This window comes from Sminthopsis crassicaudata, chromosome 3, assembly GCF_048593235.1.
Source record: "Sminthopsis crassicaudata isolate SCR6 chromosome 3, ASM4859323v1, whole genome shotgun sequence".
Classification (NCBI taxonomy): Eukaryota; Metazoa; Chordata; class Mammalia; order Dasyuromorphia; family Dasyuridae; genus Sminthopsis; species Sminthopsis crassicaudata.
This window is the reverse complement of record NC_133619.1, coordinates 289,821,825-289,893,913: the sequence shown is the minus strand read 5'-3', so window position 1 is coordinate 289,893,913 and position 72,089 is coordinate 289,821,825.

The following is a 72,089-nucleotide window of genomic DNA, read 5'->3' as shown; positions in this document are numbered from 1 at the left end:
AAAATAAGAACAAATATGGAAATGCATATTCCTTCAGAACAGTTTCCATTCGTTCTATTGATATTATGCTTCTGGCACCTAACACATGGCAGATACTTCATAAATGTATGATAAACAGCAGAAAAAGTGAAATGATACTAGGGACTTAGAAGTGCTCAGCAAACCACTCTCAAGGAAATCCTCAGATTCAGTTAGAATCAAGTGAATATTCTTCAATTCAGCCCACAACAATCACAAAAAAATATTTTTTCAATTTATTTTTATTTTCTCAATAATAAATGTGAGCACATGGGCAATTTTAAAGAACTGATATTCTTGATATGGTCCTTCAGAACCATAGATATTTTGGTAGTGGTTATTTTAAACGTGCTTTAGAAACCTTTTATCCTCATTTTGTGTTGATCCAAATGTATCAATTTGTTTAGTATGATTCATGTTCATATATTTTAATGCTGAAAAAGGAAGTTTTAAAATATTTTGCATTTTGAAATGACAGTGATATAATTGCTAAGCACCATTTTGTGCCAAAACCTACAATGAGATTTGTGTGGGTGCATAGAAAAGGAAATGAAAAATAAAATAGGTGACCCAGAATGTGTGGGCAAAATTCACGCTAAAATTTTAAGAAAATGGCAAAAAAAAAAAAAAAAAAAAAAAAAAAAAAGATGACAAAAAAGAAAGTACATTCTTTTGTTTATCATATTGTAAAAATTGCATGAATGAATGAGAAAACATTTATTAGTTGCTATGTAGCAAGCATTTTGCTCAGTGCTCAGCATACATAACACAAATCTAGAATTGCTCACAAGTACTTCATATTCTAACAAAGGCATGGTTTGGGATGAAAAAAGAAGAAAGCAATGTCAGAAAAATAGATGGAAAATAAAGAAATTCTATTATCATGGAGTATAGGGTTTTGTAGATAATAAACAATTTGTGGTAGTAAATTTAATAGCTTTTGTTTTTATGTCATGGTCATTGCTAGATATAATTTACAGCCATAATTTAGCCCTAATTAGCAACAATAAAATAAGAAAAATCAACAAATTGGCATTTCTAATAATGTATATATACCTATAATCTATTATTCGGTGTTTATTGAATTGGAATATTAAAAGTGAAAGGAAACTTTCCCCAATGGATAAGTGTTTAAAGAATATGAATAAACAATTCTTAAAATAAGACAGAAATAATATCAAAGGGGCTACAAAAAGACAGACACATTATCTTTAAAGAGTTGAAGAAAGAAACAAAGGAACCAAAAATTAAGAGGGTGTCCATTAATTGGAAAATAAACAAATAGTGTCTTTATTGAGATTATGTACATAATCATGAGAAGGATCATGGATAGAGCAGTAGACTTGGAGTCAGGAAGACCAAAAGTCTAGTTCTGCCTCTAATACCCACTGTGACCATGGGCAAATCACTTAATCTCTCATTATTCCCAAAATGTTCTTCAAGACCAGTTATTGATTCCCAGCAGTAGAATTGGTGTTAGGATTTTCTATCCTTGAAATTCCCGACTAATAAATACTGAAGTAGGAGGAAGGGAAAGGGGGGAAAGAAGGAGAGAGGGAGGGAGGGAGAGAGACTAGAGAATCATACATCTACCTCTAGAGCAGGTCAGAGACATTAGAAACCATCTACTCTAAGCTCTTCTTTTCACAGATGAAATAATTAAGACAATTAATAAAGGAGTGAGATATAGAGATATGAATGTGATCATGATAAGGAAAAATATTGAAGTTGTCATCAAATGACTCTGAATGCCTCTTTTATAATGCTTCAGTACACTTTGAAAACTAATACCTATTAGAAAGAAGTAAAAAATTTAGAACTTTAATCTATAGGTCTTTATATGAGGTGATTATGTGGAATTAGTAACAAAAAAACTCATAGATATGAAAATAGAAATGAAAATAAAATAAAGCTGGAAATATTGTGCATGTATTTTCCTGGTTGAATTTCAAATTGCATTAAACCAAAGAATTATTTTTTCTTGTAGGAAAAGTGAACAATCTTACATCCAGGAAAGTTGTTCTATTCCTGCAAGAAACCTGACTCATTGTTTAATCCTAGGCAAGTCATTGTGCTTCTCTGCACTTCAAATTGCTCATCTATAAAAAGCTATATAGTTTTAGACTTCTTCCTTAAAGAACAGCATGCCTCTTCATTACCCAGTGTATGCTAGATATCAACTAGAGAACCAAATTTGGAAATAAATTCTGAATGAAAAGTTCTAAATCCAAGAAAAAAAAAAAGGAAGGGGAAGGGAAAGGAAGAGAAGGGGAAGATGGAACATTATGAATCAGCTCTGAAAATGGCAAACTATGTATTTAACTCTAAACAACTGATTGATAGAAATTTTAAAAGTCTCACTTGCTACTATTTCAGGTTTAGTATCAGCTAACTTTGAAACTCAACTTTTAGTATATAGATAAACATCCTATCATCAACACATTCTCCCTGGGAAAAATCTATTTCTTCTTCAATTCCAGCAAATTTCATGGTTTAATAAACAAGCCTAGTTTAAAGCAAAGTGGTGGATGTAGTATACTTTTGCCTTCTCTTTATGATAAGAAATGATTCAGAGATAGCATGAACACCAAGCCACTTCATTTTTCCTACCATGGCTCTATCTTAGTTATATGTACAATAATGAGAGATGAAAAATGTCAAAATAGGTGAACAAGGATAAAATAGAAATAATCTAGAGAGAACAATATTATGGTCATAAAAATAACATAAAAAGAAAATTTCTACTAATGATAAATATGTCGGGGTCTATATTATGTAATAATTAGAGAAGAATTAAAATATATTCCATGTGTTGTATACTTAGAATACATTTTTTTTTCAAAAAACATGTTAAAATATAATATTTGGGGATAAAAACCCTTTTTAAAGAAGTACTGTCATCTGATAAGAAGCACATTGGTATTGGGATAAATAAAATAATATTCAAAAGCAAATAGCCTTATTGACATAAAGTAGAATCTCTAATATTTAAGGGGCTGAACATTTAGTTTGTGGCTCCTCTTAAAATCAAAGGTAGAATGGACCTCATATGATCTATTTGATTGTGTTGTACCATTTCTAGACAATGTTATCCTAACATAGGATGATAGCCTCCCATATAGAGTTTATATAATGACTTTTGAGATGTTAGGCGTAACAATTATGAAACACATATGTCTTGATAAATACAGAGATGTGTGTGTATGTTTGTGTACACATATATGCATGATATATGCATATATGTCTGGTAGATAAATATACAGGATGTTCTGAAATCCTTATTTTAGGGTTAAATTATAAAACCTTGAAACTGTGCTAAGATTTTTGGCATACCCTCTCTATATATTTAACATTGATAGGTGCAATAAGTATGGAAGAAACCAGAGGAGAAAAGTATTACCTCTGAGATCAGCTAGGAATTTCTCTGTCATTTTAAAATCCTTAAAACCTGGCCTGGTTCTATATGTTCAGGCTTACTATACATTATTCCCATGTATAAATTCTACAATCCAGTCATCCTGACTCACTTGCCATCCCTTACACAATACTTTATCTTCTATTTCTGTATTTGTAGGGCTATTCTCATGCTTGGAATGCTCTCTCTTCTCATCTCTTACTTTGAATGCCTGGATTTCTTAAAAAATGAGTCCTAATATCACATTCTGTAGATACAAATTCTATTCAATTTTTACAGAAGGCTTTTCCTTGCCCACCCTTCTTTCTGCTAATACCTTCCCCAAAAAATCAATTCTAAATATCTTTTTATATGTATTTATTTAGATATATATGATTTCCTCCATATAATGCGATTTTAATTTTCTTTGCATTCTCAAGGTTAGCAGTGTCTAGATAATACTAGTAGTTAATAAATGCTTATTAAATAGTTACTGATTGATCAGCATGATCTTGTGATATAAATGGTATAAGCATTATTATCTCCATTGTGATAATGAATTAATTGTAGCCCAGCAATATTAAAATATTTTAATAAGAAAAGGAAGCTATAGAAACAAGGAATTTATATTAAATTTCTTGGTTAGTGTTATCCCCTCCTTAAATATTGCTATATCTCAAGATATTGGGTTATCAGACTTCACTTGTTCTTAAGTCAGAGTTTTATAACTAAAAGATCTTAGGGATAATTGAGTCTAACTCCCTTATTTTATAAATAAGTAATGTAGCATATAAAGATTGGATGACATGCTCTGGGTTACACAGATCACGTCAACCAATTAACCAGTAAACATTTATCAATGTTAGTCATTAGTATTTGCTAATCACTATATTAGGCAGTAGGAATGCCAAGATAAAAAGGAAAAGAGACTTCCTTCCAGAAGTTTATATTTTATCATGGGATATAATGAATAATTGATAAAAAATAATAATAATTCAAGATAATAATGACAAGAAACTCTTAAGTCTAGTGATCAGGGAAGGTTTCCTATAGAATGTAATTCTTGATTGAACTCTTAAAGAAATAAGAGATTTCAAAAGGAAGAAGTGAGGAGGATATTTTCTATGCAAAAGGAGAGCCAATGAAAAAGATAGAGAAATAATTACTAAATAACAAATTATTGGGAAGATCCCTGACCTTTCTCAAAAATTTGCCTCATCTAAGACTATCTTACCTAGGTGGAGTTGTTTAGGTTTTCTCTAGATTACCTATGGAGAGGTAGTTTGGCTATGAAATAAATCTCCTGTCTGAGACTTATTTATCAGAATCATGTTCCCCAGCTCTCTTTAAAAGAGCTCTACCTCTCATTGCAATATTCATTCTTCTCATTAATTGTTAATGAATCAGAAATAAGGGACATCTCAGAAACACCTATTCTTCCAAGGGTATATAAGCATTGAGTTGGTTCCATAAAGGGTCTTTGACATTCAAAAGTGTCATTGACCTTTTATTAATTGCGTATTAGCATGATTAATAAAATAGAGTAATTACCCAGAAATTTTTTTATTTATTATAGAGATGGGAGTTGAAGTATCCTGAGTTTTAAAGAGTAAAAAGACCTATTTGATTAACCCATAAAATGGAGGAATAGGACAATAGAACATTGAGAAGTTAAATGAAGAGGTCAGTTATTGAAGAACTTTAATTTATAGAACACAGCAGACAATTACATTATATTGTATGATAAAAAAGATCATTGCATATAAAACAGCAAATCTAATACATACAATTTATGTGTCTTTTAAATATGTAATAAAAGTAATTATATAAATTTATTTTCCCCTTTTTTTCTTCTCTTTTCTCCCCTCCCTTCCCTATACATGGATACAACTAAACCTAGATAGATAGATGAAATTATTCTTTGCATATTTCATTTTATCAATGGACCAAAATAGACATATAATTTATAGTATCAAATAAATATAAAAACATTACATTTAATAAGAATAAAGACTTAAGATTTAGGGATAAGAATTCCTTATTTGGAATAGCTAAACACATGAAGTTATCTTTATCCCAGAATAGTTCCCAGTACATTTAAGTGTTTAAGAAATATTGATTGATTGATTGATTGATAGTTGATGCTGGAAACAATGGGAAAATATTCAAGTTTAAAGAATAGGGGAATGGCATGATCAGATCTGAACTTTAGGAAAATGCCTTTGGCAACTATGTAGTTAATGAGTAACAAAGGGGAAAGTTGAGATAGGAGACCAATTAGCAATTATTATTGCTATAGCAGATTTCAGAAGAGGACCTGAACTAATGTGGGGACTTTATTTGTTGAGAGAATAGTAAGGATAGAGGGGAGAAGAAATAAAAAATTATGAGACTTGTTTGGAGTGTTAGGTGAGAAGAGTAAAATAAAGATAATATCAAAATTGCAAAATTACATGATTAGAAATATCCTAGGGCCATAGTTTTAGAGTTAGAACTGACCTCAGAAATGGTCTTCTACCAAACCACAACATCATTTTACAAATGAAGACACGAAAGCTCAGGAAGTTTAAGAGATCACATAAGAGTTAGAACTTGACTATAGAACTAGTTGTTGTTCTGCTGATAACAGAACACTCAACAGAAATAGGAAAGTTAAAGAAGAGAAATGACTTCGGTAAAATAATTTCTTCCCTATAACTACTTAGTTCCAATATTTCTTCCTTAGCCAAGTAATCGCATATAGGCAAATATGTTCTATGCTTCTCTTACAGTAATCCATATAGGAGGCAGAGCCAAGATGATGAGTGATGGCTGTGACTCATCTGGCTATTTCCAAATTCCTCTCCAAACAATAGTGCCTCAAAACACATTTTATCATGGTGAAAGAAACACAGAAACCAAGACTACAATCAGAAATTACTTACCTAGCAAAATTAAGAAAAATCTTTCAGGAAGGAAATATATATTTTTTGAAGTAGAGAATTTAAAGCATTCCTGAATAAAAATATTAGAGCTGAAAAGAAAATGTTATCTTTAAATACAAGGCTCAAGAAAAGTATAAAAAAAAAAAAAAAAAAAAAAAAGAAAAGAAAAGAAACAATGGGTACTAAGATGGTGGAGTAAAGCAGGAACTCCCTGAAGTTCTCTCAAATTCCCCTCCAAATTGACTCAGAACTAATTTAGGAGCAAGGACACCTCTTAACAGCTCATTAGTAAAGGTCTGTCTCAAGGAATGGGAGGGAAGAGAGATCCAACACAATAGGAAACTTGGATCAAGGCTTCAAAACCGGGCATAATTTGTTTTGGTAGCAACCTGCTTGTGGCTGCTAGGGTTCTAATTCTGACCAGCAGAACAGATCTTTTCATGTCAAAGGATGACAACCATACAAGGAGACTGAAAGGCAGTTGCATTCTCTGACCTTTCTCCTCTTCCTTCTTCCCTCTTCCTTCCAATTTATTTAATTCCCAATTCACAAGCAGCATCTGCATCAGTAAAGGCTGATTTACAATTTCTTCAAGTGTTTTATATTCACAGCTGTGGAAGTTTTCAGAGAATTGACCTGTCCCTTCACACTTAGGCATGGTCTTTAATATCAATCCACCAGCAAAACCTTATTCTTAGGCAATTCAGCAGCCCCTGAGGAAGGCTAAAAATCTATGCAGCAGAACAAAGTCCCCTCACAACAGCTCCACACCAGGCAAGGTCTTTTTCCCCATTCCTACTGACCAGTAGTGAACTATTAGGTCAGTCAGAGGTGAGAGCCAGTCTCTGAGGCTGGTCAGGAGTAATCTTGGCCCCAGGGCCAGTCAGCAAAGAAGCCCTGCCTCTGTTGCAACCTGACAGCAAACTCCCATGCCTGCAGCAGGATAATATCAAAACCCACACCTAAGGGAGGTGAACAAGGCCCCCCTCTATGCAAAAAAGCATGGAAAATTCCCCCTCTTCCAGTGCAAGCCAGTAGCTATGCTGTGAGGTCCACTGAAAGCCAACAGCCCCAGTCTCTATCAAAAAAGCTTGGGAAAGAGCAGAATCAGAACCCAACTTCCACATAAAAAATATCTCAAAACACAAAATAGGTATAAAACATGGGGGGGGGGAATCAATAGAGAAAGTTACTATGGTGTCAGGGAATATCAAAACACAAATTTAGGAAAGAATAACCATGTTAACTATATGTGAAGCTTCAAAGAAAAATGCATTGCTGTTTTCATACCCCCTGGGAAAACCTAAAAAGAATTCTAAAAGCAAATTAGAAAAGGAGAAGAAAAATTGAAAAGAAAATGAGAATAATGCAAGAGAATGTTGGGAAAGAGTAAAAATGACACAATTTTACAAGGAATTATTAAGAGAAAATGCAGTTTCACATACACTCATCTTTTTTTTTTCTAGTACATTATGGAAATATGATTTATTTCTTAAATTCATAACATTTCTTATCAGAAAACAAACAAATACGTGTGGACAATATTTTTTTTAATTATCAAGGAAAATTATCTTGATATCCTAGAACCAGAGTTCAAAATATAAATTGAAAGAATCCACTGATCAGCATCTGAAAGAGATCCCAAAATGAAAACTACTACAACATTACACTTAAATTCCAGAGCTCTCAATTCAAGGAGAAAATACTGTAAACAGCCAGAAAGAAATTATTTAAATATCATGGCACTACACTTAGGATTATACAGGGAATAGCAGTTCCTAAATTAAAGTGGCATATGATATTCTGGAAAGAAAAGGAGATAGAATTACACCCAAGTATCCCCTACCCAGGGAAACTGACTATAATCCTTCAGGGGGCAAAATAAATATTTAATGAAATAGAAGACTTTTGAATTTTCCTAATTAAAAGAGGAGAACTGGAAAAAATGATATTGAAATATAAGATTCAAGAAAAATATAAAAGGTTAAAAAAGAAATAAGAAAGAGAAAGCATAAAGGATTCAATAAAGTTAAACTATTTATATTCCTATATGCAATGCTAATATTTGTAACTTTAGAGTTTAATTACTTTAAGGTAATTAGAAGGCATACACATAGATAAGGGGTACAGATATAACTCAGTTGGAGCAATATCTCCCCAAAATAAATTTTTAAAAGGGTAAGAAAAAAATTTTCACTGGGGAAAGTTTCACTGGGGTAAATTATCTCACATAAAACACAATTACTATGAAGTATAAGTCAGGGGAGGTAAGGGCAGGCAAAACTAGAAATTTAGTTTCATCATAATTGGCTCAAATAGGGGATAACATACCCACTTAGTTGAATATAGAAATTCATCTTACCATATAAGATGGTAAAAAGGGATGAGGATAATAGAAGGTGAGGGAACTGATAGAAGAGAGAACAGAATGAGGGAATCAGTGATCAGAAGTAAGATATTTGTGAAAAGGGACAGAATGAGTTTAAGAAAGAGAAGTAAAAGTAATGGGAAGATAGAATGGAGAGAAATATGCAATTATTATAATTACACATTTGAACAGAATGAACTTACCCATAAAATAAAAGCAGATAGCAAAATAAATTCATAATCAGAATAATCAATATATCATCTAGAATAAACACATTAGAAAGCTACTTGAAATAATTAACAATTTTAGCCAAGTCATAAAATTTAAATAAAATTATATAGATCATCATAATTTCTACATATTAGCAATAGAATCAAACAGAGATAGAAAGAAAAATTTGATTTATAATAATTTCAAATAATATAAATTAATTTTTAATTCATCTGTCAAGACAAACCTAGAAACTATATAAACACCATTATAAAACATTTTTCACATAAAGTCAAATCTAAACAATTGGAGAAAATATTAGTTGCTCATGAGTAAGCCAAGTCAATATAGGGAAAATCATAATTTTAACTAAATTAACAAATTATGCCTAGAAAAAAATAATAAAATTCACCTAGAAAAATGAAAAGTCAAGAATATGAAGGGGAAAATATGCAGGAAGGTAGCCTATTAGTACCAGATATTAAATTGTATTATAAAATGGCAATCATCAAAACAAATTGGCAATGGTTAAGAAATAGGCTACTAGATCAGTGAAATAAATTTGGTATATAATACACAGTAAGAAATTACCATAGTAATCTTTTGTTTGAGAAGTTCAGAGAACCAAATTCTTGGGAGAAGAACTCACTATTTGACAAAAATTTCTGGGAAAACTAGAAAACTGTTTGGCAGAAACCAGATATGAACCAATAATTCTCATCAAATATCTGTATAAGGGGGGAAATGGGTATATAATTTCTACTTAAAGAATGATAATAAAAGCAAATTAGGGAAAATTTGAAGTATTTTTTTTGCATGAATAAAGGTAGAATTTTATTACCAACCAAGAGATAGAGAGCTTTACAGAATGGAAAATGGATAAAATGGATAATTTTGAATATATTAAATTTAAAACATTTTGTAAAAACAAAATCAATGGAGACAGGATTAAAAGGAAAACAAAACAAAACAAAAATCCTATCTAATATAACAGAAAAAGAAAATGACAAATATTGGAGAGGATATGGGAAAACTGGAACACTAATGTATTGTTGGTGGAATTGTGAACTATTCTAACCATTCTGAAGAGAATTTAGAATTATGCCCAAAGTGTCATAAAATTGTCTATGTCCTCTGACCCAGAAATACTATTAGCTCTGTACTCCAAAGAGATCAAAGAAAAAGTAAAAGAATCTAAATGGACAAAAATATTTATAGCAACTCTATTTGGGGTGATTGAAATAATACCCATCAATTGGGGAATAATTAAATAAGTTATGGCATATAATTGTGATGATATACTATTGTGCTCTAAGAAATTTTAAGCAGGATATTTTCATAAAAATCTGTAAAATTTTACCTGAACTTAAGTAAAATGAAATGAGCAGAATCAGAATATGGTACACAGCAGCAGCAATGCTGTGTGACAGGTCACCTGTGAATGACTTAGCTATTCTCAGCAGTACAAATGATTGAAAACAGTTCCAAAGGACTTATGATGAAAAATGCTATCCACCTCCAGAGAAAAAACTGGTGGAGTTTAATTTCAAGTTAAAGTGTGTATATGTGTCTGTATCTGTGTCTGTATGTCTGTATTTACTTAATTTTTTATAGTTTTGTCTGCATTTTCTTTCACAATATGATAAATGTGGAAATAGATTTTTCATGTCTATACATGTATAACATTTATCAAATTGCTTGCCCTCTCAATAATGGAAGAGCAGAAGAAAGATAAAAGAAAATTTGGAACTCAAAATTAAAAACAAAACAAAAACAAAGCATTAACTATGAAAAATTGCTTCAATAAGTAATTAAGGAAAATAAAATATGGCAATTTAAAAAACATATAGTTGAAACTAACAAAAATGTTATACAATTAACAATGAACAGAAGACCAGCTTTGCTAATTTTTCTGACTCACAAAGGCTAACAATGTCTTATGTACTTAGACAAAAAGCTACCCACATTAATTAAATGATTGTAATCATTGCTCTTTTTAGCTTTGGTGATCTAGATTTGATTTGATTCATTATCTCCTTATGTATGAATTATTACTATGTTTAACTAAACTAAGGGATTTTTATTTAGTTTGTATCATAAAAGGAAAAGTTTCACTCCCATAGTATACAATGTTTTAAAATTACATAAGTATTGTCTCAGGATTATTTTAAATTTATTTTTACTTATTTAGGAAAAAGATTAGAGTATTAATAACATTTTGTTAGTCAGAATTTTAGATTTCCAGCTTCTACCCATATGTCATGTTGAATGAAAACTACAATCTGAACAAATAAAGGTGAATAGCATTTTAGGAAAGCAATCAAGTATATAAAGTCATGGCCTACAAGTCAGGTTAGCAACAGCAAAAGTACATAATTTTCTAAAAATAGCTAATTATTCTGTAGAAATGCACAGCATAATTTAAGATTGCTTTAAATAATAAAATGTACACCATTCCTACATAGCTAACTCAATTTAAACTCAGTGAGGTGATCCTTCATACATTATACAGTTGCAATTACCATGTAAATAGATTTTAAATAAAGTAATGCATTATTTAAGACCCTAAATGTGTTATATAAAGTAACCAAAGGGAAATACTTAATATCTGTTTTATTTCAAAATCTGCCTCCTCATTGAAATAAGAAAGAAAAGGCAGAAAAGCAAGGATCTAATAAATAAGTATTAAAAATAATTTGATTGTTAGCACTACTGTCTATCTACCCAGGTTACTTATACCTTTGGAAGCTAATACTTAATGTGCAACAAGAAAATGAGATTTACACACATATATTGTATCTAGGTTATATTGTAACACATGTAAAATGTATGGGATTGCCTGTCATCTAGGGGAGGGAGTAGAGGGAGGGAGGGGATAATTTGGAAAAATGAATGCAAGGGATAATATTATTTAAAAAAAAAAGAACACAAAGTTTTCTACTTGAAGAGCTGGTAGAAGGGAGAGTATTCTAGCGCTAAAATCACTCTCAGTCAGTGGTTTCCTAGGAAATATTTAACATAAACAATATATATATATGCATTATACAATTTTAAATTTAATCTTCTTTATTAATAGTTAACCATAATTTTCTTAAGTGGAAACAGTCAATAGAAGAGTCAGTCAAACCCCAATTTGTAGAGGGTTACAAATTTCTAAGATGTAAATGTTCCTACTGAAGATTTAACAAATGATTCTCAAGATCCAATTTGAGTATTCTTCCACCCAGCCTTACCTTTCAGGGCTTATTAATTCTGTGACCATTTTGTTTTACTACCCTGTTCTTTGCTTTTTTGTGTGTAAAATAAAAAAAGTTAGAATCAATAGGAAAAAAAATAATAATTTGAATATTTACAGTAACCAAAGACTTGGTAATTATATATTCTCCCTAAATACAATAACAATAGTGATTTTTTTTATATAATCAATATTGTGATCATTCCAGGAGTGTGTGCCTTTCCCATTGTTTTAAGGTATCCTAATGGCACTTGGGAGTCATAAATCCTAGAGAACAGACAGCATCATTCCTCATCAATTTAATATACTTTTGAATATTTCAATGAACCTTTGATTTCATTGCCATAGAAACTCGCTTAATCTGTGTGGTTCATAGCTCATCAATAAATTTAATTCTGAAATTGTGGTCTTTGTTTTTCTATAACATGTTCACAAAGAATCTGCCCACACTTAGAGTTGTGCTAGAAACCTCTAATTGTTTGTTTGTTTGTTTGTTTGTTTTGGTTTTGGTTTTTTTTAGTATGTTTTGAACAGAAGGTAAAGTTCCTAAAGATTTGTTCCAGTCATATAAATGATAAAGTCAGGAATTTCAAACTGAAAAATGAGGTGGCAGTCCACGTTTAGTAATGCCTTTAACAGTTTTTATTTTTGTCTCCATTTCATCTTATTTATTCAGTTACTCATTAAATTTTTCAGCAAACAAGAAAGCAGAAATTCAATAAATGGTCACTTCTGCCAGTTATTGGGCTAGTGGAAAAGTTTGAATGAAACAATCTCTGTTTCCTTAAGCAGACATAGTTGAGATAAAACAATATGCCTATAGATAAGTAATTGTGAAATAAATACAACACAGTTTCAGGGGAAGCACTAGCAACTTTGGATTGGAAGAGGCTTCTTATATAGGGAACCTTGAAGGGAGCTAATTGTTCCAATATGGGGAATTGGGGAAAAGCTATACAAAGGCATGGAGGTACAAGATGGATTGTTGTGGATAGAAAACAGAAAGACAGTTTGTCTGGACCATCAAGGTTGTTGGAGGAAGATAAGAATGGGGACAATGCAGCTAGACTATAAAGAGAGAAGAACATGTAGTACAAGATTTTTTGTGACATAAGGGTACCAATGAATCTTCTTGAGCTGGGAAGTAATGGTTGATTGAGATGGAAGTGGGAGTTCATCTAGAAACCTTGACCAATTAATTTCTTCCCTGATATTATTGATGAAATCACAAAAATGAAGGAAAAAGAAACAGATAATATAGTTGCTATCCTTATTGAAATGTGAATAAATTCTCTATCAAAAGGAATTAGAGCCTCAGTGTAATAAATAGAACAAGGAATTTGGAATCAGAAAGAACTGCCTATATTGGGGTGCTGCTTCTGAGCTTTACTAGCTATGTCACCTTAGGCAAATTACTTAAGTTGATGACTTTGAAAATCTTTTCCAGCTATAAATCTGAGAACTTATAATTTAGAAGACAATTTGTTACTGGATGGTCAAGGGTCATTATGTCCCTTTGTGAACTAATAAAAAAAAAGAAAAAAATCAAATTAAGGTAACCTAGCTGTACCTGATGTAAAACAATATTATAAAGCATGGGTCACCAAAACTATTTGGTGTTGTTTAAGAAATAAACTAGTTGATCAATGGAAAAGGTTAGATTCACAGGACAAAATAGTCAATAACTATAGCAATCTAGTGTTTGACAAACCTAAAGACCCCAACTTTGGGATAAGAATTCAATATTTGACAAAAACTGCTTGGAAAAGTGGAAATTAGTATGGCATAAACTAGGCATAGACCCACATCTAACACCAAACACCAAGATAAGATCAAAATGGGTTCATGACCTAGGCATAAAGAATGAAATTACAAATAAATTGCAAGTATATAGGATAATTTACCTCTCAGACTTATGGAAGAGGAAGGAATTTGTGACCACAGAAGAACTAGAGATCATTATTGATCACAAATAGAAAATGTTGATTATATCAAGTTAAAAAGTTTTTGTACAAACAACATTAATGCAGACAAGATTAGAAGGGAAGCAATGAATTGGGAAAACATTTTGACAGTTAAAAGTTCTGATAAATGCCTTATTTCCAAAATATATAGAGAATAGACTCTAATTTATAAGAAATCAAGCCATTCTCCAGTTGATAAATGGTCAAAGGATATGAACAGACAATTTTCAGATGATGGAAATTGAAACTATTTCTACTCATATGAAAAGGTGTTCCAAGTCATTAATTATCAGAGAAATGCAAATTAAGACAATTCTGAGATACCACTACACACTTATCAGATGAGTTAGAATGACAGGGAAAGATAATGCACAATGTTGGAGGGGATGTGGGAAAACTGGGACACATGCATTGTTGGTGAAGTTGTGAATGTATCCAAACATTCTGGAGAACAATTTGGAACTATGCTCAAAAAGTTATCACACTGTGCATACCTTTTGATCCAGAAGTGTTCCTACTGGGCTTTTTTAGTGATATATAAAAATGCTGATGACCTATGTGGGTTTATTTTGTATCCTGCAACTTTGCTAAAGGTGTGGATTATTTCTAATAGTTTTTTAGTAGAATCTCTGGTGTTCATTGTAAGTATAACATATTTTTCAAATGTAATTCTTAGTCATAAATACTTTAAAATAATAATAAAAAGCATTGATAAAAACATGTTGGAATCTGTGATGATTTGATTACTTAAGGTTAATTTGAAATCCTCTTTGGTTGCATTTTTCAAAAAAATTTTTGAAGAAATCTGTCAACATCCATACTTTGTTATATGCTTTATAATTACTCTTATTTTATAAGGGACAGTTTTGTATTCATGAAATACAAAAGATACTCCATCCTAAAAAATGACTAACTGTCTTGTAGCCTCAGTTTTCTAAGTATAAAATACAGATAATAATAATAATAAGATCAAATAAGCTATTATTGTGAAGAACCTCACAAATCTTACAGTGGTACTTAATTTGTTATTGTCATTTTTAAATTTTTTTATTAATTTTTATAATTATAACATTTTCTTTGACAGTGCATATGCACAGGTAATTTTTTTTTACAACATTATCCATTGTACTCCCTTCTGTTCCAAATTTTTCCCTTCCTTCCCTCCAACCCCTCCCCTAGATGGCAGGCATTCCCATACATATTAAATATCTATAGTTTATCCTAGGTACAATATATATGGGCAGAACCGAATTTTGTTGTTGTTGTTGTTGCAAAGGAAGGATTGTATTCACAAGGTAAAAATAATCTGGGAGGAAAAACAAAACAAAACAAAACAATGCTCAGTTTACACTCATTTCCCAGTGTTCCTTCTCTGGGTGTAGCTGATTCTGTCCATCACTGATCAATTGGAATTGGATTAGCTCTTCTCTATATTGAAGATATCCACTTCCATCAGAATACATCCTAATACAGTATCATTATTGAAGTGTATAATGATCCCCTAGTTCTGCTCGTTTCACTCAGCATCAGTTGATGTAAGTCTCTCCAAGCCTCTCTGTATTCCTCCTGTTGGTCATTTATTACAGAACATTAATATTCCATAACATTCATATACCATAATTTACCCAACCATTCTCCAATTGATGAACATTTATTCATTTTCCAGTTTCTAGCCACTATGAAAAGCGCTGCCACAAACATTTTGGCACATACAGGTCCCTTTCCCTTTTTTAGTATTGCCTTGGGATATAAGCCCAATAGCAGCATTGCTAGGTCAAAGGGTATGCACATTTTGATAACTTGTTGAGCATAATTCCAGATTGCTCTCCAGAATGGTTGGATTCTTTCACAACTCCAGCAACAATGCATCAGTGTCCCAGTTTTCCCACATCCCCTCCAACATTCATCGTTATTTGTTCCTGTCATCTTAGCCAGTCTGACAGATGTGTAATGATATCTCAGAGTTGTCTTAATTTGCATTTCTCTGATCAATAGTGATTTGGAACACTTTCATATGAGTGGAAATAGTTTTAATTTCATCATCTGAAAATTGTCTGTTCATATTCTTTGACCATTTATCAATTGCAGAATGGCTTCATTTCTTATAAATTAAAGTCAATTCTCTGTATATTTTGGAGATGAGGCCTTTATCAGAACCTTTTACTGTAAAAATGTTTTCCCAATTTATTACTTCCCTTCTAATCTTGTTTGCATTAGTTTTGTTTGTGCAGAAACTTTTTAATTTGGTATAATCAAAATTTTCTATTTTGTGATCAATAATGGTTTCTAGTTCTCCCTTGGACACAAACTTTTTCCTCCTCCACAAGTCTGAGAGGTAAACCATCCCATGTTCCTCCAATTTATTTATGATTTCATTCGTTATGACTAAATCTTGGACCCATTTTGATCTTATCTTAGTATGTGGTGTTAAATGTGGGTCCATGCCTAGTTTCTGCCATACTAATTTCCTGTTTTCCCAGCAGTTTTTGTCAAATAATGGATTCTTATCCCAAAAGTTGGGATCTTTGGGTTTGTCAAACACTAGATAGCTATTTTTATTCACTCTCTTGCCCTGTGAACCTAGCCTATTCCACTGATCAACTAGTCTATTTCTTAGCCAATACCAAATGATTTTGGTGACTGTTACTTTATGATATAGTTCTAGATCAGGTACAGCTAGACCACCTTCATTTAATTTTTTTTTTTATTACTTCCCTTGAAATTCTTGACCTTTTGTTGTTCCATATGAATTCTGTTGTTATTTTTTCTAGGTCATTAAAATAGTTTCTTGGGAGTCTGATTAGTATAGCACTAAATAAATAGATTAGTTTAGGGAGTATTGTCATCTTAATTATATTCGCTCGGCCTATCCAAGAGCACTGAATGTCTTTCCAATTACTTAAATCTGACTTTATTTTTGTGGCAAGTGTTTGTAATTTTGCTCATATAATTCCTGACATTCCTTTGGTAGATATATTCCCAAGTATTTTATACTATCGACCGTTATTTTGAATGGAATTTCTCTTTGTATCTCTTGCTGTTGGATTGTGTTGGTAATGTATAAAAATGCTGAGGATTTATGTGGATTTATTTTGTATCCTGCAACTTGGCTAAAATTCTGAATTATTTCTAATAGCTTTTTAGCAGAGTCTTTTGGGTTCTCTAGGTATACCATCATGTCATCTGCAAAGAGTGATAGTTTGATTTCTTCATTTCCTACTCTAATTCCTTGAATCTCTTTCTCGGCTCTTATTGCCGAGGCTGGAGTTTCTAGTACTATATTGAATAGTAATGGTGATAGTGGGCAACCTTGTTTCACTCCTGATCTTACAGGGAAAGGTTCTAGTTTATCACCATTACATATGATGTTTACTGAAGGTTTTAAATATATGCTTGTTATTATTTTAAGGAATAGTCCATTTATTCCTATACTCTCAAGCATTTTTAGTAGGAATGGATGTTGGATTTTATCAAATGCTTTTTCTGCATCTATTGAGATGATCATATGATTTTTATTAATTTGATTATTAATATGGTCAATTATACTAATAGTTTTCCTAATATTAAACCAGCCCTGCATTCCTGGTATAAAACCTACTTGATCATAGTGTATTATCCTGGGGATGATTTTCTGAAGTCTTTTCGCTAATATCTTATTTAAGATTTTAGCATCAATATTCATTAAGGAGATTGGTTTGTAGTTTTCTTTCTCAGTTTTCAATCTACCTGGTTTAGGTTTCAGTACCATGTCTGTGTCATAAAAGGAATTTGGTAGGACTCCTTCAATTCCTATTTTTTTCAAATAGTTTATATAGCATTGGAGTTATTTAAATGCTTGGTAGAATTCACATGTAAATCCATCTGGTCCTGGGGATTTTTTCTTAGCGAGTTGGTTAATAGCTTGTTCTATTTCTTTTTCCGAGATGGGACTATTTAGACTACTTACTTCTTCCTCTGTTAATCTGGGCAAGCTATATTTTTGAAGGTATTCTTCCATTTCATTTAAGTTATCAAATTTATTGGCATAAAGTTGAGCAAAGTAGCTCCTAATTATTGTTGTAATTTCCTCTTCATTAGTGGTGAGTTCTCCCTTTTAATTTTCAAGACTAACAATTTACTTTTTCCCTTTCCTTTTTTTAATCAGGTTTACTAAGGGTTTGTCTATTTTGTTGTTTTTTTCATAGAACCAACTGTTAGTTTTATTAATTAATTCAATAGTTTTTTTTTTTTTTTTACTTTCAATTTTATTAATCTCACCTTTTATTTTTAGAATTTCAAGTTTTGTGTTTGTCTGGGGGTTTTTTAATTTGTTCCTTTTCTAGCAATTTTAGCTGTAAGCCCTATTTGTTGGATCTCTCTTTCTCTATTTTATGCAAGTAGCCTTGTAGAGATATAAAACTTACCCTTATTACTGCTTTGGCTGTATCCCACACATTTTGGTATGATGTCTCATTATTGTCATTTTCTGGGGTGAAGTTATTAATTATCTCTATGATTTGCTGTTTAACCCTTTAAACCCTTTAATAAAGATTAAGATTATTTAGTTTCCAATTATTTTTGGTCTATTTTCCCCTGGCTTTTTATTAAATGTAATTTTGATTGCATTGTGGTCTGAAAAGGATACATTTACTATTTCTGCCTTACTGAATTTGATTTTGAGGTTTATATGCCCTAGTATATGATCAATTTTTGTATAGGTTCCATGAACTGCTGAGAAGAAAGTATACTTCTCTCTGTCTCCATTTAGCTTTCACCAGAGATCTATAATATCAAACTTTTCTAGTATTCTATTTACTTCTTTGACTTCTTTCTTATTTATTTTGTGGTTTGATTTATCTAATTCTGAGAGTGCAAGGTTGAGATCTCCCACTATTATAATTTTGCTGTCTATTTCTTTTTTTCAGATCTCTTAATTTCTCTTTTACGAATTTAGATGCTTCACCACTTGGTGCATATATGTTTAATATTGATACTGCTTCATTATTGATGCTACCCTTTAGCAGGATATAATGCCCTTTCTTATCTCTTTTAATTAGATCAATTTTTGTTTTTTGCTTGATCTGAGATGAGGATGGCTACCCCTGCTTTTTTGGCTTTGCCGGAAGCATAGTAGATTCTGCTCCATGCTTTTACTTTTAGTTTGACTGTATCACCCTGTTTCAGATGTGTTTCCTGTAAACAACATATAGTAGGATTCTGACTTATGGTCCAATCTGCCAACTGCTTCCTCTTTATGAGGGAATTTACTCCATTCACATTTATGGTCAGAATGACTACTTCTATATTGCTTCCCATCCTGTTAACCCCTGCTTATGTTTTTCCCCTTTCCTTCCCTCTTACCCCCCTACCCAGTATTAAACTTGTAAACACCACTTCTTTTCACAGTCCTCCCTTTTTAGCATCCCTTCTGGCCAAGATGGCGGAGTGGAGGCAGACCGCTGCTTGAGCTCTGTGTTTTCTCTCAGGACTTACTTCATGACAAGCCTCAGAATTAATGCTTGACCGGAAAAGAAACCCACAAATAATCACCAACAGAAGACATCCTTGAAATTAGCCAGAAAAGGTCTGTGTTTGTTCGGGAGAGGGTCAGACAGACTGGGCATAGATTGAGGGCAGGCAAGCCAGAGAGAGACAGACAGCTCACACAGCTCAGACCAGAGTGGGGAGGGGTACGATCCCTGCCATTTCTGCGAAAAGACTTTTACCCCAGTGTGGATATTCTGTCTTGGCAGCAAGCCAGGAGTAGCAGAAAAGATGTAAACACCAGAGGTGAAGAATAAAACCCCGGAAAGCAAGTGTCTCTTGGAACCTGGCCACCCCCAACCCCCACCTGGAGTGACTCAGCGTGTTCTTAGAGCATCAGAGCTCAGACACAGCACAGCCACAGATGTCCTGTTAGTGGCTTGCTGCTGCCCTCCCCCCCAGTCTGTAGAGGAAGCCCATTAACACCATCCAGCCCCCTCCCCCAAAAAACAGACCTATTGTTTCTCTTGTCAATTTGTTTTCTTCCATTCCGCTCTGACAAAATGAACAAAAAATTCAAAAGGGTTTTAACCATTGACAGCTTCTCTATGGAGAGAGAGCAGACTTCAAATACTGAAGAGACTAAAAACAGACTGTACCCAGAGGAATCCCCTAAGGGGGATATCATCTGCTCCTCAATACAAAAGAATCTCATAGAGGAAATCAAAAAGGCTCTCACAAGAGAGGTAGAAGAGAAATTGGAAGCTTGGCAAGAGAGCCTGGAGAACTCATTCCACGCATTTAAAGACAGAGTGGATAAAGAAAACAAATCATTTAGAAACAAAATTAGTGAATTGGAAAAGGTAAACAACTCCAAGGAAAACAGGATTAGTGAGATGGAAAAAGAAAACAGCTCTCTAAAAAGTAAAATGGATAAAATGGAAAAAAATTCCATAGAAGAAAAAAACTCACTTAAAAACACAATTGGACAATTACAAAAAGATATAAAAAAAGTGAGTGAAGAAAATACATCATTGAAAATTAGACTCGAACAAGTAGAAATGAATGAATCAAGGATAAACCAAGAAGTGGTCAAGCAAAACCAAAGAAATGAAACAATTGAAAAGAATGTGAAGTACCTTATTAGAAAGACAACAGACCTGGAAAACAGATCCAGGAGAGACAATTTGAGAATAATCGGACTCCCTGAAAAATGCGAGGAAAAAAAGAGCTTGGACAAGAGAACTGCCCAGACATTTTGGAAACAGAGGGCAAAATAGACATTGAAAAAATTCATTGATCACCTACTGAAAGGGACCCTAAAATCAAAACGCCAAGAAATATAGTGGCCAAGTTCAAGAAACATCAGACAAAGGAAAAAATACTGGAAGCTGCTAGAAAAAAGCAATTCAGATGTGGAGGAGCCACAATAAGGATAACCCAGGATCTAGCAGCATCCACATTAAAAGAACGAAGTGCCTGGAACATGATATTTTGAAAGGCTAAGGAACTTGGTATGCAGCCAAGAATAACTTACCCAGCAAAAATGAGCATCATTTTCCAGGGAAGAAGATGGACATTTAACGAAATAAAATGAATTCCATCTATTCTTGATGAAAAAAACCAGACCTACATAAAATGTTTGATCTTCAAATACAGAATGCAAGAGATTTCTAAAAAGGTAAAAAGAAATCTTGAGAACTATACTTCTGCCATAAAAATATGTAAAGAACATATGTATGTTTTGTCCTAGAAACTAGAGGTGGAAGGGAAATTATATCATTAAAAATAGTGTAAAGTGGTGGTACTACATCTCATGAAGAGGCAAAGGTAACCTATTATATCTGAGAGAAAGAAAGGAGGGAGATGAACATAGTGTGTATCAATAAACATATTCGATTTATGGTGAAACTTCTTCCACTTCACTGAAAAGTGAGAGGGAAGGAGTATTTTATTGTCATTTTTAATGAATCATTCAAAAAAATAATCTTTAAAATTTCTAGGTTACAAATAAAGAGTGTGTGAGTACATATGTGTGTAAGTAGATAGATGGCTAGATCTATAGATGATTGTTTCCTAAAATTAGAATATAAGGGGTATCAAGTGAAATTAAGGTTTCACTTGATACCTTAATTTTGTTTCTGAAAATTGAAATGGATTGGAGTACCTTTTGGATAGCTAGGTGATCCAGTAGATAGTTTGCTGGATCTGGAGTCAAAGAAGATCTGAGTTCAAATCTGGTCTTAAACACTTATTCTTTTTGTGACCCTGGAAAAGTCACTCAATCTCTGTTTGCCTCACTTTCCTCATTTGTAAAATGATCAAGAGAAGGAAATGGAAAATTATCCCAGCATTTTTATCAAAAATAAAATAAAATAAAGCAAAAACAAAAACAACAACAACAAAAAAAAAGCCTAAATGAGGTCATGAAGAATCAGACATGACTAAAACAACTGTTATAATAAAAACAATAAGGAAAGCTCTAAACCGTTGATCCTGTGATCATATTTTAGTATTATATCATCTCATCACTACTTATCTAAAATAAACTTTTAACTCCAATGTCTTCTCCCTTCATATCAGCCTACACAGTTCTCAAAGATTAGATCAATAATAATAATGGCTAGTATTTATATAGCATTTAAATATTTACAAAGTTCTTCACTCACATTTTCTCATTTGAGTCTCATAAAAACCCTAAAAAGTAGAGACTGAGGTAGATGGAGAATAAGTGCCCTGCCAAGAATCATACAGCTTCTAAGTATCTGAATTTTGCTTTGAACTTGGCTCTTGCTGACTCTAGGTCTAGTGATTTCTCCGTGTGCTACCTATTTGCCTACCAAGTATTTGATTACATTGTTTGGGAAACTACCTCCAATGATAGTGGTGACATAAGCCATTTAAAGACTTTCCTATGATAATACAATAAGAAATTACCTGAGTAACTTTTGAACACTTATTGTCCCCATGTCTAACAATTTATGTCTACTTTCAATGTTAATTGGTTTAAAATATTATTTTCATCATGCTGCTCTTCTGCCTACAAATACATAGTAGTTTTGTAGGATCTGCTAGGATAAATCTAAACTATTTTAATATTTGAGATTGTCCCCCAACCAAAAATTAAACTCGAAATACAAAAATTAAAAGGAGAAATCAATAAAATTGAAAGTAAAAAAACTATTGAATTAATAAATAAAACCAAGAGTTGGTTTTATGAAAAAGCCAATAAAATAGATAAACCTTTGGTAAATTTGATCAAAAAAAAGAAAGAGGAAAATCAAACTGATAGTCTTACAAATGAAAAGGGGGATCTTTCCACCAATGAAGAGGAAATTAGAGAAATAATAAGGAGTTACTTTGCCCAACTTTATGCCAATAAATTTGATAACTTAAGTGAAATGGATGACTTTCTCCAAAAATATAGGCTCCCTAGATTAACAGAGGAGGAGATAAATTGCTTAAATAGTCCCATTTCAGAAAAAGAAATAGAACAAGCTATTAATCAACTCCCCAGGAAAAAATCCCCAGGGCCAGATGGATTCACATGTGAATTCTACCAAACATTTAAAGAACAATTAGCCCCAATGTTATATAAATTATTTGAAAAAATAGGGGATGAAGGAGTCCTACCAAACTCCTTTTATGACACAGACATGGTACTGATACCTAAACCTGGTAGATCGAAAACTGAGAAAGAAAATTATAGACCAATCTCCTTAATGAATATTGATGCTAAAATCTTAAATAAGATATTAGCAAAAAGACTTCAGAAAATCATCTCCAAGATAATACACTATGATCAAGTAGGATTTATTCCAGGAATGCAGGGCTGGTTTAATATTAGGAAAACTATTAATATAATTGACCATATTAATAATCAAATTAATAAGAACCATATGATCATCTCAATAGATGCAGAAAAAGCATTTGACAAAATCCAACATCCATTCCTACTAAAAACTCTTGAGAGTATAGGAATAAATGGATTATTCCTTAGAATAATCAGGAGTATATATTTAAGACCGTCAGTAAGCATAATATGCAATAGAAATAAACTGCAACCTTTCCCAGTAAGATCAGGAGTGAAACAAGGTTGCCCACTATCACCATTACTATTCAATATAGTACTAGAAACGCTAGCCTCGGCAATAAGAGCCGAGAAAGAGATTCAAGGAATTAGAGTAGGAAATGAGGAAATCAAACTATCACTTTTTGCAGATGACATGATGGTATACTTAGAGAACCCCAAAGACTCTGCTAAAAAGCTACTAGAAATAATTCAAAATTTCAGCAAAGTGGCAGGATACAAAATAAATCCACATAAATCCTCGGCATTTTTATATATCACTAACAAAATGCAACAGCAAGAGATACAAAGAGAAATTCCATTCCAAACAAATGTTGAGAGTATAAAATATTTGGGAATCCATCTACCAAAGAAAAGTCAGGAATTATATGAGAAAAATTACAAAACACTTGCCACAAAAATAAAATCAGATTTAAATAATTGGAAAGACATTCAGTGCTCTTGGATAGGCCGAGCGAATATAATAAAGATGACAATACTCCCCAAATTAATCTATTTATTTAGTGCTATACCAATCAGACTCCCAAGAAACTATTTTAATGACCTAGAAAAAATAACAACAAAATTCATATGGAAGAATAAAAGGTCAAGAATTGCAAGGGAACTAATGAAAAAAAACTTAGAGGAAGGTGGTCTAAGTGTACCTGATCTAAAGCTATATTATATAGCAGCAGTCACCAAAACCATTTGGTATTGGCTAAGAAATAGACCGGTAGATCAGTGGAACAGATTAGATACAAAGGACAAAAAAGGGTACATCTATAGCAATCTAATCTTTGACAAACCCAAAGATTCCAACATTAGGGATAAAAATTCATTATTCGGAAAAAACTGTTGGGAAAACTGGAAATTAGTATGGCAGAAATTAGATATGGATCCACACTTAATACCATATACCAAGATAAGATCAAAATGGGTCCATGATTTAGGCATAAAGAGGGAGATAATAAATAGATTAGAGGAACAGAGGATAATCTACCTCTCAGACTTGTGGAGGAGGAAGGAATTTATGACCAGAGGAGAACTAGAGATCATTATTGATCACAAAATAGAAGATTTTGATTACATCAAACTAAAAAGTTTCTGTACAAATAATACTAATGCAAACAAGATTAGAAGGGAAGTAACAAATTGGGAAAATATTTTTAAAAACAAAGGTTCTGACAAAGGTCTCATTTCCAAAATATATAGAGAACTGACCCAAATTTATAAGAAACCGAACCATTCTCCAATTGATAAATGGTCAAAGGATATGAACAGACAATTCTCAGAGGAAGAAATTGAAACTATATCCACTCACATGAAAGAGTGTTCCAAATCACTACTGATCAGAGAAATGCAAATTAAGACCACTCTGAGATACCACTACACACCTGTCAGATTGGCTAAGATGACAGGAACAAATAACGATGAATGTTGGAGGGGCTGTGGGGAAACTGGGACACTAATACATTGCTGGTGGAGTTGTGAAAGAATCCAGCCATTCTGGAGAGCAATCTGGAATTATGCCCAAAAAGTTATCAAACTGTGCATACCCTTTGACCCAGCAGCGCTATTACTGGGATTATATCCCAAAGAAATACTAAAGAGCGGAAAGAGACATATATGTGCCAAAATGTTTGTGGCGGCTCTTTTTGTTGTAGCTAGAAACTGGAGGATGAATGGATGTCCATCAGTTGGAGAATGGTTGGGTAAATTGTGGTATATGAAGGTTATGGAATATTATTGCTCGGTAAGAAATGACCAGCAGGAGGAATATAGAGAGGCCTGGAGAGACTTAAATCAACTGATGCTGAGTGAAATGAGCAGAACCAGAAGATCACTGTACACTTCAACAACAATGCTGTATGAGGATGTATTCTGATGGAAGTGGAAATCTTCAACATAAAGAAGATCCAACTCACTTCCAGTTGATCAATGATGGACAGAGGTAGCTGCACCCAGAGAAGAAACACTGGGAGGGGAATGAAAATTGTTAGCACTAATATCTGTCTGCCCAGGTTGCATGTACCTTCGGATTCTAATGTTTATTGTGCAACAAGAAAGTGATATTCGCACACATGTATTGTACCTAGACTATATTGTAACACATGTAAAATGTATGGTATTGCCTGTCGTCGGGGGGGAGGGAATAGAGGGAGGGGGGGTAAATTGGAAAAATGAATACAAGGGATAATATTATAAAATATATATATATATATATAATAAAAAAAAAAAAAGAAAGAAAATACAAATTAAAAAAAAAAAAAAATATTTGAGATTGTGCTAACCATATACTTTACTTATCTATCCTTGACTCTCATTACTATAAAATAAAAACCTTCTATCTCTGTCAGGATGGTCTCCTGATCTCCAAATTTACTTGATCCATGTCTAAAAAAAAAAAGGGCTATTTCTTTCTTTGTTCATGATATTTTTTTACTTCTTGAATCAAATCTTTCAAGACCTAGCTCCTATTATCATCTCCAAAAATAGTCCCACAATAACAAACAACTAACAAAAAAGAAAAAGAAAAAACCTTTCCCAAGCTAGATTTCATGGAAATTGTTACTATTTCTGAAGACCTTTAGCATTCTTACACCCCACAGTTCAAAACGTGTTTAATTACTGCCTTGCAAAATTCTTTCATCATCTGTAAATAAGTTTAGTATCTCCAACTCTATTAAAATAGAGGATGTCTTCTTTTTTTCTAGCCTCCTTAGCATTAAATATCAATAGTAAGAGATATCAGACACACTATTTATTACCTTACCTTGCTGATAAAATCAGAAATTTTTCTTAGATGATAAATTAACTTTACAATAAAGATTCAGGAAAATGCAATACTATGCTGATAGAATTTGAAAAAACAAATTTGGACCTTAAAATTTTCATTTTATTCCTCTTAAACTTATGTTTTGGGGTATGTTGACTTTTGAAAAAGAGGAAGGACCATAAATAAGCCTGGTATTCAACTAAAAATATTTGTATTTGGTGTGCCTTTGTACAAAAATATTACACAGCATATATAAACAGTAAATCATCTGTGCTTTTATGGTGTTACAACTACCTAAATGTCAAATACATTTTTAGAACATGGTTACAACCAAAAATATGTAAATGTATAAAATATTGATAAAATTATGGTTAGATATTTCTAGATTGACTTTCAATAAAACATGTTTTAAATGCCTTTTTACATTGTTTCAAATAATGCAATGAATGCTATAGAGTGTAGTTAAAAATGAAGCCAGTTATTTTTGAAGAAAGACTTTTTCCCCCCAGGAAAGAGACAGTAAACACCTACTTTCTCACTTGTCATTTGTCCTAGATTGGACCTGCTTGTCTGTCTGCCTATCTGTCTGCCAAAATATAAACCCTAAAAGAAATATTCTGAATTAGATATCTCTGAATATCATGATCTATAAATGTAAATGAGCACAGTTTTATATGAATCTTATAAATTTTATTTTATTCTCCCTAGTTATAACATTTGAGCTAATATCTAGTTCAAAAGCAAAAGATCTTAAAACTTTTTTCATGTCATGTGCTTTTTTAACTAAATAGTAAAATCTATGGATACTTTGTCATGATAATTTTAAATGCATAAAATACAAAATATTACAAAGAAAAATCAATTATATTGAAACATAATTACTAAAATAATTATTAAAATAACTATACCTCAAGTAAGAACCTCTACTTTTTAGTAGATCTTTGCATTATTTAATTTTCTTTTTTATAGCTTTTTTATTTTTCCAAATATGAAAAATTTAGTTTTCAATATTCATCTTTGCAAAACCCTGTGTTCCAAATTTTTCTCCTTCCCTTCCTTCCTCTCCCCTAGTCAATAAATAAACTGATGTAACTTAAATGTAGGCAATTGATATAAACATATATCCATATTCATCATGTTGCCCAAGAAAAATAAGATCAAAAGAAGAAAAAAGACAGAAGAAAGAAAAGAAAACAAAAACAAGGAAGCAACCAACAACAAAATGATTAAAATATTATGCTTTGTTCCATATTCAGTCTCTCTCTCTCTGGAAGAGGATGGCATCTACAAAAACCAGTCTGTTGGAATGGCCTTGAATCACTCATTACTGAAAAGAACCAAATCCATCACAGTTGATCAACATATAATCTTCTTGTTGCTGTGTACAATAGAACCTCTACTTTTTAAGAATGTGTCTGTCAACTTAATTATATATTAATATAAGAACATGTTCATTTATTCTGCAAAGGCAAAATGAAATAATGAATAGAGAACCTTCTTCATACTCAAGAAAAACTAGGTTCAAGTCCCACCTGTGATACATACTGACTATGTCCCTGAATATGTCACCTAATTCTCCATTATCTCCAGGAAACTCTTTAAAAATATAAGTTATAGAGGATTTGTCCTTTTGTATTAATAGAGAGGATTTCCTCACTGATAGTTTCTTAGTGCCAGTGAAAGGATAGTTTGGGCAAAAATATATGCAAAATCAAAAAAATGTAAGAACAGTAATGATTTTCTTTTTAGACATAAAGAAGACTCCCTTCTTTGCAAAGTTTTTCAGTCACGATTAATATGTTTATTGACTTTCTTGTGTTATTTTTGTTATCTTTCTTTGTATATCTTGTTAAAGATGGCTCATCACTTATTTAAGGTAATTTATATTTGGATATATTTGGAAAAGAAGGTGACAGAATAGAATCAATAAACATAAGTTTGCTTTTTTTTGAAGTGAAAGAGGCAATCATCATTTACTTTTATCATTTTTTGAATCTATGTATTTAGTTAATCTAGCTCTAGCAACTTACTTGTCTACACTACTTCAAAGTTAATTCAATATGTCCTAAGATAACTAGGTGGTTTTACTATTGCTCCATGATGTATTTTTTTTATTCATTCCAAAAGTATTTCTGAATGTTGTATTATATTTATCATGTGTTCTGATAATGTCTATGAATCTACTTTATACTTTTTAGGCACTAGATTTTTAATCTTGATCTAATTATCACTAAGTAACGAATCTTCTTTTTTGTCAGTAATATTTGGGTTTTTCCTGTTATAAGATACTTCCCAAATCTATTAAAGTTCATTTTATTTTATTTTTATATTTTTTTAATTTACCAGGTATATTCATGGGTAATTTTACAGCATTGACAATTGCCAAACATTTTGTTCCAATTTTTCTGCTCCTTCTCCCGATCCCCTCCCTCAGATGGCAGGTTACATGCCATGTACATGTTACATATGTTAAAATATAAATTAAATACAACATATGTACAAAAAGAATCAGACTTTGAAATAGTGTACAATTAGCCTCTGAAAGAAATCAAAAATACAGGCAGACAAAAATAGAGGCATTGGGAATTCTATGTAGTGTTTCATAGTCATCTCCCAGAGTTCTTTCGCTGGGTGTAGCTGGTTCAATTCATAACTGCTCTATTGGAACTGATCTGATTCATCTCATTGTTGAAGATGGCCACATCCATCAGAATTGATGGATATATAGTATTGTTGTTATAGTATATAATGATCTCCTGGTCCTGCTCATTTCACTCAGCATCAGTTCATGTAAGTCTCTCCAGGCTTTTCTGAAATCATCCTGTTGGTTATTTCTTACAGAACAATATTCCATAATATTCATATACCACAATTTATTCAGCCATTCTCCAATTGACAGGCATCTACTCAGTTTCAAGTTTCTGGCCACTACAAAGAGAGCTGCAACAACATTTTGGCACATACAGGTCCCTTTCCCTTCTTTAAAATTTCTTTGGGATATAAGCCCAGTAGTAACACTGCTGGATCAAATGTTATGCACATTTTGGTAATTTTTTGGGCATAATTGCAAATTGCTCTCCAGAACAGCTGGATGTATTCAAAATTCCACCAACAATGTATCAGTGTCCCTGTTTTCCCACATCCCTTCCAACTTTCCCCATTATCTTTCCCTGTCATTCTAGCCAATCTGGCAGGTGTATAGTAGTATCTCAGACTTGTCTTAATTTGCATTTTTCTGATTAATAATGATTTGGAGCATCTTTTCATATGGCTAGAAATAGTTTCAATTTCTTCCTCTGAGAATTGTCTGTTCATATCCTTTGACCATTTATCAATTGGAGAATGGCTTGATTTCTTATAAATTAGTGTCAATTTTGGAAATGAGGCCTTTATCAGAACCTTTGATTGTAAAAATGTTTTCCCAGTTTATTGTTTCCCTTCTAATCTTGTCTGCATTAGTTTTGTTTGTACAAAACTTTTCAATTTGATATAATCAAAATTTTCTACTTTGTGATCAGTAATGATCTCTAGTTCTTCTTTGGTCATAAATTAATTCCTCTTCCATAGGTTTGAGAGGTAAACTATCCTATGTTACTCTAATTTATTTATAATTTCATTCTTAAAGTTCATTTTAAAACTCACAACGTATTTGCTAATATTTCTATTGTATTGCTGTTAATTTCTTTGAAAGCACTGTGAAAGCTAAGCTTTGATTCCAGAACATCAGTGAATTGCTTAATGAATTCAGTCAAATCTTTCTCCTTATAAATTTATATTTCATATGTTCTACCTAAATGGATATATTTATAAATTTTCTTCAGCCCTTGGTTCAATTTGGCTCTAAGAATCAAGCTCCAGGTTTTACACTGTTATATATCTTCACTTGGTTTATGTAAAAAGTTCTATATTTTTTGAGATCTTATGCCATTTTAATCTTAATAGAGACATTAGAGATAAAGTATCTAAATAATGTAATGGAGTGTGTTGTTTCCAAAGTTAGGAAATCATAAGTTTAAATCTGACCCCAAACAGTAGTTGTGTGAAATGGACAAATCACTTAATTTCTGTCTGTCTTAGTTTCCTCATATGTGATATGGGGCTAAAAGAACTACCTCTAAGAGTTGTGAGTCTAAAATGAGATAAGAATTGTAAAATGCTTTGAAAACCATTCCAGAAAAGGAACTGATAAATGAAATATATATATAGGTGAGTGTGTATATATGTATATATGCATACAAATATGCCTACTTGTATCTAATGGTTGCCATCTCTAGAGCAGAGTGAGGAGAAAAGAAACAGAAAAAAAGAAATTTACATATAATTTTATGGTAAATTTGAAAGAAATAGCAAATTATATGTAGATTTGTCATTTCATGTACAATCATATTTTATTGTACTGTTATGAAAATGCTTTTTTCATTCCATAAATATAAATAAAATTCAATAATATTTATCTAATATACAACAATAGCTATCTATATCTACATTTATTCCATAAATTAAAAAATAAACTTTAATAATCATGTTATGTATTATAAAATAATTGTTCTCTAATAGCTGAAGTATTCATCATTCATAATGGTTCAAGCACAATGATGAGATTTAAAATATAAAAAAAATTGAAAAAAAAAATTCTGCTCCAAAAGAACTCACATTCTAATAAGTCAATATGTCAACAACATATATCCAATAATAGATATGCAATATAATGAGGAAGTAATCTTAGGAAGAAGACATTGAGGGAGGATAATGCTGCCTCAGGTTATAGTTCTTGTAGAAGGTGAAATTTGATCTGAGTCTTGAAGAAAGTCAGGATTCATAACTAATGACTGAGATAATTCAAAATTTCAGGGAGGGTCAGTGTAAAGGCCTGGAGTCAGAAGAGAATGTCTGATGAGGTACAGCAAAAAGGTTGATATAGCTGGACTTAGAAAATAGAAGAGGGGCTGGTTTGTGAAGGACTTTAAAAACCAAAAGAGGGCTTTATATTTAATCTGGAAGATAATAGACATATATTGAAATTTATTGAATAGGAAATGAGGGATGACCTGTCAGACTTGTGAGTAAGGAAGATCATTTTGGCAGCCAAGTGTAAGACAGATTGTGGTAACATGGATTGAAGCAGAAAACAACCAGAAACCTGTTTGCAAGAGTACAGACATGAGGTGAATTAGGTCATGCACCAGACTGGCAACTGTGTGTGTGTGTGAGTGCATGGTACTTCCCTTGTTGTTTGATTGATTACTCAATGCCTGTAGTAAAAGTGGTAAAGTTGGGAAGAGCTTGGGAGAATAGAGATCCTGATATTCTGGCTTCCATTTTTGAGAGAGAAGATAAATTATTTCAGACATTATTCAGATTTGGTGAAGAGAGAGAAAGTTGTTAGAAAGAAGCCAACATATAGATTTCCCTTTGGGCAATTTCTGAGCTTCTCTTGGTGTAGCTGAGAAATCTCACTCCCAGTCATTCACTCTGCCTTTATATTTTCTGGTACATTGTCTGAATACCTTCTTTGATTTGTGATTACCATCAGTTTGAAAAAATGGGTTTATTTGCTATTTGCTCCATATGTTCATTGTGAAACAGGCATTTGTGTGAAAAAAAGTCATATGAGGGGACCCTGTTAAGGGAAAATGATAAAGGGCTTAGCTTGAAACTAACATTTCTTGTTTTAGTTTAATACAATTCATGTTATTAGTAGGCATAATTCTAATCTGTTTTTATTTTTCTGATGAAAACAGAGTGGTCAACTTCTGTCTCCAACCTCTCATTCCCTTATTGGCAGAAATCAAAGTATCTCTTAGAAAAGACTAAGGCAATACTATACAAGCCTCCCTAAGAAAAACACGTGGGCACGAATAACCCACATGGGTAAAACACAACTCACATACATTTCTTTTTCATTTAATATTTCTCCAGTTACATTTAAAACATTTTTACATTTGTTTTTTAAAAGTTTATGTTCCAGATTCTCTCCCTTATCTCCACCCAAAGTCCCCATTAAGAAACCACATGTGAAGTTATACAAAATATTTCCATTAAAGTCATGTTGTGAAAGAAAACATAGATCTAGATCTCTCACCCTAACAAAAAACCCTCAGAGAGAGAGAAAAAGAAAGAAAGAGAGAATGAGAATAAATACTTCAATCTGTATTCAGACACAAACAATCAGTTACTTCTCTGAGAATGGGCAAGATTTTTCATCTTAAGTCCTTCAGAGTATTTGTGGATCATTGTACTGCTGAGAATAGCAAATTCATTTACAGCTGGTCATCCCAAAACATTGCTATTACTTTGTATACACTATATTTCACTTTGCTTAAGTTCATGGAAGACTTTCCAGGCCTTTTTTTTTTTCCTGAGAGCATTCTGCTCATTATTTTCCATAGAACACTAATATTACATGAGATTCACATATCACAATTTATTCAGACATTTTCCAATGATGGGCATGCCTAAATTTTCATTTTATTTTTGCCCTGAAAAGAGAGCTGTTACAAATAACTTTGCACATATAAGTTATTTTCCTTTTTAAAAAAATCTCTAGGTATTCATGCCTAGTAGTTATATTATTAGGTCAAAGGATATGCATGAATTTATAGTCCTTGGGACATGGATCATAGCTTTTTATCATTTATTGATTGGGGCATGGCTCTATTTTTTTTATAAATTTGACTCATTTCTCTATATGTTTTAGAAATAAGGCTTTATCAGCAAACTTGCTTCAAAATTATTTTTAGAATTACTATTGCAAACTGTATTTCCCCCCATTTATTCCATTCTCTTTCTCATTTCACCCTGCACATCCTCAAAAAATGTTTTGCTACTGACCACTCCCTTCCACAATATGGCCTCTTTTTTGTCACCTTTCCTCCTTCCCATTCCCCTCCAATTTTCCTGCAGCATAAGATAGATTTCTACACCTTTGTTGAGTCTGTACACTATTTCAACTTTGAGCCAATTATGATGAGAGAAAGGTTCACTCACTGACTCTCTTTTCTCCTCTTCCATTCCAAAGATAGAATCACGACTCATTAAATTTGTAGGGTAACTATGAATGAGAATACTGAGTGGGGGTAATGGAGATGTTGAAAATGACACCTAAGTGGCAAACCTGCTTAAAATAGGGGAGATGAAGAGTAATACAAAAGTGTTTTTGATGAAACATATAATGTGATTGGACATTATCCTTGCATACCAAGTATTTGAGCATAATTTGGTTTTACTTTTTCTTCAATTTGAAAATTATATTAGTTTTACATAGAAGAGATGATAATAGATTTAAAACAAAGTAGAATCATAATGAGCTCAAATATCTTTCTGTTTGATAATTCATCTATGTTTTTGTGATTCTTATCTTGAGAACAATATCTACAGAAACTGGTATATGGAAGTCCTGCAAATTTTATATTTTCTGACAAATACTACAGGAGAATGCATTTGTTCATGATGATTACCAAAAATTCAGGCTTTAATGAACTATATTATTTTTATTTTATTTTTTTTTTTTATTATCATTTCCTTTTTTTTTTTTTTTTTTTTTTTTTTTTTAATTTTTTATTTTATTTTATAATTATAACATTTTTTGACAGTACATATGCATGGGTAATTTTTTACAACATTATCCCTTGCACTTACTTCTATTCAGATTTTTTCCCTTCCTCCCCCAACCACCTCCCCCTGATGGCAAGCAGTCTTATATATGTTAAATATATTACAGTATAATTTAGATACAATATATGTGTGTAGAACCGAATTTTTTGTTGCACAGGAAGAATTGGATTCAGAAGGTAAAAATAACAGTTTACATTCATTTCCCAGTCCTTTTCTGGATGTAGCTGGTTCTGTCCATCATTAATCAATTGGAATTGGATTAGCTCTTCTCTATGTTGAAGAAATCCACTTCCATCAGCATACATCCTCGTACAGTATCATTGTTGAAGTGTATAATGATCTTCTGGTTCTGCTCGTTTCACTCAGCATCAGTTGATGTAAGTCTCTCCAAGCCTCTCTGTATTTCTCCTGTTGGTCATTTCTTATAGAACAGTAATATTCCATAACATTCATATACCATAGTTTACCCAACCATTCTCCAATTGATGGACATCCATTCATCTTCCAGCTTCTAGCCACTATGAAAAGGGCTGCCACAAACATTTTGGCACATACAGGACCCTTTCCCTTCTCTAGTAGTTCCTTGGGGTATAAGCCCAGTAGTAGTATGGCTGGGTCAAAGGGTATGCACATTTTGATAACTTTTTGGGCATAATTCCAGATTGCTCTCCAGAATGGTTGGATTCTTTCACAACTCCACCAACAATGCATCAGTGTCCCAGTTTTCCCACAGCCCCTCCAACATTCATCGTTATTTGTTCCTGTCATTTTAGCCAATCTGACAGGTGTGTAATGATACCTCAGAGTTGTCTTAATTTGCATTTCTCTGATCAATAGTGATTTGGAACACTCTTTCATATGAGTGGAAATAGTTTTAATTTCATCATCTGAAAATTGTCTGTTCATATCCTTTGACCATTTATCAATTGGAGAATGGCTTGATTTCTTATAAATTAAAGTCAATTCTCTGTATATTTTGGAGATGAGGCCTTTATCAGAACCTTTAACTGTAAAAATTTTTTCCCAATTTGTTACTTCCCTTCTAATCTTGTTTGCATTAGTTTTGTTTGTGCAGAAACTTTTTAATTTGGTGTAATCAAAATGTTCTATTTTGTGATCAATAATGGTCTCTAGTTCTCCCTTGGACACAAACTCCTTCCTCCTCCACAAGTCTGAGAGGTAAACCATCCCATGTTCCTCCAATTTATTTATGATTTCGTTCTTTATGCCTAAATCTTGGACCCATTTTGATCTAATCTTAGTATGTGGTGTTAAATGTGGGTCCATGCCTAGTTTCTGCCATACTAATTTCCAGTTTTCCCAGCAGTTTTTGTTAAATAATGAATTCTTATCCCAAAATTTGGGATCTTTGGGTTTGTCAAAGATTAGATTGCTATTTTTATTCACTATCTTGTCCTGTGAACCTAACCTATGCCACTGATCAACTAGTCTATTTCTTTGCCAATACCAAATGGTTTTGGTGACTGTTGCTTTATAATATAGCTTTAAATCAGGTACACTTAGACCACCTTCCTCTGACTTTTTTTTCATTAGTTCCCTTGCAATTCTCGACCTTTTATTCTTCCATATGAATTTTGTTGTTATTTTTTCTAGGTCATTAAAATAGTTTCTTGGGAGTCTGATTGGTATAGCACTAAATAAATAGATTAGTTTGGGGAGTATTGTCATCTTTATTATATTCGCTCGGCCTATCCAAGAACATTGAATGTCTTTCCAATTATTTAAATCTGACTTTATTTTTGTGGCAAGTGTTTTGTAATTTTGCTCATATAGTTCCTGACTCTCCTTTGGTAGATATATTCCCAAATATTTGATACTATCGACTGTTATTTTGAATGGAATTTCTCTTTGTATCTCTTGCTGTTGGATTGTGTTGGTAATGTATAAAAATCCTGAGGATTTATGTGGATTTATTTTGTATCCTGCGACTTTGCTAAAATTCTGAATTATTTCTAATAGCTTTTTAGCAGAGTCTTTGGGGTTCTCTAAGTATACCATCATGTCATCTGCGAAAAGTGACAATTTGATTTCTTCATTTCCTACTCTAATTCCTTGGATCTCTTTCTCGGCTCTTATTGCCAAGGCTAGAGTTTCTAGTACTATATTGAATAGTAATGGTGATAGTGGGCAACCTTGTTTCACTCCTGATCTTACAGGGAAAGGTTCTAGTTTATCACCATTACATATGATGTTTACTGAAGGTTTTAAATATATGCTCCTTATTATTTTAAGGAATAGTCCATTTATTCCTATACTCTCAAGCGTTTTTAGTAGGAATGGATGTTGGATTTTATCAAATGCCTTTTCTGCATCTATTGAGATGATCATATGGTTTTTATTAATTTGATTATTAATATGGTCAATTATACTAATAGTTTTCCTAATATTAAACCATCCCTGCATTCCTGGTATAAATCCCACTTGGTCATAGTGTATTATCCTGGGGATGATTTTCTGAAGTCTATTTGCTAATATCTTATTTAAGATTTTAGCATCAATATTCATTAAGGAAATTGGTCTATAGTTTTCTTTCTCAGTTTTCGATCTACCTGGTTTAGGTATCAGTACCATGTCTGTGTCATAGAAGGAATTTGGTAGGACTCCTTCAATCCCTATTTTTTCAAATAGTTTACATAGCATTGGAGTTAGTTGTTCTTTAAATGTTTGGTAGAATTCACCTGTAAATCCATCTGGTCCTGGGGACTTTTTCTTAGGAAGTTGGTTAATAGCTTGGTCTATTTCTTTTTCTGAGATGGGACTATTTAAACTACTTACTTCTTCCTCTGTTAATCTGGGCAAGCTATATTTTTGAAGGTATTCTTCCATTTCATTTAAGTTATCGAATTTATCGGCATAAAGTTGAGCAAAATAGCTCCTAACTATTGTTCTAATTTCCTCTTCATTAGTGGTGAGTTCACCCTTTTCATTTTCAAGACTATCAATTTGCTTTTTCTCTTTCCTTTTTTTAATCAGGTTTACTAAGGGTTTATCTATTTTGTTGGTTTTTTCATAAAACCAACTCTTAGTTTTATTAATTAATTCAATAGTTTTTTTACTTTCAATTTTATTAATCTCACCTTTTATTTTTTGAATTTCAAGTTTTGTGTTTGTCTGGGGGTTTTTAATTTGTTCCTTTTCTAGCAATTTTAGTTGTAAACCCAATTCGTTGGCCCTCTCTTTCTCTATTTTATGCAGGTAGGCCTGTAGAGATATAAAACTTCCCCTAATTACTGCTTTGGCTGTATCCCACACATTTTGGTATGATGTCTCATTATTGTCATTTTCTTGGGTGAAGTTATTAATTATGTCTATGATTTGCTGTTTTACCCAATCATTCTTTAGTATAAGATTATTTAGTTTCCAATTATTTTTTGGTCTATTTTCCCCTGGCTTTTTATTAAATGTTATTTTGATTGCATTATGGTCTGAAAAGGATGCATTTACTATTTCTGCCTTACTGCATTTGATTTTGAGGTTTTTATGCCCTAGTATATGATCAATTTTTGTATAGGTTCCATGAACTGCTGAGAAGAAAGTATATTCCTTTCTGTCTCCATTTAGCTTTCGCCAAAGATCTATCATATCAAACTTTTCTAGTATTCTATTTACCTCTTTGACTTCTTTCTTATTTATTTTGTGGTTTGATTTATCTAATTCTGAGAGTGCAAGGTTGAGATCTCCCGCTATTATAGTTTTGCTATCTATTTCCTCTTGCAGCTCTCTTAATTTCTCTTTTAAGAATTTAGATGCTGCACCACTTGGTGCATACATGTTTAATATTGATACTGCTTCACTATTGATGCTTCCCTTTAGCAGGATATAATGCCCTTCCTTATCTCTTTTAATTAGATCAATTTTTGTTTTTGCTTGATCTGAGATGAGGATGGCTACTCCTGCTTTTTTGGTTTTGCCTGAAGCATAATAGATTCTGCTCCACCCTTTTACTTTTAGTTTGAATGTCTCATCCTGTTTCAGGTGTGTTTCCTGTAAACAACATATAGTAGGATTCTGACTTTTAATCCAGTCTGCTAACTGCTTCCTCTTTATGAGGCAGTTTGCCCCATTCACATTTATGGTTAGAAGGACTAATTCTATATTGCTTGCCATCCTATTAACCCCTGCTTATGCTTTTCCCCTTTCCTTCCCTTTTACCCTCCTATCCAGTATTAAACTGGTAAACACCACTTGCTTTTCACAGCCCTCCCTTTTTAGGATCCCTCCCCCACCTTAAAGATCCTCCCCTTATTTTACCCCTTTTCCTCGAAATTACTGTATTCCCTTCCCCTTAGCTTACTCCTTCCCTTTCACTTTTCAATGAAGTGGAAGAAGTTTCACCATAAATCGAATATGTCTATTGATACACGCTATGTTCATCTCCCTCCTTTCTTTCTCTCAGATATAATAGGTTACCTTTGCCTCTTCATGAGATGTAGTACCACCACTTTGTACTTTTTTATGATATAATCTCCTTTCCACCTCTATTTTCTAAGACAAATTGTACATATGTTCTTTACATATTTTTTTGACAGAAGTATAGTTCTCAAGATTTCTTTTTACCTTTTTTAGAAGTCTCTTGAGTTCTGTATTTGAAGATCAAACCTCTTATGTAGGTCTGGTTTTTTCATCAAAAATAGATGGAATTCATTTATTTCGTTAAATGTCCATCTTCTTCCCTGGAAAACGATGCTCATTCTTGCTGGGTAAGTTATTCTTGGCTGCATACCAAGTTCCTTAGCCTTTCGGAATATCATGTTCCAGGCCCTGCGTTCTTTTAATGTGGACGCTGCTAGATCCTGTGTTATCCTTATTGTGGATCCTCCATATCTGAATTGTTTTTTTCTAGCAGCTTCCAATATCTTTTCCTTTGTCTGATGGTTCTTGAACTTGGCCACTATATTTCTTGGCGTTTTGATTTTAGGGTCCCTTTCAGTAGGTGATCGATGAATTTTCTCAATGTCTATTTTACCCTCTGTTTCCAAAACGTCTGGGCAGTTCTCTTTGATAATTTCCTCGAAAATGGTGTCCAAGCTCTTTTTTTCCTCCCATTTTTCAGGGAGTCCGATTATTCTCAAATTGTCTCTCCTGGATCTGTTTTCCAGGTCTGTTGTCTTTCTGGTAAGGTACTTGACAGTCTTTTCAATTGTCTCATTTCTCTGGTTTTGCTTGACTCCCTCTTGGTTTCTCCTTGAGTCATTCATTTCTACTTGTTCCAGTCTAATTTTCAATGATGTATTTTCTTCACTCACTTTTTTTATATCTCTTTGTAATTGTCCAATTGAGTTTTTATCTTCTATGGAATTTTTTTCCATTTTATCCATTTTATTTTTTAGAGAGCTGATTTCTTTTTCCAGCTCACTAATCCTGTTTTCCTTGGAGTTGTTTACCTTTTCCAGCTCACTAATCTTGTTTCTCAATGATTTGATTTCTTTATCCATTCTGTCTTTGAATGCATGGGATGACTTCTCCAGGCTCTCTTGCCAAGCTTCCCTTTCCTTTTCCCATTTCTCTTCCAGCTCTCTTGTGAGAGCCTTTTTTATTTCCTCTATGAGGTTCTTTTGTATTGAGGAGCAGCTTATATCCCTCCCAGGGGATACATCTGGGGACATTCTGTTCCTAGTCTCCTCAGCATTTGAAGTCTGCTCCCTCTCCACACAAAAGCTGTCAATGGTTAGAGCCCTTTTGAATTTTTTATTCATTTTGTCAGAATCAAAGAAAACAAACTGACAAGAGAAGCAATTGGTCTGTTTTTCGGGGGATAGGGCTGGATGTTATTAATGGGCTTCCTCTACAGACTGGGGATAGGGCAGCAGAGAGCCACTAACAGAACAGCAATGACTGTACTGAGTCTGCGCTCTGAGGCTCCGAGAACGCACCGAGTCAGTCCAGGTGGGGGTTGGGGGTGGCCGGGCTCTGAGAGACGCTGGCTTTCTGGGGTTTTAATCTTCACCTCCAGTGTTTACACCCTCTCTGCTGCTCCTGGCTTGCTGCCAAGACGGAGCATCCACACTGGGGCAAAAGCCCTTTCCAGAAACTGCAGAGATCACACCCCTCCCCCTCCGGTCTGAGCTGTGTGAGCTGCCTGTCTTGCTCTGGCTGTCTGCCCTCAGTCTGCGCCCAGTCTGATTGACCCTCCCCCGAACAAACACAGACCTTTTCTGGCGACTTTCAAGGATGTCTTCTCTTGGTGATAATTTGTGGATTTCTTTCTGGGTCAAGCATTAAGTCAGAGGCTTGTCATGAAGTAAGTTCTGAGAGAAAGCGAGGAGCTCAAGCAGCTGTCTGCCTCCACGCCGCCATCTTAGCCGGAAGTCTGAACTATATTATTTTAATGTAATTAATCTGCTATCAAATTCAGTGCTTTTAAAAATTCCAGCCTAAGTATAGGCATCTCCTTTTTTTCAAAATTATTGAAAAGATCTTATTTTTGTCATCAATGAGCTTTCCCTTTGAGTTTTAAGGAAATTTTCAATGGCCTTGGGTACTTTAAAATTTCCCTATTTACATTTTTTGTAACTCCTTAATTTCATGTCTTATTATATTGAATTTGCACTGAGGAAGGAAGCTATTTCTTATGCCTGCCCTGAACTAATTGAGCAATGCAGTTTTGTATAATTTATAGGTTTATATTTTTTTTGACAAAAGCAAAGCCTCCTGCCTATAATTGATATGCTCTATTTCCAGTTTTGTTATGATTTAGTATATGCACATAATGAAAGTATTCCTTTCTAGTCCATTTTTGCACACTAATGGTTTGCCTGTTTCATCACCAAGAGTTGTCATCACAATCTATATTCTGCACTGAAGCTTTTTCAACAAGTGGATATTGGTAATTTTGATTTATTATGGTTTTACTTAACTTCTTATGATACTAAACCATGAAAGAGTGCCTTTGACTCTGCTCTGCTCCATGTCAAGCTGCTCAATCAGTTGGTTTTGATTAAAACCAGAGTACAGACTCATGCTTCCTGTTTCTAACTCTTGGGAATAGTCACAAAACACTGGCCAAAGTGCTATCCTAATCAATGATGTCACGAGAGTATAATTCACCAGCCTTTCAATGTTCTTGTCAGGCATTTACAACTTCTGTAATAGCTTCAGGACATCATAAATTGACTTAGTATGTTACATTCCTGGCAATTTCATACTTCACCACTTTGTTCCCCTATAGAAAGGATAAGGGCATAGATTGTAGGCAGATTTATTATTATTGTTAAATAACCATTATTGATATAAATATTAAATTTCTTGTAAAATTAAATATGAATGTAAGATTAATATGGTGGTGATGCTTGGTCCTGATTTTAATCCAAGGGCCCTGATTTCCTTTTCCGCCAGCAACATTGAATGTCCCCCATCAGAATTTATATACCTTCCAACACTTTTCCCATAAAAATATTTTCCCTCTCCTTTGAGGTTTTAACAAACAATTTTAACAGAGTAAAAAGGACATTGATTGGAGTAAAAGTAATTTTGATTAGAGGGGGAATATATTCCTTATCTGTTAATGGTCTTAAAATCTCGAAAATTTTCTATTAGAAATCAGGAACTTTCTCTTTATAGGTAGTGGGAGAAATTCAATTGAAGTTCTAAAAATTTATAATTATCTGCTTTTAATAATTTGGGTTTGGTTTTTCCTAAACCAGAATTTTGGCCCAGATGAACTCCGTATTCCAGCCTCCATGATTTTACAAAGCTCTGGAACATTTAAATGGGCAAAGCAGGCAAATTCCTGCTGAGAACAATGAGGTATAAAGGAAAATTATGAAGTTTTCTGTAGGATAATAACTGTGTCTTTACATCTTAAACAATGAAATTGTCATTATTACAATTTATTTGATAATAATCTCAGTGAAAGAAATAAAGTGACAACAATAATTTGTCCATTTAATAAAAAGAGATGCTTGTCAGAAGAATGAACAATTTCTCAGTCATACTTCAAACACTTCCACACTTACAAATGTATCAGGATCCAGTCTTCTAACCATTGTATTTCATGTATGTAATTATATTTGAATTCATTTGTCCATTGAAAATTATTCATTTTTATTTGTATGTTAAAAATAAACATTGAAACAGACATTTTCAAGTCAGATGAAGAGAGAATATTAGATAATAACATCTTCCATTTGCATAGTACTTTGCAATTTTCAAAGAATTTTTACATATTTGATCTTTCTACCAACTCTGTAAAGAAAGCAGGACAGGTATGATAGCTGCTAAAGTGATAATCCTAGAGCTTAGTTCTGCCAGTAACTTCTATTAAATTGTGTAAATTAAATTAGATCTCGTATCCATAATAAAATATATAAGTTCCTGTTTAACTTATAAAACCCCCCATAACCTCGATGCAATCTTCTTTTTCAGGTTTATTTCTCATTATTTTCCTTCATGTATATTATGATACAAACAAAATGACTTGCTTATACCTCCTCATATACTATATGCCAAATATACATCTCTATGACTGTATGGCATTCTCCTTATCCCTACAATATACTCCCTTCTCATATGTACGCTTCATCTCTATACTTCAAGACTCCATTCAAGAATCATCATCCATATAAAGTCTGTCCTGAAATTTACAATTACTAGTTCCCTCTTCTTGGCTAATCCTTGGATATTACTTTATATAGGTTTTATATTTAAATATAGGTGTATCTCTTATTAGAATGTAAGATTTTTGAGAGCAGGGACTATTGTGATCTGTGTAACTGTGGTTCTCAACTCAGTTCTTGACACATGGTAAGCACTAAATAAATGCTTTTTTTAATGAATTAACCATTATCTCTGTTTTTTAAATGAGACAACCAAGCTTTAGAATGGCTAATTGGCTTTTCAGCAGTCACACAGTCAGTAATTTAAATGCTTAAGCCAGATGTTTAGGTCAATCTTTTTTCCTATATACTATGCTGGCTCCATGTCATGTTAAAACCTGGCTCTGTCTACCTCTCAGGGTTACCATGATTGGAATGAAATGCCATTTATAAAAGATTATTTGAAGTTAAAAGTGCGCTTCTCACTTCCTATTCTGCTATCATCTTCTCTATCAAGGGGAAAAGTTCTCAAAACTAAAAGAATAAGACAGTTAAAAGACAAGCCATGATCAAAATACATGAGAAATGTCTAAATGAATTAGGTCTTAGGATACCAGTGCAATTGGCAGATGAGAGCATCACTTGTCATCTTTGAAAAATCAAGAAATATATGCAAGGTACAAGAAAACTAGAGATTAGAAAAAAGTCTCTGTTCTCTAAAACATTAAAATTATGGATATTATAACCTTGAGAGAATAGGAATATTGCCCTTTAATTAAATAGTTTCTGAGCACTTAAGAAAGAAAATGATTACTAGACAATAGTATGAATATTTGCTAAAAAAAAATTATAACAAACCTAATTCTGCCTACCAACATGCTCAAGTCTCTACAATTCTAAAAATTCCTTCCATTGTCCTTTCTTCCCCTTATCTAGCAGCCATGACATCTGTTGTTTACTCTTTATTACAATACATTTGAATATATATATATATATATAAATACACACACACACACACACACACACACACACAAATGCACATTTGATGTCTTCACTAATATACAATCTATCCCCATTTTCTTATAGTATGCCTTTTAGCTGTATTCTACAGAAGTTCTCCTTTCAGAAGTCAACAAAAGTGTACTAATGGCCAAATTCAAAGGTTTTATCTAGAACTCATTCACCTTGATTTTTCTTTATTGAAAGTTTCTGACCAGTGGTCCCTACTGAATATTCTCTATTCTCTTGAATTCAGAAATATTATGTTTTATTGTTTTTCCTCTTATGGCATCAAATAAAGGGTCTTTATCCTCTGCTTGATGCCTTAAGCTATGTGTAGCCTCATGATACTATCCTTGACATTCTTTTTTCCTCACTTTATCTCTTGAAAATCCCTTTAAGTCCTGTAATTTCAACTACTAACTTTATGTAGATCACTACCAAAATATCTACCTCCTCCCCTCTTCTCTCTTTAAACTCTATATACAATTGCCTTTAAAACATTTCCACTTGGAAATGTCCATATTTGAGTACACTGTCTTTTCTAATAAAGCTCATTCTCCTTTTGAATTAATTAATTAATTTTCATCAATGCTATCATTCTCTAATGTTTCACATTTGGTGTTATCCTTGTCTTTTCCTTCTTTCTCACTTCTTACATTCCAGTTCTTACCAATTAGTTTTATTTTCACTACTTCAACCTTTCTTACAGCTATATTCTCCTTTTGACCTTCTATCATTATACTAACACATGCTGTCATTAATACTTTCATGGACTACTAAAGTATCAAATATTCTTACCACAACCCTGGGAGGTAGTTACTATTATTTCCCCCTTTTTTTGGATGAGGGAACTAAAACAAACAGGTAAAATGCTTGCTTCTTTGTCTTTCCCCACTCAAATCTATGCTTCATAACACTGCTAAATTAATTTTTGTTATACATTAATTTCTTGCTTAAAATTGTCGATGGCTCTCTAGTTTCTATTGAGTAAAGTTCAAACATCTATACTTAGCATTTGAGGATCTTATTCCACAATAGCTTTCCAGTACTACTCATATTATTTTTCCTGTTCTATTAGCTCTAGTTAAATAGGCCTATTGTCCTTCCTCCAAAGATGTACTATAGTTTTGGGACTTGATTCATTTGTATAGATATTCTGACCTATTTAATACCTTTCCCAGCCTTTAAAGATAGATTCAAATGATACCTCCTGTACAAGTAGAATAGTTACCATTTAAGGATGCTTTGGAAGCTATTACTGTTCTCTCAAGAGAAAGAAGTATGGGCTTGATTCAATGTTCCCTTTTACCTCTAAGATTCTATGATTGATTACAAAGTCAAATAAAACTTTATGATAGTCCAGAAATTGCCAAGATCTGAAAAGAAATTGGGCCAAATCTAATTTTCTTTTCTACTTTAAATCCTGCAAAGCCAGAATGTGAACAAGAAAAATGTTTAAAACAAACTGAAAATGTGATGCAGGGTTCTGGGCCTGTATTTCTTTGGGCAAGCAATGCACAAAGTTCTTGTCTACCTTATTGACGAAAAAAAAAAAAAAAAAAAGAATCAATTATTAGTAAAAAAAAAAATCTGAATCCATTACTATCAATTTATGCAAAATAATAAAAAAATCACAGGTTAAATTTCTACTTGGGCTAGTTACTTTTGCTTATGCCATTACAATAAATTTCAGTCCTAACAGTTTGCAATGATTTTTTAAAAAAATCCTTACTTGTAATAGGTAAAAAAAAAACAAAAAAACAGATTTGGACTTATTTAAAGAAAGTACTTGATAAACAATTTAAGCAGGCTTTAAAAAGACTCAACTTCCTTGTTAGGTAGTTAATACCTGGAAACTGAATGTATTCCTAGCAAAGGCTAGTGAAGGCAGAGCCATGTTAAGAACAGGTGGCTGAAGTAAACAATTCACCAGAGGGTTTTCCTTGGGATTTCTATGCCCCACTCATTTTTCTCCATCTGTTGACATATTTTTCCTTTTTAAATTAAACTGAAACAATGTAAAATGGTGCATACATTTTTGGATTTGGCTCAGAAGGGAATATGTCTTGCTTGACTAGGTATATGTTATAAGAGCTTTTCTTTCTCTCTTTGTCTTTTTTTTTTTTTTTCCTAAAGGGAGTTGGCTGGCAGAAAGAAAATGCTTGTTAATTTTTAAAAAAGAAAGACATAGTATATATAGATAGATGTGCATATGATTACAATAACCAACATTCATATAACACGTATTATGTGCCTAGCATTGTGCTAAAGTGCCTTACTATTATTATTTCATTTGTTCTTTACAACAACCCTGGGAGGTAGGTACTATTATTACCCCCATTTTATGGGAGGGAACTGAAACAAACAGATTAATTGACTTGCCTGGGGTTATACAGTTAAATTTGTATATAGCTTTTTTAGGTTTATACATATGCTTTTATATGCTGAGCTTTATACCAAAAATTAGGAATGAAAATAGAAAAATTGAAATAGTACTTGCTTTTCCAAGAGCTCATGTTCTAATGAAGTAGACAACCCAGAAAAAAAAAAAAAAAAAAAAAAAGTTCGCTAAAATCCAGATAGAAAGGCCTAGGAACCCTAGAATCAGTTGGAGGAGGGAATAAGAAGTCCCTTTACTGACATAACTTTAGATTAGTAGTTCAGATGCTGATGCAAGGTTTAAACATGATCTTGAGGTAAACTACACTTAAGGCCTAATTTTTCTACATCCCTCTAGAAGAAATAGCACCTCATCAAAGCCCTGTTTCAGAAGTCAGTCAAGACAGATTCTAGGCTGAAGAAGAAAAGGTGAGAGGGAAGTCAAGGGGTGTGCTTTCCATTATAACTATTGAAACTAGGTAGTTTGAGTCTACAGCTGCTCTGCACACTTCTTTGGGTTGGAGATGTGATGATCAGTGTCTTTTGAGCATGAGAGTTCCCTGAATGCTTCTGGCTACATGCAAAGACTGCACTAAAAGTTTCAAAGCTTTCAAAGCTTTGGTTTCATCCAGAAAACTCTAAGTAGTTCCTTGGACCTCCACTATCTCATGACAGTGCCAGGGAAGCAGAATGATGCGAGCATTAAAAGGAGAGGACTTTTGTGTTTGACACACTTCCTTTCACCTTCTAGATGGCATCCTTATGATTGTTTTCATGTGGCAACAAATAAAGGGACTTCTCTAGTTAAGCTTGACTCTACTCCCCTAAATGTATTTCCCATTTGCATTTCCCTTTCTGGATATGTGACCAAGCATTAATTTATTAGATATGATAAGACTTGGATGAGATCTTGAAAATTCAAGAGGTAGAACTTCTAGGTCCTTTCAATTAAACTGACCAGAAGGAGGGGAAGTTTCTTTACTGGAAAAGATTACATTAAACAAGAATAGGAAACTAAGCCCCTAGCTTGTATTGTCAGAACTTTGAAAAAGACAGTGCAGATGTAAATATCTAATTAATAATTTTGCAAAATATTTTATATTCTGATAAGGATATTGTAGGGGACAGAGAAAGGGGAAAGGTTGTTATCAGAAATGGAGGAGGAATCAAAGATACCTAATGCTTTGTGCTCAGTGGACATGTTTGTATTTAGCAGAAAGGGAAAAATTAGGTAGAATTGTTGTTTTGGTGAAAGATATGAAGGATTTCATTTTGTTTATGATGAGTCTATGACAACAGAACATTATATTCAGAAGAATCCATTAATTGAGGAAAGTAAATATGTAGTATTCTCAATACATTATAAAACAAGAGGTGGAGATAAAGAAGAAAACTGCCAGGCATGAGCCAAAGATTTGGTGTGAAGATATTTTGGAGAACCACATAAAGGTCTTTCATATTGACAAAATAAGGAAGCAAGGAAAAGACTTTTTTTTTTTTTTCTCTTAGAATTTTTTTTAATTTTTAATTTTTTCTGATTATACATGTGTATCAATTTTTAAAATACACATTTCTTTATGAATCCAGTTGGGAGAGAAAAATCAGAACAAAAAGGGAAAACCATGAGAGAGAGAAAAAAAAAAAAAAACAGGAAAAAAAAGTGAACATAACATGTTGATTTACAGTCAGTCTTGCTAGTTCTTTTTATGGATACAGATGATGTCTTTTATCCAAAGTTTATTGGAATTGCCTTGAATCACTGAAACACTGAGGAGAACTAAATACTTCACAGTTGATCGTCACACAATCTTGCTGTTACTATGTATAATATATTACTGGGTCTATTCAGCTTGTTTTGCTCAGCTTCAGTTCATGTAAATTTTTCCAGGTGTTTCTAAAATTAGCTTGTTCATCAATTTTTAGAACAACAATATTCCATTACCTTCATGTACCACAACATATTCAGCCATTCCCCAATTAATGAGTGCCCACTTCTTCTCCTATTCTTTGCTACCACAAAAAGAGCTGCTACAAACATTTTTGTACATGGGGGTCTTTTTCCTCTTTTATGATTTCCTTGAGATACAGATCCAGTAGGGGCACTGCTTGGTTTGTTTGCCTCAGTTTCTTATTCATAAAAAAGAATTAGAGGAGGAAATAGCAAACTACTCCAGTATCTTTGTCCTGCTCATTTCACTCAGTGTCAGTTCATGTAAGTTTCTCCAGGACTTTCTGAAATCATCCTGCTGGTCATTTCTTACAGAGCAATAATATTCTATAACATTCATAAACCACAATTTATTCAGCCATTCTCCAAATGATGAGCATCCACTTAGTTTCCAGTGAAACTTATTTTCTAATGGGGAAACATGTAAAGGGAAGCTGAAAAGCAAGAGAAGTGGGTTTGAAGGAGATGGGAGTGGGTATATGATATGATTTCAAAGTCTAGAAAGTCAAGAATAGGGTTAGGAAGAAAATGAAGGCAATCTAATTTGGTGTCTTGAAGTAAACCAACAGAAGTGAAGATAAGTTTTGCTAAAGTCTTGCTATGGAATATTACAGGATGAGGACCCTCCAAAGATGAGTGAATATTCCAGGGCTAGTTGCCATTCCCAAGGGAGGCAGTCCAAGGTTCTGAGGGAATTATAAATGGTATTTCATACTCCCTAAGCAAGGACAATTTCTATACTTGTCGTTTTGATGAGGTTTGTGGCAGGGCTAAGAGTTGTGGAAACCTCTTCTGGTCAGCACAGGTCCAATGTGAAAGAATTCAAGAACCCAAAAAGTTAAGACTGGCAAAAAGAGTGACAAAGTCCAAACAGAAGTAAAAGTCTAGCAGAGAAATCCTGGCAGAGTGAGAAATATAAAGAAGGGTTAACACTGAGAAAAGGATGTCTTCTCAGTGAGCAGGAGTCCTCACAGGCAGCTATGACAAAGAAAGGTCCCTTGGCATGGCATGATTCCTGCTTTTGGGCCTCTGCAAAAAAAAAAAAAAAAAAAAAAAAAAAAATGATACCTAAGTTGCCCTTTCTTATAAGAAATCTGAAACTAAGGTTTCTATTGAATGAAATTCCTTCAACGTCCTCATTGCCCCCAGACCTAGATGAGACCACTCACTGGTAGTGGTCTTGAGCCAATTTTCAGCTCAATAGGGGCCAATAGAAATCTAGATCTCTAACTAAATGAGACTATTTAAGTTTAAGCTAAGTAGGGAGTGGTCCTGTGACAATCTTAATGAAACCCCTTAACTTCCCTGAAGGGTGGGTCCCTGTCAGGAGAGTTTCAGGGCTCACCCCAAAGTTCAAGGAGGACAGTTTTAAGGAGGAGAGTTTCAGGGTTCCCCAGTAGTTTCACATGCTACTGGCCAAATGGTAGGTGCAGAGTTAATAAGTATTGCATTTTCATTTGCCTAAGAATCTATGCACTTGACTGCCTTACAGGAAAACAAAACTGAACTGACTGAAATAGATCAGGAATGACAGGAGCACTTCCTTTCCAACTTAGTAACCTGGAAGCAAGGTATTTTGAGAGATAGGGTTAGAAACTATTTTTAAGAATCAAAGTTTTGTTGATGGCTTCAGATCACAGAACTGCTGACTTGTTTTGTCAAATCTAATGTAGGTGGGGAGGAAGTGGCCAATTTGTTCTCCCTGATCTCACAGCATAATAACAATACCTTGGATTTTAATAGCATCTTTCATTTGAAGTGTTCAATGTATTCTCACCAATAATTATCTCATTTCACATTATAACAGCCCTATGAGCAATGGGAAGGTGGATACAGGAAGGAGAAATGTTATTATTCTATTTTTATTAATAAAGAAAATGAGGTTTGTAATGATTTCATAATTCTTTCAAAGATTCATAATTTAAATCCGATAGCTGACCTTGATCTAGTATAAAAAGTATGATATCTTTGTGCCAATAGGAAGTTGATTTCCACCTTATTCTGTAAGTAGGTCAAGACTACTTCAAGTGTATATGATTATTCTAAGATGAAAAACAAATAATCAGAAACTGAATAGTCAATCAATGTCACTCATAGCATTTTATTAAGCATTTACTCTGCTCCAGGAAGTGAGCATATCATCCAGAACTCAGACATACAAACAGGAAGAGGAATGAAAAGAAAAAAAGAAAAGAAAAGAAAGGAGAAGACAAGAGAAAAGAAAAAGAAGAGAAGAGAAAAAGAAACCAATCCTTGAAATGTAAAGTAAATTTTAAGACCTCAGCTATTCCAGACAGTTTTTCTGAGTATTTACATACAAACTATATAGGAATAAAATATGTCCTTCATAATTGCCTAAACCATTTTTGTTACAGAATAATAATAATTATTATTATTACGACTTATATAGTGATTATTATGTGTCTATGAACAATGTGCTACACACATTACAATTATTATCTCATTCAATTCTCATAACATTCCTGGGAGTTAAGTTATTATTATCCCCAATTTACAAATGAGGAAGCTAAGGCAAACAGAGATTAAATGACTTGTTCAGGATCATGCAGCTGGTCTGCATTTAAATTTCACTCTTCCAGACACCAGGCTTGGGGTTCTAACCTTGGGTCATCTAGCTGCTCTTAAAGTCACAGAAAGCTCCATTTGAACAAAAGGCCATCTAGTTCAACTGTAATTCAGTATTCTTTTCTTCTTGTACCCTCCCTTAGGGGTGCTCTGAGATTACAAGATTCTGCTCTGAACATGGCTTTGTTGACAAGGTTTCCTCAGGCATTCTGAGTAATAAAATGGGAAACCAGGGAAATAATTTTTATTACAAATAATTACAGGACTTTGAACAGAGGTCTAGTGCATCTCCCTGCCCTATGTCAATTTATAGCTCATCTAGTTCTGTATTCATAAAAATATATTCCTTGATCAAAATCATTATCTTTTCACAGAAAAATGAAAATTTGGATCTCAAAGTAAATGATTATATAGTCTAAAAGGAAATCAGCAATTCCCCTCTTTACCTGACCACCTTTTAACCTCCCTAAAATAAGTTGGAATATTTTTACCAAACTAGTACTGAACTAGTACTGAAGTTTTTAACTATTGAAGTTTAAAGGCTTAGAGCAGTTTTAAATTGTACTAAGAGTTTTAGCAAACTGTGTACATATATAAGGGTATGTGTATGTGTGTGTATAATACATGCATATGCATATATGTACAATATATTAGCTAAAAATAGGCAGATAGATAGATAGATAGACCTACACATACACACACACAAAAAAAAATAACAACTAGGTGGGGCAGTAAACAGAGAGCCTAAAATCAGGAAAACTCAACTTTTGGAGCTTAAATCTGATCTCAGACACTTATTGGCTATGAGAACTTGAGTAAATCACTTAATCCTATTTGTCTCAGTTTCTTCATCTAGAAAATGAGCTAGAAAATGAAATAGCAAACTAATCCAGTTTATTTACCTAGAAAAATCCAAATGAGGTCCTGAAAAGTTAGACATGACTAAAAAAAAAAAAAAAAAAAGAAAAAGAATGAACGTAAAATACAGAAAATAGTATTTGAAAAATCTTTATTCAAAGTTATCATATCTAATGTATTGTAGAAGAGGTGGATTTTCAAATCATTTATATTCAAATGAATAGGTTTTATTAATTTTATCATCACTTATCTTTTCTTCTCTATTACTTTCTTATCATTCTCTTTTTCTCATTCTTCTTATTGTAAGCCTAATTGTAGACTACTCTAGGGTTTTATACCAGATTGATTTAAGCAAAAATTACTATTATTTATGCAAATGCAGCATTAATCACCACAGCCTTTTTATCTGCCATGTGAATTTAGTTTAAACATTTCCTTGATATTGTATTCATACCCCGACATTTAAATTCTTTACCAATTCCTAAACACCTACACAAATTGATATGGGACCATGACTATAATGTTATCTCTTGGTCTGATTTCCTTGGGGTCTGTGGGAGCAGCCTTCCTTTGAATTCAGTAATCACCACATGAATAGCTAGGGGTTAAAGTCCAAATTCTTTATTATTTCCTAGCCTGGGGCCTGGGCTAGCTTTCTGGAAGTCCTCCTGAATGTGTCTTGGTTTCTATATGGGAGGCAGGAGGAACATCACCACTTCTCTGTCTTACCTAGTTCTGATTCTAGCTGAGTTTGTCTGAGCTTATATGCTTTCTTATCATAGGTGTGAATCTTGTAGAATTATATTAAGTACTAAGTACATGTACTGAATTACTATTGTCTTTTTCAATTCCACTGACTTAACACCTTGTAAGAATCCATTGTTTCAAGTTCAGAGTTCTGGCCCATAACACATGACAACTCTTAAAGACCTATAGAACACTAAAGTATCTAACATACTAACTAACTAATAGATCACCACCAGAGTCCCCTGAGTCCTTCCAATCCATATCCTCAAACCTGTGCTGGAACTATGTATGTTCATTTATATTTACAAATTAGCCTAGCATGATGCTATGTGCATAACTGGAGAAAACTATATGGCTATTTATCTATTTATAATCTCTCCTCTTACTTTTCTCTTTGAATTCTTAAGGAGATGTGGAACTACCACCCTCTAAATCCAATAATTAAAGAACTAACCTCAGGTTTACAAAAACTATTGAGAATCCAGACCTACTTATATCCTATCAAAATTCCCTAAGTGTCCCCAAGCAGACACAGGGAAATACACATAAAAGTATGGAAAGAGGGTGCCCTCAAATTTCTGCTATGTTGCTATTTGGATGTCCAAATGAAAACAAATTTGATTAAAACTATGGCATCCCTTTCCCTGGGAAATACATCAAAGATATGAGAGAGGGAGACAGAGAAGAAGGAGGGAAGGAGAGATAAAAAGAGAGAAAAAGAAATGATGGAAGGAAGGAAGGAAGGAAAAGCAAAAGAGAGGGAGAGAGGAAGGGAAGGAAGGACAGAGGGATGGAAGAAAGGAGGAAGGGAAGAAGGGAGGAAGGTAGGAAAAACATTTTACTTTTTTTTTTTTTTTTTCTGTTTATACTGTCTGCCTGGTTCAATCTATGATCCAAAAAGGACTGAAACTTTCTCATATTTACAAGATATATCATTATAACTTGTGAGGACAGAAGGGGAGGGGGAAAAATCGGCACATCATATGGTATTTGAGTCTATACCTTCATTGGTAAACAAATTGTGAGTCTTAGTTCAACTTGTAAGGGAACAGAAGAATCCAAGTGTAGAGAGCATTTAGGATTTTTCTATAAAATATGTCAAAATTGACACAAGATAAGTGATGGTAAAAATGTCTATTTTGCTGAAGATGAAAGTACAGAGAGAAATTAGGGCAAAATGGGCATCAAATGCATTTGTATTTTTAAGGTGACTATGAGAGTGAACTATTACTATCCTGTTGAACATGGATTTGAGTGGATATAGTATATCCACTCTGCCTAGAATGCTGGAATCCCTATTTTCATCTTATTAAAATATCAGCCATTGTTCAAGCCTCAACTCAAATGTTAGTACCCTGATGGAGTATTTCCCAATCACCTCAGAGAAAATAGTTTCTTCCATACCTGAAATCTTATCACCTTTATTTTATCACTCAGATATGATTGCCTTGTGTTATTCCTATTGATATATATATATATAGCTTCTCTATTCTGCCTCTGGAGAAAAAGACTATCATCTCATATATGGTTGCATTCCTTATGGTATCTTGCACAAAATAAGTGTTCAACAAATATTTTTATTGTTGAATGAATAGTCAATATAGAGACTCCTTTAGCCCAAGCAAAAGGTATACAAAACTAGAGATAAATTTTTGTTATACTTAACATGTAGCCTATGCAACATTTTAAAGCCAGTAAAATATTTAATAATTTTCTTGTGGCTTGGTTTTGCATAATTGTATGAATTTTCATATCTTTCTAATACTGTTAACTCTTTTACAAATATTTTAGTATCATTATGAAAATGTCACAAAGTGAAAATTGTTGTTTCCTCCTACACCTATAATTTCTAAACATGTTTGAAATTATAATTCTCCCTGATTTTAGATGGCAGTCTGATATAATTAAAATATTATTTCTCTTACAAAGTTTAGTTCATAGCTAGAACTGAATATTTTACAAACATTATTGCCAACATAATTTCTCTTCTCCAAGCCTCAGTCTCCTTATCTGCATATATCCTATATATTGGAATAATAATATTTAGCCACATAACTTACAGAAATATTATCAACAAAGCAATTTGTAAATTCAAATTTGCCAAGGGGATGTAAGATATAGATTTTGAGCTGGAATGAGGTAATGATAAAACTGACATCCACTGAGATTAATATAGTAATTGATTTAGTTTACTAAACTTATTAATGATATGTATAAAAGTTTGATATATGTAAATAGATGTTTATCACAAAGTATTTGGGAAATAAAAACAATAGGCAGACATCAAATACTCTTGGGAGGAAGTGAATTTTATTACAATGCACTAATTAGCTAATAGAATAAGCATTAATACAATGACTATCATGTAATAGGCACTATTCTATCCACTTTATAAATATTATCTCATTTGATCCTCACAACAACTCTAGGAGGAAGGTTCTTTTATTAACTCAATTTTATAATTGAGTAAACTGAAGTTAAATTACTCAGAATCATAGTGTCTGGGGGTGGATATGTATTCAGGTCTTCCTGACTAAAAATATTTGAGTTTACTAAATCTTAAAATTATAGGACTAAAAAGTAGAATTTCAATCATTCTCCAAGAAAACCTCTAATTGCTCTTTAAAATCTGCAGAGAGCATTATGTTTCTTCATAAGATATTTTCTGTTTGGTATCTCAGATTCAAGAATTTTATTTTTTCCAATTTTAAACCTAATTCCCTTCTATCACAGTTTTAGACTATGTCATGTTTCCTAAGTAATTGAAGGAAATCTCCAATTTAAATGTTCTCAAATTCTGTCATTTTCACCTAATGCTTATATGATTTCTGCTCATAGAAATAGGATGTTATTTATTTTATCTCAGAAGCAATGGGAAGAAAAGGTCTTTTAAAACAAAACATGTAATTACTTACCTACATTTCTCAGGGAAAGTATGAAATCATAATTGTGTTGAAACAATTTACCTTACTTTAACCTGGTATTTTTCTTCAGTCATAGAAATATTGCTGTCTGTTCTCAGCACAGAGCAGGATACAGGGAAAAATTCTCAGGGGAGTAAACTGAGCAATTGCTTTATTCCTCAAGAATCATATATCCCCCCCCCATACACACATACCATTTTTATTCAATGAAAAAGTATTTATTTTCTCATTTTCTCTCCATCCTGCATTTCATCTTCTCACTGCAAAAAAAAAAAAAAAAAAACATCCTTTTAACAAATATGAATTATATGAGGAAAACAAAACCCTGCATTGACCATGTCCAATAATGTATTTATCGATTCAGTATCTTGAATGCATTACTGTCAGGAAATTGATAATATTCCTCATCATCAGCCTTCTTGGAATTTTGATTGGTCACAGAACCAAATGTTTTATAAAACAAACTTCATTGCTTTTCTTGAAGTTTCACAGATTTCTAAATCAAATGTTGATATTTAAAAATAAGTGTAAACTTTTTTTTTTTCTGAAACAATACTGAATCATTTGATTTTACATTATGCCCTTGAGCTATAACTGTGGAAAATGAGCCACCTTGTATCTGCATTCTACTTTGGGGTTGATTTGTAGATTTTGCCATCGCTATCCTACATATCGGTGAGTTAAGTGCCATAGTAGGTAGAGTGCTGACTCTGGAGTTAGGAGAATTGAGTTCAAATTCAGCGTCGGATTTTTACTAGCTATGTGACCCTAGGCAAGTCACTTATACCTGTTTGCCTCAGTACTTCATTCATAAAATGATCTGGAAAAAGAAATTGCAAATCATTCCAGTATTCTCATCGAGAAAATCCCAAAAGGGATCACAAAGAGTTGGACATTACAGAAATAATTCAATAATTCTAAATAGGGGTGGAGGAGGCAAGATGACAGAAAATAGACCCTTTGTCTAAGCTCTTTCTAGCTTCCCTCAGATCAACACCAGATCAAGGCTCTGAATGGGTTTTGAAGTAAAAGGACTCACAAACACTTGAAGTATAATAAATTTTCAGCAGAAGATATTTTGGAAGAGCTTCAGGAAAAGTCTGTCTCACTTGGGCAGTGGGGGAGAAGGGTTGCAGGTCAGTGCAAGCTTAATGTATTGCAGGGAGATGCAAGATGGAAAGTTCATTCACATGCTGGGGGAATCTTGTGAGAGGTTTGTAACCAAAATAGAGCAATATTTCTTACTTTATCTTCGTTCAGAAGCCAGTGAATCAGCAGACTAGCTTTGAGATCTACAATATCACTACCAAAGGCAAATACTGAGCCCCTAAACCCCCAGTATAAAGTGGGAGTTGGACTTGTCTATCCAGGAGGGAAAGAAGCCAGAAGAACTGGCCCCAGGTACTATGCAAACTATTTAAAAAAAAACAGAGAAAGAAGGAGTCCTAGCAAATCCCTTTTATGATACAGATGTTGTGCTGATACCAAAAACAGGGAGGGTCAGAACAGAGAAAGAGAATTATACAATTTCCCTAAAGAATATTGATATTAAAATCTTAAATAAAATATTAGCAAAGAGAGTACAGCAAGTTTTGACCAGAAATTCAGAGCTGGTTCAATATTAGGAAAATTATTAGCATAATTGACTATATCAATAATCAAACAAAAATCATGTGATTAGCTCAGATGCAGAAAAAACATTTAGCAAAATCTAACATTCATTCCTATTGAAATCACTAGAGAATATAGCAATGAATGGAGTTTTCTTTAAAATGATCAATAGCATCTATTTAAAGCCATCAACAAGTATCATATGTAATGGGGTAATCTAGAACCATTCCCAATAAGATCAAGAGTGAAACAAGGTTGCCCACTATTACTATTAAATTACTATTTGATATTGTGTTAGAACTGTTGGCTTCAGAAATAAGAGGAGAAAAAGAAGTTAAAGCAATTAGAGTAGATAAAGAGGAAACCAAATTTTTACTCTCTGAAGATGATAAAATGATATACTTAAAAAATAGTAGAGAATCAACAAAAAAAGCTACTAGAAACAATTCATAATTTTAGCAAAGTTGCAGGGTATAAATATATAATATAATGAAAATGACAAGTTTAACTAAATTAACCTGTTTATTTAGGTTCATAACAATCAAACTCTCAAGAAATTATTTTAGGTAGCTAGAAAAAATAATAACAAAGTACATCTGGTATAACGTCTGGGCTAGCTTTCTTTAGGATCTCTGGATGGGCCTTGGTCTTAGCAGAAGAGTCACCATGAGAATGATCAGGGATAAAGTCTGGAGTCTAGTGTCTGAGCTGGAGCACACACTATTTCCTCTCCAGTTCTCTCAGCCCTTAAATATTTGAGTATGATTAAAATCACTACAGCACACTGAGCATGTGCCAACTGTAGAACCATTATATCACCATATCACACTACTTATAAGAAAATTAGAAAAACATTATCTCATCAATCACACTGAGTAAACATCCTTCTGTAAGTATCCTTGCTTCAAATAGAACACAGGTAGTGTTCTTGACTTCTAAGGAAAAGGTATGAACACCAAGAGAAATGGGGAGCCAAACCAGATATTGTAGATATTGTCAGCAGGTTTCTTCTGGGCTAAAGGGTTTTTGGTCTTGTTCTCTCACCCTGAGAAAGTCTCATGGTGGTTCTCCTGCCTTTATCACTTTTCCACTTAAAGATGAAGGCCCACTGGACACATCCATTGGATATATCCTATCAATTTCTGAAAGTCATTTAAGGTGTTTAGCTTCTTTGTTCTTAGGAAAGTTTTTGTCCTGTAAGCACCTTAGGGTATACTTCATATCCTAAATATTGAAAAGGAGCATGTCTTTGAATTTTTTTCTGGAGCTATATACAATTTGTAGTTCCTTAGTGTTTCTATGGTCGTTTGTAGACATGCTTCTAACATTTACTCCTCAGGTACACATCCCAATACATCATCTATCATCATGTAATAACATTACTTTTGGAAATGCTTTTCTTACAGGACTAAGAGCAGCAGCCATATACATTTGACACAGCAAAACTCTGCATTCACATCTTTTTTAAGGCTCAGCTAAATTAATGCTGGGCACTGAAAGGCAAATCTTTTCATATCCTCCTTATTCAGAGGGCTAGAATAGAAATCATCCTTAATGTCTATAACCCAAAGAGGCCATTCTCTAGACAAGTGAGTAGGAGATGGAAGTCAAGGCTGAAGAATTCCCATAGTTTCCATCTGTTCATTTACTTTGCTCAAATCAGTCAACATCCTCCATTTTCCAGATTTCTTTTTTACAACAAATACAGGGGAATTCCAAGGACTTAAAGAAGATTGTAAATGTCCTTGGTCAAGTTGCTCCTTTACTATATCTAATAAGGCCTGCATTTTTTCACTTGTTAAAGGCTGACCCACACTGGTGTATCAGTTTTCCATTGAATGGCAACAGGTGAGAGTGCAGGCAGGCCTTCAGCAGCAACCCTGCCTAAAAAGCTGAAGTACTCATTTGTAATCCTAACTGTTGTAAGATGTCTCTTCCCCATAGATTGATGGAGGTTTTTTAACTACAAAAGGAGTAAAAACTCCTGTTTCACCTTCAAATATCCATCTCAAAGGGGTAGCACTAATTTCAGCTGCTATTGATCCTCCTATGCCAGACATATGGGTATCTGCCATAATCTTTGGCAAATGACTGGGCAAACTGGCACTTTTAATAATGGTACAATCTGTACCCATGTCTACCAACCCTTTCAATGGTATGCCATTTACATAGATAGTGAGCATAGGACAATCAGCTGTAACAGCTGCAGTCCAGAATATTCCTGGATTCTTATGTAGGGAGTCAAAATCTGGATAAATATCACCAAATTGCCTATAGAGAGTGTGTATCAGTAAACCTGATGCTATTACTTCTCCTGGGTGATAAATCACACATTGTATACCTATATTAGTGACTGGGATCTTTCCCAGTTTCCCAAGTCAGTGTATAGATTAAATACTGTTTTGTAAGCACTCTCATAAGGTGAAATAGTCTAATTAGCCTACTTAGCTATGCCCTTCAACTGTGTGGTCAGTACCATCCCCCTTTTTTTCTCCTTACACTTCCTTGGTCTGATTGTCCACATTAAAGTTTTTCCTTGTTTAAAACTTGTGGGATTCTTTAAAGACAACTGTATTATATTGTACATAAGGAATATTTCCTCAGGATTTGAATCAGGACCCATAGCTTCATAATATTCATAATATTCATAACCTCCCACTATTTTCCACATATTTGGCTCTAACTTTTCTTCCCTAGAGAGCCAAGGAGACATGCAGTCAACTATATTTAAGAGTCTAGTGATCTGCTTCCAAATAACAACAAACTTTGTTCTTTATTAGTTATTAACCTAACTATGCATGCTACCTACTTCCCCTATGATAGGTGACTCTTTTCTTAGTATTTGCCCCATTTCAACTGAAAAAACTAAAATGATTAGTCTAGCCTTTACCTAAGTTTCCTGCTTTTCTATTTTTGTACTCACCCTATTTCTGGGTCACAAGGACTTCTCTTCTGAGCTTATGATCATATCAGCTTACACTGCTGAGTGTAAGTTCTTGTGTCCAGAGCCTCAATATGTAGTGTGCTTCTTTTAGTATCCCACATTGGGCACCAAAATGTAATGTCTGCGCTAGCTTTCTTGAGGATCTCTGGACAGGCCTTGGTCTTAGCAGGACAAATCACCACAAGGATGGTGAGGTATGGGGTCTGGAGTCTGGAGTCTGGATTCTGGAGTCTGAGCTCGAGCACACACTCTCTCATCTCTAGTCCTCTAGTATCACAACAGCATACTGAGTATGTGCAAATTGTAGAACTATTTCATCACCATATTACACTAAGTATATGTAAACTAGAGAACCATTATCTCATCAGTCACAGTGAGTAAACGTCTTGCTGTAAGTATCCTTATTTAGGTAGAACATAGGTGGCCATGCTGTCCTTGAATTCTCAGGAATTGGTGTGAACACCAAGGGAAATAATGAGCCAAACCAGATATTGTCAGCAGGTTTCCTCTGGGTTCAAGGGTCTTATACCTTACCCAGAGTTCCCCCACTATCTGTAGCCCTCTACAATCTGGAAGAACAAAAAGTCAAGAATTTCAAGGGAATTAGTGAAAAAAAATGCAAATGAATGTGACCTATTGTACCAGACCTAAAATTATATTGTAAAGTAGCAGTCACCAAAACCATTTGATACTAAAGAATAGAATAGTTGATCAGTGGAATAGGTTAGGTTCACAAGAAACAAGAGCCAATGACTATAGCAATCTTGTGTTTCATAAACTCAAGACCCTGGCTTCTGATATAAGATTTCACTATTTGACAAAAATTGCTGGGAAAATTGGGAATTAGTATGGCAAAGATAAGGCATTATCCTACACTTAACACCTTATATCAAGATAAGATCAAAATGGGTTCATTATTTAAACATAAAGAATGATACTATAAAGAAATTAGAAGAACAAAAGATAGTCTACTTCTCAGATCTGGGGAGATGGAAGGAATTTGTGGCCAAAGAAGAATTAAAGCATATGATGGTATGGAAAATGGATAATTTTGATTATATTAAGTTTAAAAAAAAAATTGTACCAAAGAAAAACCCATGCTGACAAGATTAGAAAGGAAGCAGTAAAGTGGGAAAACTGGTTTACATTTAAGGGTTCTGGAAGGCCTCATTTCTAAAATATATACAGAATTGACTCAAATATATAAGAATACAAGCCATTCTCCAATTGATAAATGATGAAAAGATATGAACGATTTTCAGATGAATAAATTAAAAACTATTTTAGTCATATGATAAAATGTTCTAAATCACTATTGATCAGAAAAATGCAAAGATCACAACTCTGAGGTACAATTACACATCTCTCAGACTGGTTAAGATAACAGAAAAAGATAATGATGAATGTCAGAGGTAATGTGGGAAAACACTAATACATTATTGGTGACTTGTGAACTGATCCAACCATTCTGGAGAGAAATATGGAACTATGCCCAAAAGACTATCAAACTGTGCATACCCTTTGATTCTGCAGTGTCTACTGGGTCTGTATCCCAAAGAGAAAATCAAAAAGAGAAAAGTATCCATATGTAAAAAAATATGTGTAGTAGCCCTTTTTGTAGTGACAAAGACCTGTAAAATGAACGGATGCCCATTAGTTAGAGAATGGCTGAATAAATAATGGTATATAAATATTAATGGAAAAATAATGTTCAACATGTTCATTTCTCCATCATATATTAGATTACTTGCCATCTAGGGAAGAGGATAGGGAGAAGAGAGGAAGAAAAAAAAACTGAAATTTAAGGTTTTGCAAGGGTGCAAGATTGAAAGTTGAAAAATACTTATGCTTATAATATGAAAATTAAAAGCTTTTAAAAATTATAAATATGTTTTATTGTACAACTAGTTCCATTTCTCATTTATTTTTCATATACAAAGCAGAGTGGTTAGTATATAGCAAGAGCTTAATATTTTTTCCCTCATTGATTTCTTTAACTCACAGAAGCTTTATTTCCCCATATGTAAAATGGAGACCATACTTTCACTAATTGCCTCACATAGTTGGGGAGGAAAATAATTTTTAAACAATAATAATTATGTTTGATTTTTATTATGACATGTAAAAATATATCCTTTTGAAGATGATAAAAGTGTGACAGAGAATAAGTTATTTTTCTGGATGAGAAATTAGAAGTCTGTGTTCTTTTTATCATATTTAAAATAGGGATAATAATATCAGCTTTGACTCAATCAAGGACTTACTTATTGATAGGAATTTATTAATGTTGAATATGCTTTGAAAATTATAAAAGGATATATAAATATTAGTCAGTATTCTAATTATTTCAGGATTAGTTTGGAAGGTTTTACATAGTTTCTCATTTCAATAAGTTTATACTTGTCCAAATTTGTTCATACCTTTCTCCCCCCAATATGAAAATGAGGTAGGAGCAAGATATGAATTTTCATAAGAGTTTTCTTTTGAAGAGAGAAAGGGGGAAAAAGAGCTAAGTCCAAAAAAAAATGCTTTCCCCTTTGTCTTGCCTCCATCCAGTCACTCATTCATACAATGGAGTGGAACTAGGGACCAGCAAGCTTAACTGAATTCACACATTTCTCTCTTCTTAGTTATATCTCATATGATGAGGAGCTACTATTGACCAATTTTAAGTTAATAAAAAGGATTTTAAGCTTCTTAAACATTATACTCTAATACCAAGATCAAACCTTATTTGTTTACTGAAGCAATAAATTGCTGAACTCTATTTTTGTCTTTCTTATTCACGATTAAATCTTGATCTTATCACCATGCTTAAGAATATTGAATCCTAGTACATCTTTCATTAGTGTCATTTGTGTCTTCTAAGTGAATGACCCTCTTCTCATTTCCACTGACCATTGCCTTATTATAACCATTCAATTCACTAACTTGGAAAGGTCAATTTATTTTAACACAGTTGGCCACCATACTAGTCACTGACAATGTCATTGGCAAATTTAATAAGAAATCTCTTCAATACACCTCCTTTTAAAATGCTATGAGGTCAAGTACCACTGATGATGGAAATGCCACCATAAGATATAGCCCACTTCTCTTTAGACTGTGGTTATTTACTGATTATTCCCTTCAAGAGAAACTCTTTAACTATGTGTATACTTAACATTTGGAATGTTGTTTTCCTAATGTATGCTTAACTGGAATGTTGTTTTCCTAATTGTTTCCTCCATGAACATCCATCTAGTCAACTTCCATATTAAGATGGAACATGTCTATCCATTTCTTCTATTTGATCTACTAGTCATCATTCTCTCATAGAAGAAACATATTTCTCTGACAGAATTTATCTTTTGAATGAATCACACTGATTTTCATCTAAAACTATGATCATCAAATGTTTTTGAAATATTCAATATTTCATGCATTTTCTCTAATCTAATAAAAGCTTATTCTAAAAAATATTATTAATGTATGGCACTGACATTTCAGTTAAGTATAAAAACATTGTTGAAGAGAGAAATTCAAATTTCTATTCATACAGATAGCAACTTAACTTCACAGTCCTCACTTACTCCCACATTATTCACAGCTACAAACTTGGTATTATCATTTAAAACCAATACATATATATGAAAAAATGTGTATATACATATATATATATATATTTCTAAGATATTAATTATTTGTTATCAACAAATTAACCTTATAGGTTTTAATATTTCACTTTGAATTGTCAACTTATCTGAGTTGGAATGGTAGCTTAGAATTAAAAGAATCAAAAAAATCACATACTTGTAAGCTATTAGAAATGAAAGAACAAAGTACATCATTAGTCAAATAATATCATTTTATAGAGAAAATTAAACCATAAAGTGAAAGTGAATTGTTTTAGGTCAAAATGCACAGGAATTGTCATATCTCAAAATTTAACCTAAATCTTCTGTCTTTAAATTCAATGTAAAATATATATATATATATGAAATTATATTTACAAACACATATATATAATAGAATTAATGTTGACTATTATCTATTATTAGCAGCACTATGCTGTGCTCAATGTATTGCAAATATTATTTCATTTGATACTCACAACTCTGTTTTATTATTTTTTATTGTTATGTTTTATTATTATGTTCATGTTACAGATAAGAAAATTGAGGTAGGGGGCAGCTAAGTGGCTCAGTGGATAGAGCATCAACCTTGAATTCAGGAGGACCCGAGTTCAAATTTGGCCTCAGACTTAACATTTCCTAGCTGTGTGACTCTGGGCAAGTCACTTAACCCCAAATGCCTCAGCAAAAAAAAAATAAAATAAAAAAATTGAGGTACACAGGTTAAATGGTTTGTTTAAGGACATGCAGTGACCATCAGGTTAGATATGTATGTATATGTGTGTATAAACATACACACACACACAGAGGCTTTTTCAGTTTTTACTGAGCTTAAAGAATAAATCTTCATAATTCCTTTTTCATATCCAAGATCATTTTAACTTTTATTACAACAAAAGACCAATTTTTTTATTCATTCATTCACTGTATATAACTGTCTACATATTGTTATGAGGCACAATTAATACGTTTAAGGGATACAAGTTTAAATACCATTATAGTCTCCATTTTTTTGAGGAGTTTATAAGATATTTAGTGGATATGGTATAAAAATATGATAGAAGGTACTAGGAAATGGGTGCTATTATTATCCCCATATTAAGATTGAAAACCTGAGATAGAAAATGCTAAGTGACTTGGTCAGGGTCATACTGAGAGTGTCTGAGGCCAAATTTTCATTCAAATGTTACTGATACTGGGTTCAAGACTCTGTCCATTGTGCCACCTAGCCACTTATGCAGTGCTTAACATTGTTTCTGGCACATAGTAGGATCTTAAAAAATCCTTGTTGATCCAATTTGATATAAATGTAGCTCATTCTTATTTTCCAAAAAATGAAAAAAAAGTAATAATAAAGGAAAAATTTGTGTGTATGAACCATCAGTTATCATGATCTTCTAGATTGCATTTTGGGGGTTAATCATACATTCCAAGAATTTTCTCATTATATTAAATATCTCGTTAGATTTTCTCATTATATTAGATATCTTTCGTGTCTTAAAAATTAAAAAAAAAATAATTTCTTGGATCTGGAAAGTATTTATTCTATGCAAGCTTCATTTGGTCCAGATGTTATTCCACAAAAATCAATTTACAGAAAACTGAACACAAAATTGAGTTATATCACCTTAAGGGTCATTATCAATGAGGGTAGGAGAACAGCAAAGAGATGAAAAATCAAAATGACTACCACATTCCAATAATAAGAGATTGGTTAAATAAAGTATGGGAAACAAAATAATGGAATCTTATAATAAAATTAAACTGATAAAAAGAATATCAAGATATCAAGAAAGATGTGCAAGGAAAATTGCAAAATATACAAAGCAGAACCAAAATGAAGTAATGTATGCAGGCAGGAATGCATAAATGAATGAACAAACACGTAATTGAAAATTAATTATATGGTTACTACATGTCAAAAAAACTGTTACATACTGCAGATTCAAATACAAAAATAAAGATTGCTCCTATCATAATTGAACTTAAGAAGATATAACATATATAGAGAAGTGGTGGACAAGGAGAGGTACAGTATTTTGATTAGGGAAATGACAGGGATGGTACATAGTACTACTGCAAGAAAATAAACATACCCTTTCATGGAGAAATGACAAAATTTAATTATTCTATATTTAATAATAATAATAATATTAGTAATAATAGTAGCCAAAATCTATATAGTATTTACCACGTGCCAGGCATTGCCCTAAGTGTTTTTATAATAAATAGCGGTTACATTGATATTGCACACTACATCCCAGGCACTGTGCTTTCACTTTATAATTATTATCTCTTTTGGTTTTTACAAAAACTCTGGGAGGTAACTACTATAATTATCCCCATTGGAAAGATAAGGAAAATGAAATTAAGTGATTTTCTCAGGGTCATATAACTAGTAAGTGTCTGGAACCAAATTTAATCTGAGGTCTTCCTAACTCAATACTCAGTTCTCTATATAAATCATCTAGATGGTATTAATAATTCTAATTTCATAATTTGAAAGCAGGGAGTTTGGGAGATTGGTAAAGAGCTAGTGGGAAGATGACCATTAGTGGAAAAAAAAAAAGTGAAATCTGACCATGATATCAGGACAGCAAATGTGGAAGTTATGGAGCTGAAAGACAATACATTCAACAAATGGTCTCTTGTTTCACCAGGCAAGGGAGCTAACAAGAAAATATCCAGGAACTAGAACTACCACAATAGATAATTACTCTTACATAGAAGAGGAAGAATGAATGAAAAAAGGAATATTAATGAAAACTTAGAGCACATAAGTAAAAAGTTGCTAAAAATACTTTATGCATTAAATTAATTTAAATGCAAAGAACTTCTAAATAGTTTTAATTAATTATATTGATATTAAATATCAAGTTTTTAATCTATTTTAAATGCATCCAAATTTCTGTTTCTATAAAGATCTTTGTTCTTAATCAGTGACAATGGAAGCACCACTTTTGGACACTAGCATTTCAGGTCTCAATTTGATATATATGAAAGTCAAAATGACACTTTAGAAAATTAAGTCAAGAAAAACAGTTGCTTGGAAGGAACAGAAACAATAATTCAAGGTTGTAGATGAAAAGAACACAAGAAATTGCCAAACCAACAGGATGGACTGTTCAGTGGAAAGTATGCTGAGTTTAGTTTCAGGAAACATGGGCTCAAATCCTATTTCCAAATAGTCACCAAATCCATATATGGAATAATAAACCTCAATTTTGTCATATGTAAATACAAAAAAAAAAAAAATAGTACTTTACTGATGATTTCACATCATAATTACAAAGAAAGGCTTTTGTAAATCTTGCTGACCTACATAAATGTGAGTTACTGTTGGTATTCCTGGAAAAATATTATATTTAAAGTTAGAGGGAACCTCAGAGGCCATCTAGTTGTGCTGATTTTGCAGATTAAGAAACTGAGGCAAAAGGAAATGAAGGAGAAGTAGGATTTGAACTTACATACTTTAATTCTAAATACAGATCTCTTTGTACTACAGCATATTGTAAGCTGGGGAAAATTGGGAAAGCTTCATGGAAAAGGTAACATTTGAGCTGTTATAGAGATAGGGAAAGATTTCAATAGGAAAAAAAAAAAAGATGGAGCTAGAGGAAGTAAGGTAAGAAGAAGTGAGCTGGAGTCAACTGTAACTTGTTTGCATCTGTTAAATTTTAACCATACTATTCACATTTCAGAAATAGGCAATCTTTAAATCAGAGCTTGATTTGGTATTTTGTCAAATAGCTCTATTCAATAAAATTTTATTGATGCAGACTAAACTTAAAAGTATGTGGGCATAGCTTTTCTTTTGCAGAAGCTGGTTGTTGACATAGTAGTTTTATTTTTTTGTTGTTGTTGTTTCCTTGCATTTTGTTTTATTTCCTTTTTTAATCTGTTTTGTGTGTGTGTGGTTGCAGCATGATAATTATTTAAATGTGTATAGAAGAATTGCATATGTTTAACATACATTAGATTATTTGCACTCTAGGGGAGGGGATGTGGGAAAAAGGAGGGAGAAAAAATTGGAATACAAGGCTTTGTAAAACTATGTTTATGTTTTGAAAATAAAAAGCTTTTTTTTTTAAAAAAGAGGCTTAACATTTCTGGACCTGTGAATTTTACAGTATAACTTAGGGCTCCTGGTAGAGAAATCTCTCTGCCAATGTAAATAAGCAATTGATCTGCAAATCAAAATCTTAGAAAATTGTCTCCAGTTTTGAGAGGTTAAGTGATTTGCATCAGGTCATATAGTCACCAGAATAAGTATCAGTGTGAGAAGATACATGGATGTCTTTCTGATTTTCTTGCAATTTACACAATTCATGCTTAGCTATGTTATTGTACTGGAGTACCTCGCTCTGTTATGTATTTGCTTCTTTTCCATATGTACGTCTTATCTTTCCAACTCTACTGCAAGCTTTAATACATTTGTAGCTTAGCAAAATGCTTCCAGAAGAGTAAGCACTCAAAACTATTTATTTAGATTTCATTAGCTGAGAATCGAGGGACCTGGGTTATTGACTCTACCACTAATTAGCTATGAACTTAGATGTCACATAATATTTATGAACTTCAATTTCTTCATCTATAACTGAAGGACTTTAACTAGATTAGCTTCAAGATACTTCCAAGCTTTAAGGAGCAGCAGTGTAGAATGATAATAATAATAATGTCCATCCTTGGAGCCAGACTTTTATCTGTGCTATAGGGGTTAGGGAATAAACAATGGCTCAGTATGGGAATATCAGCCAGATCAATGTAGGATAGGTATTTAGTATGCCCTATGATAGCAAAAGGAGCCTAGCAAAAACACTGAAATGATGGAACATTGGCATCTGGATGATATAATATATATGGGAGATATAATAGATATGGCAATATAGAATAACCTAAATCAAAGATACCATGATAATAAGAGGACAACTGAGAGCTGTATCTTCTTCATGCTCCAAAATCATAAGAAGGAAAGACAAACAAAACAGATCATAAATATCAATATTCTACAAACCAGTTATGCAGATACTGTTCACCAATGGGGACATATCTCATGCTTATATGAAATAAGCTGAAGATATAAATACTTTCATTATGAGATAATATTCTACCATAACAAAAATAGAAGCAGATATTACTAGTTATATTGCATTTATTCACTATGACCCTAAAGTTAGTCTCATAACAACATAGAACAGCCTATTATTGATTCAATGATTACTAAACAACTTGTTCAAAAGAACAATAATATGTATATTGCTTTTATTGAATATCATTGAGGCTTTGATTCATTTCCATGCTCATTGCATTAAATTAATTTTATTTGCATAAAATTGAAAAGATTTGCACAAATGAAAGCAATAAAATTAAAATTAAGGGGGGAAACAGTTAACATGAATTTCTTCAATAATTTCCTTCATAAAATTACATTGGAAAAGGAGCACAAGGATGAAGAGGATAAAAAGTAGGACAACAATGAAGGAATAAAAGAAGGAAGGAAGGAAGGAAGGAAGGAAGGAAGGAAGGAAGGAAGGAAGGAAGGAAGGAAGGAAGGAAGGAAGGAAGAAAGAAAGGAAGGAAGGAAAAAGGGAGGCAGGGAAGGAGGGAGGGAAGAAGGGAGGGAGGGAGGAAGGAAAGAAGGAAGGGAGGAAAAAAGAAAGGAAGGAGAAAGGGAAAAGGGAGGAAGGAGAAAGAGGAAAAGGGAGGAAAGGAGGAAGGGAGGAAGGGAAAAGGGAGGAAGGGAAAGAGTTATGTTCTAGAAACATAACTACAACAGAATTAAAAGAAATAACTATAGCTCACAATTGTAAAATACCTTCATATTTAAAAGACAGTTTTTATTCATTACCTCATTTGACTCTTACAACAACACTATAATGGAAGAATTATATTCATGCTCATTTTATAGTGGAAAGTAAGATGTAGAGAACTTCAAGAACTTCCCGAGAGTCACATAGATCATGAGTATATTTGGCAAAATTGAATTCGTCTTCCTGTCTTGAAGTCCAGAATTCTAATTCATTACACAATATTGCCTCTCAGGAGTATCTTCATACTTCCATGATTAATTTTTCCCCAACCACACAATGTCATTATTTATTGGTTCTACCATTTGACTACATTAGCTCACCTCTATTACATTATTGGGTTTGGACAGCAGGATTGTAATGTAAGATTAAATGTAGACTCCTTTAATATAAGGTCTGATAGATGATTATTTCCTGGATGCATATCATTTCTCCCATACTTCCATTTTTGTGAAGATTGATCCTCACTTCCAGTTAGCAACAAATTAATACAGTGCCTCTGCCCTCAAAGATATCTCCTACTCTTTTAGACTCCATAAGTTCTTAGTGTGATTCTTTAATTCAGTCAATTTACATTAAATAGGACTGCCAAGTTCATGAATAATGCTATTTCAAGGAAGCAGCTCTGTCAATTACTACAGTCTTTGAAGAATAGTAAATAACCCCCCCCCAAAAAAAAAAAACAACAACAAAAAACAAAAAAGAAACCTCATAGGAAAAATGTCTAGTCAGAACAATTGTATCTATATTTATCTATTTATAAAGCAATTAATTTCCAACAGCATCGGTTTGCTTGAGGATTTATAGTTCAAAATATTGATCCCTCAAGTTCAAATGTAAAAGCCAAGTAAGAAAATCCCTCAAATAGGTCCCTACATATGGAAGAAATCTCTCAAATACTAAGGAGGTAATGGAAACATTGACAAAGATTATTACCATAAAAAGAGATATATTTCAGAAAGCAAAGAGTAGAATTTCAATTCTACCACTCCTCATAAAAGGAATCTCAGCCAAAAAAAAAGTGGGGGAGAAACAAGGGTGAAACAAGTATCCTCAGATTGAAGATAAAAACTTGCCTGAAAAACACATTCCTAATTGGAAAAAAAAAAAAAAAAAAATCATCACAGTATTTCTGGGCATAGGAATTCAGTCTGGGAATATAGCTATTCTTATTAAAGTAGGTTTTGTTGTTTTAATTATGCCTTTATTCAGCATTAGTTTTGAAAGTAATAGAGAAAAGATGGTATCTCCTTTTCTGTTGTCATCTAATTATGTCATCTAATATAACAGCAGTTTTCAAAAGAAAATTGTCATAGTCTGAAAGATAATTTAGACTATAGCTTAAAGATAATCAGTCTGAAGTCAGCTATTTTTTTTTTAGTTTTCAGTCCCTATTTTCATAGTTTTCCCAGTAGAATTTAAGATCTTTGACAGCAGAAATTATTTCATTTTTGTCTTCATTTTTCTAGTACTTAGAACATACTAAGTCCTTTAAAAATGTTTGTTGAAAAATTGAATGATTAATTGATTCATTGTTGTATAAAGGTCCTCCACTACTACAGATTGAAAAGTCTCCATGTCTTAATTAACCATCTTCATGAATTGCCATGGCTGAAATGTTGTGCCATAGTTTCCTTTTATTGTTCTGCCTCAGTTTCCCTAAATTGTTTTGCCTCAATTTCCCCCTGCTTTAATCCCCTTGGTTGCAATCCCCATTTCCTGTTCATTTGGACTGGGGTAATTAGGGTTGTGGAGATTTGACACTCTGGCATTCCCAAAGAGTCATAAAACTCCATATGTCCTATCTCAGATACCTAATTGAGTATCATCTATCTCTATCTCTCCAGATTTCCTGTCTCTAGCTGACTACCTCCTTCACTTCCAATTTAATAGAATTTATGGCCTTGTCCCCAACCTGTTAGAACTCCATTAATGGTCCCTTCCTGGAAATTCCCACTCACCATTGTTCACACTCCATCCTTTGCCTTTATCTCCTCTGATCGCTAAAACCCTATAAAAATCTTAGAATCTTACATTCAATGCTGAATTCTTTGAGACAAAAGTCCAATTCAGCCCTGGGGGCTCTGCCCCCAGACAATCTCTTCCTCTCAGAAATTCAAATAAAATATTAAAAATGTTGTAGTCTCTATCTTGCCTCAATTTCTCCTGCATTCCAAAAAAAAAAAAAAAAGTTTTTAGGATGATCAGATTCCTAGTTATTGATTTTTAAATTTTCCTGCACCTGATCTGTGCTGCACCCTTGGAACAGGGTAAAGATTGCAAAGAAAATAAAGTAGCAGTGCTGTATAACTAAATTAGAAAAGAAGATTGAGAGTTTTGGAGAGAAGAGATCTTCTTCATTGCCAAAATAGTAGATAACACATACTTCCTAACTTTCTCAGGGACTAAGGAGAGACCTATGAGGAGAAAGGATATGAATATATTTTTAATATATAGCTTGCTTTCCTAAAAGCTTTAGCAAAATTTTTCTTCGATGAATTCAACACCTCTCTTTTGATTGAAATTAGATATGGCAATATCATTGAAAAAACTCATGGACTAAAAGGGTATTCTCTCCTATATCCAAAGGAATTTATCATTTGTTTCACTAAAATTTGCTCATTATTAATTTTCATAGATTTTTGTGTATTTAGCAACTTGTGGCAAGTTAATATTATCCCAGGACTCCTTCCTCATTTAAGGGACAGGGAAGTTAGTGGATCCTTTGTCCTTTCAACCTAAAAATCATGTCATTAGAACAACAATAGTTAGGAAGCAGGTAGATTTTTTTTTTTTTTCTGGTATCCCTGTTAGAAGAGAACAAAGCAGACTTAATTATAATTTGAAACCATGAGGAAACTATCTGCATTGATTAAATCACAGATCTACTTCATCTCAAATCAGGAATCACAGTCTGCCTTGACAACAGGTAAGATCAAGAGATCTATCAATGCCTTTCTGTGTGTGTGTGTGTGTGTGTGTGTGTGTGTATTCACACACACATATACACACATAGATGTCCAATGTCTCACACAATTTACATGACCAATATATCTTACATATATAATTTGTTTCTAAA